At 33.1% G+C, this 72,089-nt stretch overlaps 2 long non-coding RNA genes across 2 annotated transcripts; both read left to right on the forward strand.

Annotated features, from left to right (window-relative positions):
- The first annotated feature begins 25,445 nt into the window (after window positions 1-25,445).
- Window positions 25,446-41,622, forward strand: LOC140693719 (uncharacterized). Its single transcript, XR_012069418.1, has 3 exons — window positions 25,446-25,622; window positions 30,265-30,434; window positions 41,529-41,622. It is a non-coding gene; the product is annotated as an uncharacterized lncRNA (long non-coding RNA).
- On the forward strand, window positions 25,814-27,153 carry LOC140693721 (uncharacterized). The gene is made up of 3 exons (XR_012069420.1): window positions 25,814-26,073; window positions 26,546-26,687; window positions 27,028-27,153. It is a non-coding gene; the product is annotated as an uncharacterized lncRNA (long non-coding RNA).
- Window positions 41,623-72,089: the final 30,467 nt, after the last annotated feature.

A 72,089-nucleotide genomic window follows, 5' to 3' on the forward strand; every position in this document is an offset into this window, starting at 1 on the left:
CATGCCCAATTTGAGGAGAAACTTAATCATAAATAGATATTGAATTTGTCAAAACATTTTATGACTCTTTTGAGGTGACCATATAATTTTTATTTTTCAATTTGTTAGTTTGGTGTATCATATTGATTAATTTGTGGGTAATGAAACAATTTTGCATCCCTGGAATAAAAGGGACTTAAAAATACTGTATAATCCTTTTAATGTTTTGTTTGCTTTGCTAACAATTTAGTGATGATTTTTGCATCTATGCTTATCAGTAGTATATAACCTGTAATTTTATGAAATATTTGTTCCTCTTTTAGTAGTAGTGTGATAAACAAATGTGGGGTAGGAAGCCTTACTTCCTCTACAAATTTTTGGAATTCTCTGAGAAATATAGGTAATAGCTCTTCTGTAAATATTTGGAAGAAATCACCTGTGAATTTGCCTAGGCCTGAAATTTTGTTTCTGGGAGATTTTGTTTAATTACTTATTCAATTTCATTAGTGATAATCTGTTAATATTCTCCATTTCTCATTCCATCCTGGAGATTATGTCTTTCTAAGAAATTGTCCATTTCTTCTAGGGATTTGATTTTAATTGACATATAATTTCTTGTATCATCTTATGATGCTTTCTGTTACTTTGATATAAGCTGTAACTTCTCATTTATTTTGGAGCTTTTTAATCTGTACTCTCTTTTTGCTCATGAGTCTCGTTAAAGTTTATCAGTTATATTTATCATTCAAAAGCCATTATGTAGTTTGATTAGATATTTCTATTTTTAATCTTTATTTTTTTATTTATGTTCTGACCTTCCAGCTGTCTTTCCATCTACTAACAAGTTTGTTTATTATTTTTCTACATCTTTTGTTTGTAAGATTATTTTATGAGAGTGAGATGTGTCTTATTTGTATAAGTGGGATTATTTTGCTATAAGCATCCCTATAAATACTGCATTTGCTATACCCCATGGACTTTGTTTTTGTGGTCATATTTCTTTATGTATTTTTTCTTTGATTTTTGCAGCAATCCATTGGTTGTTTAATATTCTATGATTTATCCTACACAATTTACAATTTTTCTCAGGTTTTTCCCTTGTAGTAAATTTCTATTCTGACAGAATCCATATGTTTCTTCACAAAACAAGGAGAAAAATGAAAAAATTTGTACAAAATTGTGAAAGACCCAAATTTTATAAAATTATCTTTGAATAATGAACAAAGATGTGGGTATTATCCTCCCTGACTTAAGAATATACTGCAAAGTTACAGTAATCAAAACATCAAAATATATCACTAAAAGAGTCACATAGATTAATGGAACAAAATAAAGAGTACTAAAATAAACCCACACTCATATGGTCAGTTAGTCTACAATGAAGGAGGCAAGAGTATGCAATGGGAAAAAGGCAGTCTCTTCAACAAGTAGTTCTGGGAACACTGGACAGTACATGTAACAGGAAGATGTAAGAGCACTTCCTCCCATGTTATACAAAGTAAGACAAAAATAGATTAATTTCCTAAATGTTAACATGAAATTATAAAATTTCTGACCATCAACAGGAGCAGAACTGCCTATGAGATAAATCATAGCAATTTTTACTTTTGATCTATCTCCTAAGTAAAAAAAAAAAGGAAAACTAACAAAAACAGTTTTTAATTTTACTGAGGAAATAATAGGTATAATATGTGATATAGGGATTCCACTTCTTGTATAACTGTGAAGTGAAAAACCTTTTGCATAGTGAAGGAAACATTCAGCAAGACTTATGACAATACACAGAATAGAAGGAAGAGTTTCAGACAAGGAGACCAACAAGCTATTAATATCCATAATGTATATATAGCATATTAGACGCAATATTTAAAAAAACAAAGAACCCCCAACATAAAAACAGTTGAAAGATCTTCATTGAAATTTTTCAAAAACAGACATGTGGATGATTTTCATGCACATAAAAAGAAACATAACTTTGCTATTAATTAGGAAATCATAAATCAAAACCAGAATGAAATATAATCTCACAGGATCAAAATGGCTATTAACAAAAAGTCTACAAATGACAAACGTTAATAACAATGTCGATAAAATGGAACCCAGGTACACTGTTGGTGAAAATATAAACTGATGAATCCACTATTATAAAAGTGTGGACAGTGCTCAGAAAACTAGAAATAGAAGCATTATATGCTGCAGGAATTCTAGTTTTATGTATAAATCTCAAAAAAGAATGAAAACATTAACTTTAAAGGATACATTACCCCCAATGTTCTTAACATCATCATTTATAGTAGCCAAGGATAGATGAACAACTCAACTGCCATCAACAGATGATTTGCTGAAGTAGATGTGAGATATAGATAAAATAATAAATACTTCATCATTGTCAAATTAAAAAATAAACTTCTGCCATTTGGAACAATGTGACTGGACCCAGAGAGTGTTGCACGTAGGAAAGTAAGTCATACAGAGAAAAACAATCTATGTTGTAACTTAAATGGGGAAAATAAAGATATAAGAGAAATAATCATAAAAAAACACGAAAAGAATCACATAGATATGTGTACTGTACCAAGTAGTGGTTTCCTGTGGGGAAAGAGAAGAAGGATGGAGAAGACAGAAATGTGTAAGCTACTACTAGTAAATTAGAGAACCAGCAGGGCTATATTTACATCACAGAGAAATATTTAAATAATTTAATTGATATTAAAGAGATTATAGGGATATATTATAGTAAAATGAACATGTAGATGGGAAAAACTTTGAAGAAAAGAACCCAGGAAAATCAAAATATTTTGTAGTACTATGATATTAAGGGAGGTGATTTGTTCATTTTCTTTACTGTTCTTATATTGTCCTTTGTAGAATTTAAGCTTTTAATTGAAAAAGTATATACATTTAAAAGTGACATAAGTTTAAATTATTTTTGTCTCTCCCCTTAAATCTACAGTCAGTAGAGCGTTCACATCTCAACAAAAATAACAACACAAAACAATACTCCAGAATACATGTGAACAGGTGAAGTTTGGTGGACTAAAACCCACAAAGGTGGCGGGAGTGAGGAAAGAGCAGATTTGGTGTCTGCAACCATGGCACCCTGACTAGGATATCTGAGCCCACATGTTGAGAGAACCCAGTAGAGTCAGGGTCTCAGTAATTCACACAGCTTCCGCCCCCAACTGCAATAGTACTCATGGTCAAATGTAGCTGGGATGGAGCCACAATGGAGACAGAAATTCCATCTTTCAGACACTCAGACATTCATGACACTGTCCCTACTCCCCATTCACAGTGGTGGAGACAAAGTACCTCGCAACACTGGACATAGCAAAGGCACTTGCCTGATTCCAAATACCCACCTGTCTTTAACCTTTCTGCAATGTGTAAACTGAGTCTCAAGGGATATCAGATAAAAGGAAGGGTTTGCCGTTCCAGTGAGAAGAGTGGCATTAACTACCAGAGAAGTCTAAGAAGTGACAATTAAAGCACATCTTTTATCCAGACAGTAGTGACTGGAAAGTGCCATTTTGAAATATTATCAAAGGTAGCTCAGAAAAGTAAAACCAAAAATTGTGCAATATTGCAAACTACCAGAAAACAAAAGCAAGGACTCCAACTCCCAACCTGTTATTTTGTGTCATCAGAGCAATAAATTTTCAAGATCATGACCAATCACAGTAAATTTATGGGGCATGCACACACACAGATACACAGACACAGACACTGACACAAACACAGTCACACACGCACATGCACCTGTGCACACACACACACACACACACAATGTCAACCTTGAAGCAAACAAACTTAAAGTCATAGTATATTGCCATATATCTAATAGAGAATCCGAATAGGTGTCATACAGAAACTCAATACAAAAAAAATACTAAGAAAGTAGTTTAGTGAGCTCAGGAATAAATGAAATGATGATAAGGAATACATTACCAAAGAGATTGAAACTATGAAATAACCAATTATTGTTTGAGGACCAGTAGAACTTAATAAATGGGATGAATAATGCAACAGAAAGCATTGGAAGTAGACTGTCTTTGTGGAATAGAGATTAGCAAACTCATCAATACAAAACTAGAAATAATAGGATAGGGCAGAGATACAAGATATTAAAAAGTGAGGAAATTCAACAGAAGCCATCAGATCTCCCCAGAAAGTGTACATTAGAGTGGAAACCTGGAGAGAGATGAAAGTTAGAAGGCAGCTGATGGTTTATTTAAAGATGTAATGGTTGATAAATTCCTGAACCTGTGTAAGGAACTGATATACAATTCTGTGAGCCAATAAAACACCAATAAATTTAAGAGAAAGGGACCTCCTTCAAGGTACATCATATGCAAATTGGCAATGACAGAGAAAAATTTAAAACACAGCCAAAAATAGTTATGATAATCTACAAAGGAACCTCATTAGGCTATGAGCAGATTTCTGAGAAGGAAACATTGGCAAATGTTAAATAAAATTACATTTCATACTACTGAAATTAGAAATAACTAACCCAATAATACTTACACCATTATCACTTAGATATAAAGTGAAAATAGACTTTATCAGACAAACAAAACTTGAATGTGATGAAAAAAACAAAACTGAGACAGCAAATAAGAGGTGTAGAAAAGAAATCTAAGAAATATAAAATGGCAAATATATGCAAAACATTGAACAAAATGCTAAGGAGATACCACAAGAAATTTGCAACTGTTACTTTGGGTATGTTTTTAAATACTACTATACTATATGAATAAAAAGAGAGAAAAATAGGAAAACAAGGGCAATAAATATAGATACTTCAAACTGGTAACTTGTTTACAACAGTAAAAGAAATAATTTGAGTCAGTAATCATAAAAAGAAAAGAGTAAAAATAAAACAATATTAAAGGAAGCTTTTATCCACGGAAAGACGACTTAATTATACATGAGATGTATTTTTTAATTGAAGTACAGAAGATGTACTATATTGTGTTGTTTCAGATGTGCAGCATAGATATTCTAACAACTTTCTAGATTATATTGCATTATGTATTATTACAATGATTGTAACTTACAAGTATTTTAAACTATTGTGTATAATTCCATGACCTATACAGATTATCAATGTTTCTTCTCTCTTTATTTATACTACTTTGTATCTGTCAATGTTCTACCATTAAATTCTCTTTCCCTTCACTTTGTTAAACATTAATTTTTCCCATATCTTTGAGTCTGCTTAAGTCTTGTCTATCTAATCTCTTTACCTATCCATCATTTCTCTATCTATCTATCTATCTATCTATCTATCTATTTATCTATTTATCTGTCTGTCTATTTATCTATCATGTATTATCCTTCTATCTATTTATCTGTCATCTATCAATAGATAGCTATAGATAGATATACACAGTTATTTGTTATACTTTATATTCCACATATAAATTGCATAATATAGTTTGGTCTTTGTCTTAGTTACTTCACTAAGCACAATATATAGTAGGTCCTTTTATGATGCTGAAATAGCAATGTATTATACTTTTCATGGCTGAGTAATATTCCATTGTATATTTATAGAAACATAATATATTCTTAAGTCCATAGTCTACTGTGGACCCTTTGATTGCTTCCATGTCTTGCATATTATAAACAGTGCTGTTCTGAACATTGGTTCTTCTCAATTTAGGTTTTTTTCCCCAATTTTTTCTTGGAGAGTTACTTCTGAGTCATATGGTAGTTAACTTTTTAGTTTTTAAACAAATCTAAATACTGTTTTCCATATAAGTTCCAACAATTTACTTTCCTACGAAGAGAAAACAAAATATCTGTTACCTCCACATTGTCTCCAACACTTTCTATTTGTAGAATTTTTGATAATAGCCATTTGACCAGTTTTCAGTGATACCTCATTTTGATTTTGATTTGCAATTATCTAATAATTAGTAATGTTGAGCAATTTTATCACTTGCCTGTTACTCATCTGTAAGTTGTCTTTGGAAAAATATTAACTCAGGTACTCTGCTCTAGTTTTTGATTGGATTTTTGTTTTCCACCTTGAGTTGTGTAACCTAAATCCATGTTACATCTATTAACCTACATCTATTAACCCCTGGTCACATGCATTGTTTGCAAATATGTTCTCCAATTGCACAGGCAGTGTTTTCATTTCATTTATAGTGTCCTTAACTGTGCAGAAATTTTCAAGTTTTTTTAGGTCCCACTTGCTTATTTTTCCTTTTATTTCTTTTGCCTTAGGAGACTGATATAAGAAAGTATTCCTATGATATACATCCAAAAGTGAATCACCTATATTCCCTTCTAGCAGTTTTATAGTATCAGGCCTTTCATTTAGGTCCTTAATAAACTTGGATTTTATTTTTGTATATGATGTCAGGGAATGCTCTCATTTCACTGTTTTACATGTAGATGTCCAGCTTTCACTACACCATTCATTGATAAGACTGTCTTTTCTCCATTGTGTACTCTTGCCTCTTTTATCATAGTTTCATTTCTCATAGGTGTGTGGAATTATTTCTAGGCTCTCAATCTGTTTTTTTTTTAATTATATCTCTGTGCCAATGCCATGCTGCTTGTATTACTTAAGCTTTGTAGTATAGTAAGGTATCTGGGAGGGATATACCTCCAGATTTGTTGTTTTTCCTCAACATTTTGGCAATTTTTTATGGTTTCATGTAAAACTTAGAGATATTTATTTTCTGGTTCTGTGGAAAATACTACAGCTTCATAACAGGAATTGCACTAAATCATTAGGTTTCTTTGTGTAGTACGGCCATGTTTGTAATATGAAGTCTTTCAATCCAAGACCACATCTTTCCATTTGTTTGAATCATCTTTAGTTTCTTTGTCAATGTTTTATTATTTTCAGTGTTTAGATCTTTCACGTATGTGGTTACATTTATTCCAAGATATTCGGGGGTATGGGGTTTTAATTATTATTGCTTTCAACGTCCATTTTATGGTATCTCATGATTAATGTGTAGAAATGCAAGAGACTTCTTTACATTAATCTTGTACCCTGCTCCCTTGATGAAATTATTTGTTGTTCATAATAGTCAGTGTGAAGCCCTTAGGACTCTCTATGTAGATTGTTATGCCATTAGTACTAGTAACAATTTTACCTCTTTCTTTCCATTTTGCATTTCTTTCATTTCTTTTTCTTTTCCTTTTCCTTTCTTCTATTATTATTGAACAGATGTGGTGAGAGTAGGAATCCTTGTTTTGTTCCCAAATTTACCCATAAGGCTTTCAGCCTTTTCCCTGAGAATTATATATGATTATAAATGGCCTTTATTATGTTGAGAGATGTTTCCATTGTACTCACTTTCATGAGAGTTCTGATTATGAACGTATGTTGAATTTTGTCAAATGTTTTTTCTTTGTGTATTGACATGGTATTGTGTATTTTGTCCTTCCCTTATTAGAGATATGTCACGCTGATTGACTTGTGTATGTTGAACCATCCTTTTGACTCTGGAAGGAGTCCAACTGATCTTCATGTATAATCTTTTCTATGTATTGCTGGATTCATTTGTTGATGTTTTTTGAGGATTTATGAATGTATATTCATCAAGGATATTGGATTTTCATTTTCATTTTTTTTTTGTTAGTGTCTTTGACTGGTTTTGTTATCAGGGTAATGGTAGCCTCATAGAATAACTTTGGGAATTTTCCTTCCTCCTTCATTTTTAAAATAGCTGGGGGAAAAGAGGTTTTACTGAAAGCATCTCGGCATTTTGTTCAAGGGGTGTTTTTAAATTATAGATTTAATTTAACTTATACTGATTACTCTTTTCAAGTTCTCAGTTTTCTTTTTATTCAGTGTTGGCAGGCTGTACATTTCTAGAAATTTGTCCATTTCCTTTAGGTCGTCCAGTTGGTTGTCATGTAACAGCTCATAGTGCTTACATAATCATTTTTTGTATTTCTGTAATATCAGATGTTATTTCTATTGTTTCATTTCTTATTTTGTTAGGGTACAGTCTCTGTATTTCTTGATAAGGCTGGCTAAATGTATACCAGTTTGTTAATATTTTTAAGAAAATTAAAGCTGTTGATTATATGATTTGTTATTTAATTTTCAACTTTTATTCTATTTATTTTCAACATAATCATTCTACTAACTTTGTGTTTTGTTTGTTCTTATTTCTCTCTATTTTGTGTAGTATGCTTGGTACTTTCTATGAGGTTTTTCTTGTTCCTTGTGGAAGTCATGATTTGTTCTCATCTACCCTCTTAGATTTGTTTTTGCTGCATCCCATACATTTTATGTAGCTGTGTTTTCATTGTAATTTGTCTCCAGGTATGATTTTATAACCTCTTTGATTTCATCACCTCTTTGATTTCATCATTGACCTTTCTTTATTTTTTTTAAAGGATGTGGTTTGGCTTTATGTTTGTGCTTTTCCTATTCTTCTTTCTAGTGTTGATGCACAGTATCATACTTTTGTGTATGGAAAACTACTTGCTGTAATCTATATTTGCTTAAAGTCCCTGAGGCTCAATTCATGACATAATATGTGGTTAATTCCTTAAATAGCATCCTGTGCACACTTGAAAAGTTTATGTGTTCTGCTTTTCTGATGCAGTGTCCAATAGCTCACTTAGTTTCAAATGATCTAATATGCTATTAAGACCTCTGTTTCCTTACAAATATTCTTTCTGGATGATCTGGCCATGAGAATAGTGAGGAGTTAAACTCATTTACTATTATTGTTTTATAATGAATTATTTTTTTCTTGTCTACTAAAATTTCTTTTTATATCTAGGATCTACGGTGTTTGGTCCATATATAATTTAATGAGTGTAATATCCTATTTTTTTATTGATCCTTTTTTCTTTATATAATCTCATATTTTTTTTCATTTTGGCCCTTATTTTAAAACGTATTTTGTATGAGTTGAACATTGCAATCTGCACTTTATTGTCATTTCCATAGAATATCTTTTCCATTTTTTCCAGACTATGTTTATCTTCCACAATAAAGTGAGAGTTTCTTTGGGGGAGGCAAAGATGGAGGAGTAGAAAGATGCTTGTAGCTCACCCTTTCCACAAATGCACCAAGACTCATATCCACAGACCCACTCAGCTAACCAGAGAACCTGCAGAAATCTGACAGATCATTGTCCTCTTCAGTAGATAAAGATGTGAAAAATCTGGTAGGAGAAAAGGAAGAAAGAAAGAATAAAAGGTAAAACAGAAAGGGACAGGCCCCACGGGGAGGGAGAAGCAAATAAGGATTGGTGTTCATTCACTATGTCTCCCCTCTCCAACTGAGAGATCGGCAGGACGGAGGGGGAGCCTCCGAGGCTTGGCCCTGTACATAGTATAAGTTGAATGACAGAACTAAATTAAACAGGCACAGAGAATCCCTGTGACACCCAGCCGAAGATGCAGCCCGGAAGCTGGGGGCAGGGCCATGCTGCCCGCGCTGGGTGGTAGATGGGAATGGGTGCACTGTGGTGGCCTGGGGGAATGGAGTGTGCTTTAGCCATTGCTGTGGGTGCACAGGGCAGAACAACCTGGGCCCCCCATAAAACAACAGGGCAGATGTGCCCTATTGGTGGAAGGGTGCCATCCCCATCTCTGAAAATCCACAAAAGTTTCTAGGTGAAGAGAGCTGGGGCTCAGACACAGCCACCATACACTCTGGTGCTTTGCCCCCAGGTGGCAGTGGGGGCAAAACCTGCATCTACACCTAGGGGCTTAGCAGCATCAAGGGCCAGACTGAGACTTGTCGACAGCATGAGGCAAATATGATACTACAGTCTGGTTCCTTAGAGAACATGTCTGCCAAGACAAACAAGGAGCTCGATTTTGGCCCAGACCAGAGACAGGGCTATTCCTCAGTCTTCCCTGAGCACACATCTGGTGTGCAAACCCGAGGCAGAGCGTACAGAGGCACAGAGCAGCAGAGTGATTGGCAACCTGAGAGGGCGGGTTGCCCCTCAAGTTTTGAGCTGGAATGCAGCCCCTGACCATGGTGCTGGGAAAGGGCATAATGCCCAATCCTTCCTTGTCAGTCTGCAACATCTGTCTGCAGCATCGGGCAGGGCAGTGACAAACCAGCCCAGAGTAAAGGGAGCTGCATCTGAACCAGTGTTTAGTGTAGAAGGGATCTGCTTGCCAAAATGTCCTGGGAGCAGCACAGATGAGGGCTTCAATGGAGGGCCTCTGGAAACAGCAAGCTTAGCTTCCAAAACAGGATGAATACAGAAAGATTTCACATTAAAATTACAGTCCCCAGGAGGACACAGACCACCCCCTTGTTTTAATCTGTTTTTAGCTGTTCCATTTTCTATTAACCTCTTAATTTATACTTCTTATTCAATTATATATACCCCCATTTTAATCCCTTTGAAATTTTTAAAAATATTTTTATTATTATTATTTTTCAAACTCTGCTTCAATTTGCTTTAATATTATTCATTATGCAATGTCTTCAAAGCTTTATTTCTCCCTTCTTTAAAATTCTTTATCTCTCTCCCTCTTTTTTCTGTTTTCTAAGTTGTATTACTACATTGTCATTAGGTAGATCTACTCCTTTAGGACCACAGTATATAACAAATACTCCATAAAAATCAGTACCAGAGAGATAGTAGAAAGATGAAGAAGCAGAGAAACTATCCCGAATTAAAAGAACAAGAGAAATTCCCTGAAATAATGATCTGTGAAATAGACATCGATATCCTACTAGATGAAGATTTCAAAATTGGAGTGATCTAAGTACTGATGGAAATAAAAGAGTTAGTGTTTAGACGTATAAAATATGTCAAAAATGAAATGGAAGCTATAAAGGAGAGCCGAGTAGAATAGGTAAACCTGTTGACTGAGATGAGGAATGATTTAAAGGCATAGCAAAGCTGACTATATAACGCAGAGGAACAAAATAGTGACTGAGAAGACAGGAAAATTGAAAGCACCCAATCAGTAGAGCTACAAGAGAAACAATGGGAAAGTAATGAAAAAAGCATAAGGCACCTATGGGATAATAGAAAGTATGCCAAATTTGGCATGATAAATGTCCCAGAAGGGGAAGAAATATCAAAGGGGATTACAAATATTATTGTAGAAATCATGACTGAGAACTTCCCAAACTTAAAGAAGGAATCAGATATCCGATACGGGAAGCTCACAGTGTACGAAACAGGAAGAACACAAATACACCCAAACCAAGACATATAATTAAGAAGGCCAGAGTCACGGATAAAAACTGATCCTAAAGACAGCATGAGAAGAGCAAAGAGTGAGTACAAGGGAATCCCCATTAGGCTCCCAGGTGATTTCACTACAAAATTACTACAGACCAGAAGGGAGTGGTATTCAAAGTCCTGAATGAAAAAAATATTATATCCTAGGATACTTTAACCAGCAAGGCTATCCTTTTTGGTAGAAGGAGACATAAAGATTTTCTAAGACATGAAAAAGATTCAAAAGTTCAGCAAAACTTGACCCAAGCTTAAAGAATTATTGAAAGGTCTTCTCTAAAAAGAAAAGTAGCAGGATGCTACAGAAATTTGAAACTCACAGCTGGAAAGGTGATAACCCATGAATTACAAATAAAATACACCCAAAATTTTAAAACAACACATACAAATCACTGAGAGTGGGAGAGGGAGACAGGAAAATAGAGAATTTATTTTTTGGTCTTTCTTTTTAAAATTTTTTGTTCTCGGCAGGATGGGTTTGAGATCATGTTACTATCTGATTAATAAAAACAGTTATATTAATGGTCTAATGGACTTATATAAAAGGGTAACTAGAAGACAAAAACTTATCAGGGTGTCACTGAAACTAAAAAAAATTTATGATAATACAAAGCAAAATTACCAAACCATAAAAGGAAGATGAAAGGAACAAAGAGGAAATACCAAATCAACTGCAAATATAAGGTCAAATTGTCAATAAACACAAACCTATCATCAATTATTGTAAATGTTATTTGACTAAATGCTCCAGTCGAAAGTCATAGAGTGGCAGGCTGGATGATAAAGCAAGAACCTTTAAAATGTGGCATGCAAGAGACCCACATCAGAGAGAAGGGCACATATAGATTGATAGTGAAAGGATAGAAAAAGGGCATTTCATATAATTGGAAAAACCATAAAAGCAGGTGTTGCAGTACTGACTTCAGACAAAATAGTCTTTAAAATAAAGGCCATAAAGAAAGAAAAAGAAGGACAATTTATAATGATTGAAGGAGTGATACAATATGAGGATAGCACACTCGTTAATACATATGCACCAAATATCGGAGCACCTAAGTACATAAAATAATTACTAACAGATATAAAGGGGGATTCATATTTGGAGATTTCAACACTGCATTAACATAACTAGACAGATCATCGAGACAGAAAATAAATTAGGCAACAGAGAATTTATATAATACAATAGAAATATTACTCTTCGTGAATATTTTCAGAGCATTGCACCCCCCACAAAATAGGATATACATTCTTTTCAAGTTCATGTGGAATATTTTCCAGGATTCATGATGCACTTTGGCACAAAAGAAACCTCAGCAGTTTTAAGATGTTAGAATTTACCTCAAGTATCTTTACTGACCACAATGTCATGAGGCTAGAAATCAACAACAGAGAAACAAAGGGAAAAAAAGGAAAGCATAGGGATTAAATAATATGTTATTAATAAACAAATGGGTCAATGAAGAAATCAAAGCTGAAATGAAAATGTACCTTGAGACAAAAGAAAATGAAAGCAAAACCACACAATATTTATGGGACACAGCAAAAGCAGTGCTGAGAGGGGAGTTTATAGTGATACAGGCCTTCCTCAAAAATGAAGAACAACCACAAATAAACAATTTAACCCACCAGCAGAATTAACTAGAAATAGAAGAACAAAAATACCCAAAAGACAGCGGAAGGAAGGAAATCATAAATATTGCGGAGGAAATAAATAAAACAGAGATCAGAAAGAACACAGGAAGAAATCAACCAATTCAAAAGCTGGTTTTTCCAAAAAGTAAGTAAAATCGACAAACCTCTGGCCAAACTCAAAAAGAAGAAAAGAGAGAGAGCACAAATTACCAAATAAGAAATGAGAATGCCGAAATTACCACAAAAAATTAGAAATACAGAATATCATATGAGAATAGTATGAAAATATATTGAACCAAACTGTGTAACCTACAATAGATGGACAAGTTTCTGTAATCATACTGTCCACCAAGACTGAATCAAGATGTAACTGAACCCTTGAAAAAGCAGAGCACCAGAAATGAAATTAAAATAGCAATATAAAACTTCCCTACAAATAGCAGTCCATGACCGGATGGATTCACTGAGGAATTCTACCAAACATAACAGAAGAACTCATACCAGTCCTTCTCAAACTCTTCCAGATGTTTGTAAAGGAAGGAATACTCCCAAAGTCATTCTATGAAACCACAATCACCCTGATACCACAACCAGGCAAAGTCACTACCAAAAAAAGAGTATTATAGACCAATATCATTGATGAACACAGACACCAAAATCCTCACCAAAATAGTAGCAGATAGAATCCAACAACACAGAAAAAAAGATTATACATCATGACCAATTGGGGATCATGCCAGGGACACAGGGGTGGTTCAACATATGCAAATCAATTAATGTAATACAGCACATCAACAAGAGAAAGAACCAAAACCACATGATCATCTCAATAGATGCAGGAAAGCATTTGATAAAATTCAACACCCACGTATGATAAAAACTCTCACCAAAGTGGGCATAGAGGGAATATATCTTAACATCATGAAAGCTATTGATAACAAACCTACGGCCAGCATAATACTCAACGGTGAGAAAGTGAAATCCTGCCCACTAAAATCTAGGACAGTAAAAGGATGTACACTATCACGACTCCTACTCAAGATAGTCTTGGAAGTCCTAGCCACAGCAATCAAACAAGAGAGAGAAGTAAAGTGGATGCAAATTGGAAAGGAAGAGGTAAAAGTCTCACTATATACAGAGAATATGTAACAATATATAGAAAACCCTACAAGATCCAGACAAAATTTACTGCAGCTGATCAAAGGATTCAGCAAGGTAGCAGGTTACAAGATTATGCTTCAAATATCAGTGGCATTTCTTTACGCTAACAATTCAGATAATACTATAGAGCTATAGTCAACATGACAACAGTGTATTGGTAGAAAAACAAACATATATGTCAATGGAACAGAAAAGAAATCCCAGAAATGAACCCACGAAAGTTTGGTAAATTTATCTTAGACAAAGGATGCAAGAAATTACAATGGAATAGAGATAGTGTCTTCAGCAACTCGTGTTGGGAAAACTGGACAGCAGCATGTAATTCAATGAAGCTAGAACACTCCAAAAGAAGCTAGAACACCATAGAAAAAAAATAAACTCAAAACAGATAAAACACTTAAACATAAGACAAGATACAATAAACCTCCAAGAGGAAAATATGGACAAAATGTTATCTGACATACGTTTCGAAAATTTTCTCGTAGAAGAAATAAAAGCAAGAATAAACAAATGAGACCTAATGAAACTTATAAGCTTCTGCACAGTAAAGACACCGGAAGTAAAACAACAAGACAACTTACGGAATGGGAAAAATTTGCATATGAAACCGTCAAAGGCTTGATCTCCAGAGTATATAATCAGATCATCCAACTGAATAAGAAAAAATAAACAACCCAATCCAAAATTGGGCAGAAGACCTAAACAAGCAATTCTCCAAGGAAGATATACAAATGATCAAAAGGAACATCAGAAAATGCTCAAAATCACTGATTATCAGAGAAATGCAAATCAAAACTGCAATTAGATATCACCTCACACCAGTCAGAATGGCCATCATTCAAATATCCACAATTTGACAAATGCTGGAGAGGCTGTGGATTTAAGGGAACTGTCCTTCACTGCTGGTGGCAATGCAGGTTGGTGAAGCCACTGTGGAAAACAGGATGGAGATTCCTCAAAAGCTTTGGAATAGACTTACCATATGACCCAAGAATCCCACTCATGGGCATAAATCCAGAAGGAACCCTACTTCAGGAAGACACCTGCACCCCAATGTTCATAGCCAGCACTATTTATAATAGCCAAGACATGGAAACAGCCTAAATGTCTATCGACAGTTGACTGGATAAAGAAGAGGTGGTATATTTATACAATGGAATAGTAGTCATTCTTATAAACTGACAACATAATGCCATTTTCAGCAACATGGATGGTCCAGGAGAAAACCTGTCTAAGTGAAGTAAGCCAGAAAGAGAAAGAAAAATACCATGTGAGATGGCTCATGTGTGGAATCAAAAAACAAAACAAAATCAAGAAAAAATGCATAAATACAAAACAGAAATATACTCGCAGGCAGAGAATACAAAGTGTTGGTTGCCAAGGGGTGTGGTGTGGGAAGAGATAGGCTGGGAGGTCAAAATTGTAAAATAGATAAACAGGATTGTACTCTATAGCACAGGGAAATATATAAAAGATCTTAACGGCAGCTCATAGGGGAAAAAATGGGACAAAAAATGTATATATGTTCATTGTACCTAAAAAATTGTGCTCTAAAATGGACTTTGAGACAACTTTGTAAAATGATTAAAAAACAATTAAAAAAAGTTAAAAAAAAGGAAAAACATGATCCTAAATATTACAGGTGTTAATATAAAGTAAAGAGCAAAAATAACTATTCAAAAAGTAGTAAAACCAAAGATTTTGTTTTTTGTTTTCTTTTTAAGATAAGCAAAATAAAAAAACCTCTATCCAGGTGTATCATGAAGAAAAGAGAGATGTTCCAAAGAAATAAATTCAGAAATAAAATTGGAGAAATAACAATTGTTCCCTCAGATATACAGAAAAGGGAACATTTTGTCACCAATTACATGCCAATAAACTGGACAACTTAGAAGAAATAGACAAATGTCTAGAAATAGACAGAGATAAGGAGAAACAAATAATTTGAACAAACTGATTACTAGAAGAACGATAGAATCTGCATTTAAAAAAATCATTAAACATTGGTGTAGATTTAAACTGCTCCCATGGAGAATTGCACAAAAATACAAAGCAGGACTTATACTCTTCAAACTATTCAAAAATAGTGAAGATGTGGGGAACTCCCATATTAATTCTATGAAGTTTTCATTACCCTGATAGCAAAGCCAGCAAACAAAGTACAAGCAAAGAGAATTTGAAGCCAATAACTTTGATTGAAATAGATGCAAAAATTCAAAATAAGTACTATTAATAAACTAAATCCAGCAATATCTAAAATGAATCATACAACATGATCAACGTTAATTCATTGCAGGATCATAAGAGAGGTTGAAATTACATGAAATCAATCAGTTTGATACACAACATTAACAAAAGAAAAAGGGAAAATGACTTGGTCATCCCAATAAATCGATAAACAGAATTTCACAAACTTCAACTTTCATTCATTAAAACAGCAGCCGCAAGAACAACAACAACAAGAACAGTAGAATCAACAAAAACAGAAACTTCTTACCAAAGTAGGATTCAGGAAATATATCTCAACATAACTAAAGTCATTAATTACAGACCCACAGACAACATAATATGCAAAGGTGAATAACTGAAAGCCAATTTAAGGAATAAGACAATGATGCCCAATCTCAACATTTCTGTTAAACACAGTATGGGAAGTCCTTGCAACATCAATCAGACAAGAAAAAAAGTTATTCAAGTTGGATTGAATGAAGTAAATCTGGTATTATTTTAGATGACAGGATAATCTATATAGAGAACACTAAATATTCTCCACATGAAAACAATTAAAACTATTAAAGACATTTAGCAAAGTAGGATGATTGATGATTAATATACAAAAACTGTCACATTTCTTTACATTAACAATGAAATATTCCATTATTTTAAAAAATCCATATGAAATCAGATCAAAAATGAAAAATGTATGAAAAATTCAAGATAACAAAATCAATAGGACACTGATAAAGAAATTTGTAGTTGATGCAAAGAAATGGAAAGAAATTTCAAGGTCTTATTTTAGAGGAATTAATATTGTTAAAATATGTATACTACTAAAAATGTCTACGGATATAAAGTGATTCAGATCGAACTACATGATATTTTCCACAGAACTTAAAACAGTCCTAAGATTTGTATGGAAATGCAAAAGAACTAGAACTGCAAAAGAAACAATGAGGGAAAAGAACAAACTTTGTTGCATAACGCGTATACCTCCCAGATCTCAGACTATATTACAAAAACTGTAATCAAAACAGCACAATGCTGGAAAAAAAACAAACATCTATATCACTGGAACAGAACACAGAGGCTGAAATAAAATATCACACCTATGGTCAACTAAACTATGACAAAGAAACAAAAATATACAATGCCTAAAAGACAGTCTTCAGCAAGTGATATTGAGAAAGCTAGACATCTACATGTAAATCAATGAAATTAGAACACTCCATCACACTGTACAAATATAAACTCAAAATGTTTTAAATATCTGAATCTAATACATGAAACAATAAAGCTCCTGGAAACTAACATAGGAAAAACAAGACATAAATTGTAGTGAAATTTTCTTATGTCACTCTCCCAAGCTGAAAACAATAAAGGCAAAATAATCAAATAGATCCAAATTAAACTGAAAAGAGTCTATATAGCAAAATAAACAGAATGAAAAGATGAACTTCCAAATGGGAGAAAACATTTGGAAACAATGCAATCAACAAGAGGCTAATTCCTAAATTACACACATTGTTCATACAACTCCATTTCAAAAATCTACAAACAACTCAGCCAGAAAGTGAGCAGAAGGCAATTTTCTATAGACCTATCATATGACCCAGCAATCCCACTCCTGGGCATATAAAGCATAAAATCTGAAAACAAAGAATCCTTGTGTAAAATATAAGAAGTACACTCTGACATTGGACTTAATTTTATTCTAAATATGTCTCCTCTGGCAAGGGAAGAAGATGGAAAACATAAGAAGTACACTCTGACATTGGACTTAGTTTGATTCTAAATATGTCTCCTCTGGCAAGGGAAGCAGATGGAAAACAAACAAAATATGTTTGTATCACTCTAAACAGATTTACAATGCAGAAGAAATGATCAATAAAATGAAAAGTCAATGAACACAATGGGAGAATATATTTGCAAGTGATATTTTCCAATCAAGAGTTAATATGCAACTATATTGGAAACTCATACACCACAAATACAAAAAAAAGACCAAACAATCCAGTTAAAAATTGTGTCCGTAGAAACTGAATAGAAAGATCTGAATCAATTTTCTGTAGAAAACATAGAGTTGGCAAAATGACACATGAAAATATGTTCAGAGCTATAAATTATAAGGAAAGTCATAAACCAAAAATGAGACAAGACCTCACACTTGTCAGAAGGCTCTCATCAAAAAAAGGAATAGATGTAGGTGAGATTGTGTAGAAAAAGGAACACCGTGAACACTGTTGATAGGAATGCAAAGTATTGATTGCATTGCATATATACATCAAATTTCCTTCATCCATTTTTCTGTCAAGGGATGTTGGGTTTGTAGGCCCCTGTCTGAAGGCTCTAGAGAATAATCCCTTGGGCTGAACTGACAAACAAGCTGTGAGGAATGTCACGTATCCAGGCTGGATAAGTAATGGCCTACTCAATGTATCCAGTACGGATGGCTGGATAGCCTATGATGGGTAAGATCGTCAGAGGAGGACAACCTAAGACAGGCAAGCCGGCTGGATAAGAGATGATCTTCTTAATGAAATTCCATGATGAAATTTAAAACAATCCTTGATCATTTAACATCCTGTGCTTACTGCAGGAGCGTGGGGACATAAACAGTTTAACATTATTAACATTGTTATAACTTAGATAATATGTGAGGCATTGTTCATGTCCTATATAAGCCCTTTTTCTATGAATCAATAAACAGAGATCTGCTTCGCTTCTCTCCACACAGTGTTTGTGTGTATATGATATCGTGCCACTGAAGGGTTAATTTAATTAGTTTGGAGTATATTTAAAGGCTTTTGCATTATATATAATGCTATTTCTGCACCTATTGAGAAGATTATGTGAGTTTTATTTCTCATTTTATTAGTGAGGCATGTCACCATTATTGATTTGAATATTTTGACGTATCCTTAAACCCAGGGATAAATCCCTTAACTCGTATATGTGTATGATATATTAAATGTGTTGTTGAAATCATTTTGCTTGTGTTTTGTTGAGAATTTTGGCACATATGTTCATCAGGGATAATGTTCTATATTTTGCATCTAATGTCCTTTTTAGCTTGGTTGTGCAAATAAAGCTGGCATCATAAAACTTCTCTGGAATCTTTCACCCCCTTCAAATTCTTGAAAGTTTTAGGGAAGAATTGGTGAATAATTGTCTTCAAATATATGACAGATTTAACCAGTAATGTCATCTTGTAAATTTTTTCTGGTTTGGGAGGTTTGGATTACTGATTTACTATTAAACACTTTTGCTGAATTTAACTTCCTAATTTCTTCTTGATTCAGTATGGGAAGACATATGTTTCTGGGAATCTGTCTTTTGTTCTAGGTCATTCAAATCGTTGGCTAGTGGTAAACTTTTATGATGCTATGCACCTCTACATCAGTGGTAATATCTGCTCTTTTATTTCTAATTTAATTTGAGTCATAATTTTCTTAACAAACGTAAAATTTGTCTACTTTATGTTGAAAAGAAACAGACTTAGGATTTTTTTTATCTTTTCAATTGTTTCTCTTGTTATTTGCCTTGCTCTCATTCATTCAATTTTCTTCTTTATACTTTGTGTTTACTCCTAGAATCTTGATGTGTAAATATAAGAAGTGTGAATATTTGTATTTCTTTTATTATTAAATATTATTTATTTATTTATTTATTTATTTAGATATTTATTCATTTATATATCATTGAAGTATGCCATTTACAATGTGTCAATCTGTGGTGTATAGCACAGAGTTCCCATACATGCATATATTTCTGTGCCTATTAAACATTACTTCACGTTATTTAACTTACTGCCCTGTGTCATACAAAAAAAATTTTGGAAACATCTATTTTTATATATAATGGATAACATTTATAAATCTACATCTCCCAAATATATCGTCTACCAGTCCCTTTCTGCAGTAATCATAAGATTATTAAGTAGATCTGCTACTGTGTTTCAGTTTTGTAGATGAAATCATAGTGTCCATATCCAAATATTTTTTTAAGGTTCTACATACGTCATGTCATGTGTTATTTTTCTTTCTCTTTCTGGCTTATTTCAATTACGATGACACTTTTTGGGGACATCCATTTTGCTGCAAATGTTACTGTTTTATCATTTTTTTTGCAGAATATTATTCCATTCTGTAAATACAGCATAATTTTGAATACTGTCATCTGTTGTTGGACAGTTAGTTTGCTTCCATTTCGTGGCTGTTGTATATAGCACTGCTAAGAAAATTGGGGTGCAGGTGTCTTTTTGAAATAGGGTTCCCTTTGATGTATACCCTGAAGTGGGATTGCTGGATCATATGCTGAGTCTATTTTTATACTTTAGAGGAATCCCCATCCTGTTTTCCACAATGACTGCACCAACATCATTCCTACCAACAGTGTAGGAGGGTTCCCATTCTCCACAGCTTCCCCAGCATTTATTGTTTGTGGACTTTTGAATGATGGCCGTTGTGACTATTGTGAAGTGATACTTTATTATAGTTTTGAATTGCCCTTCTCTGATAATGATAGTGAGCAATTATTTTTTTTTCATATATCTGTGTGGCATTTGTATGTCTCTATTGGAGAAATGCTTGTTTAGGGCTTCTGCCCATTTTCAGATTGGGTTTCTTGTTTGTTTTTTTATTATTGTTAGGTTGTATGAAGTCTTTATATTTTGGAAATTTAGCCTTTGTCAGTTGCATCATTTCTAAATATTTTCTTTAATCCTGTAGGTTGTCATTTTGCTTTGTTTATGGTTCCATTTTCTGTGCAAAAGCTTATAAGTTTAATTAGGTCCCTTTATTAATTTTGCTCTTACACCCATTAACTGGATAGGCTGTTCTAGGAGATCATTGCTGAGATTTATCTCAGAGTGTTTTGTCAATATTTTCTTCTAAGAGATAAATTGTGTCTTGCCTTACATTTCAGTCTTCAAGCCATTTTGAGCTTATTCTTGTGTCTGGATTGAAGGATTGTTCTAACTCCATTGCTCTGATGTTGCTCTCCAGTTTTCCCAACACCAGTTGGTGAGGAGATGGCCTTTTCTCTGTCATATTCTTGGCTACTCTGTCAAATATTAATTGAACATAGGCCTGTAGATTTATTCCTAGGCTCTCTATTCTCTTCTATTGATCCATATGCCTGTTTCTGTACCAATATCATGTCGTTTTAACTATTGTAGCTCTGCAATAGTGTATGGAGACCAGGCGGGTTATTGCTCCAGCCTCTTTGTCTTCAATATTGTTATGGAAATTATGGATCTTTTCTGATTCTGTGTAAATCTTATGATCATTTGTTTCAGTCCTAAAAATAAATGTTTTGCATAATTTGATAGGAATTCAGTTAGTTTGTGAATTACCTTGGGCATTATGGCCATTTTAACAATATTATTGCTTCCATTACGAGACCATTGGGTATGTTTTCAATTCTTAAAATCTTTCTTGATTTCCTCAATCAATATTTCCTTTTTCTCCATGTATAAGTCATTTGCCACCTTGGTCAGAGTTATTCTTAAGCATTTTATAGTTTTGGGTGCAGTTATTAAAGTGGTTGTTTCCATAATTTGTTTTCCTGATGATTCAATGATAATGTAAAGAAATGTAATTGGTTTTTGTAGATTAATCTGACTACCTAGCCCAGTTCCTTTTTTAGCCTAAGTAATTTTTTGTGAAGCTTTTACAGTTTTCTATAAACAGTGTCATGTCTGCATAACATGACAATTTTACCTCTTCTTTCCCAGTCTGAAAAGTTTTATTTTCCTTGCCTGATCATTGTGGCTAGGAATTCCAAGACTATATTGAATTGAAATTGTGAGAATGGGCATCCTAGCCTTGTCTCAGGTTTTTGGGGGAAGGGTTCCAGTTTTTCACCATTGAGTATTTTGCTGGCTATATACTTGTCATAAATAGCTTTCATTATGTTGAGATATGGTCCCTCTATGCCCACTGTGATAAGAGCTTTTATGGCAAATAGATGTTAAATTTTATCAAATGCTTTTTCTGCATCTACTGAGATGATCATATCGTTTTTGTCTTCTCTTTTGTTGATATGGTGTATCACAATTGATTGATTTGCATAAGTTCAACCATCCTTGTGTTCCTGGGATGAACCTAACTTGACCATGGTGCATGATCTTTTTTTTACATGATGCTTGATTCTGTTTGTTAATTAATTCTTGAGGACATTTACATCAATGTTTATCAATGATATTGGCCTATAGTTTTCTTTTTGGGGTATAGTCTTTGCCTGGTTTTGGTATCAGGTTGATGTTGGCCTTTTGGTGTGAGTTTGGGAGTACTCTCTCCATATTAATCTTTTGGAAGTGTTTTAGGAGGACCGGTATGGATTTTTCTTTGTATGTTTGGTCAAATTCCCCAGTGAAGGTATTTGGGTCTGAATTTTGTTTGCAGAGATTTTTTATTGTATTGATAATGGTATTCCATTTCTGTTGATCTGTCTGTTCAAATGGTTAGTTTCTTCTTGATGCAATATTGGTGGGCTGAATGTTTCCAAAAACTTCTCAATTACTTCCTGGTTATCCAGTTTGTTTCCGTACAGTTGCTCTTGATATTTCCTTATGATATTTTGTGAATTTGTTGTGCTCTTTGTATTTTCTCCATTTTCATTTCTTATATTATTTGGGTTCTCTTTCTTTTCTTGTTGGTGATCCTGCCCAGAGATTTGTCAATTTTGTTTAAAGTTTCAAAAAAGAATTTGATTAATTTTTTTCTATTTTTTAAACCCTATTTCAATTCTTTCCTCCTTGATCTTTACTTTTTCCCCCTTTCTGTTGACTTTTGGTTTTGTTTGCTCTACTCTTCATGATTAGTTTACATAGAACTTCAGATTATTTATTTGAAATTGTACTTCTCCTTTGTGGAGGGCTTTGTCACTATGAACTTCCCTCTTAAACCTGCTTTCACTGTATTCCATAGACTTTTTGAAGTGTTTTGTCATATTTCTTAAGATATTTTTTAATTTCTTCTTTTAATTCATCAACTCCCTCCTTTGTTATAGTACCATGTTTTTTAATCTGGATGCTGTCATTTCTTCTCCCTGTTTTTCTATGATTTATTTCTAGTTTCATGGTATTATACTTAGAAAAGATGCTTGAAATAATATTTATCTTCTTAAATTGTTGAGGCTTCTTCTGTGCCTGAGTTTATAATCTTTCCTTGAAAATGTTCCATGTGTATTGGAAAAGAATGTATATTCTGTTTTTGGGAGAAGTACTCTTTTGGAAGTATCAACCATCTCCAATTATTTTATCATGTTTTAGTATCTTTGTTCCCTTATTAATTTTCTGTGTGAAAGAGCAGTCCAGTGATGGTAATAGGGTGTTATAGTATCCTATTGTGATTTTGTTCCCAGCGATTTCTCTCTTTGTATCTATTAGTATTTGCTTTATGTATTTAGGTGCTGCTATATTGAGTGCATAAGTATTAATGGGTATAAAACCCTCATTTTGTATTGCTCCTTTAATCATCATATCATGTCCTTGTTTATCTTTCTCTATGACCTTTCTTGTAAAGTCTATTTGTGTGAAGTCAGTACTGCTAGTCCTGCTTTCTGGTCATGTGTATTTGCATGCAATATATTCTTCCATCTTCTCACTTTCAATTGTGTTTTCCACTTACTAAATTGGGTCTCTTGTATGCTTCATTATGTAGGGTCTTGTTATATTATCCCATCTGACAATATATATCTTTTAATTGAAGCACTAAGTCCATTATCATTTGTGAGAATTATTGATAGACTGGTGTTTATTTCCATTTGGAACTTCATTTTCCAGTTGATGTGGTATTTCCTTTTTGTTCATTTCTTTTTCTTTTTGTGGCTTGATAGTTTTCTTTTATTATCTTGGTTTCTTTATGGCTTTGCGATTTCATTGTAAGATTTTGACTTATGTTTACCTTGTTGTGTATTTATATTGACCCATAATGTATCTATTTATTTTAACTGATAATAATACAAACTCTTACCCATCCTACAGAGAAGAGAAACAAGAAGAAAATACTCTGTATTGTCCTGTTTCATTCTGTGACCCTTAAAAATTTTGATGTTCTCTTTTACAATATCATATTTATTCTGTTGTAAGTCATTGTAGATATTGCCTTTATAATTATGCCCTTCTCTTTTCTATAGAATCCTGCTTCTTTTGTATTTAGAGTAGATCTTTCATTATTTCATTTTCTCTTGCCAAATTCTTTAAGTATTTGCTTGTGTGGAAGTTATTTACCTCTCCTTATATTTTCAAAGATAGACTTGCTTGATATAGTATCTTTGATTACAGCTTTCTTTCATTCAGGAATTTCAATATGTCTTGCCACTGCCTTCTGCCGGCTGTATTTGTGTAGGAAACGAGTTTACATTTATTATGTATATAACTATATATATATATATATATATATATATATATATATATATATGTAAAGAACACCTAGAAATGAAGTTAACAAATAAGTTGAAAGCATATACGTTAAAAAACTGAAAATATTGGTGAAGGAAATTAAAACTGATCCAAAGAAATGAAAAGAACTCTTATGTTAATGATGTGAAACTATGTGGTTGAAACAACCTTTCAACCCAATGGAATCTATGTTTAGTGTGATTCATGTCAAAATACCTATGAGATTTTTCCATTATATAGAACAAATAATATCAAAATTTATATGTAACCACAAATATCATGAGTTGCCAAAATAATCTTGAAAAAGAGTATTAAATGTAATGGTGTAAAGTTCTCTGATGTTAAACACTCCTACAAAGCTTTAGTAAATAAAACAACATGATACTGGCTCAGAAACAGACACAAATCAATAGAAGAGAATAGAGCACCCAGATATAATCCCTCACACCTATGATCAATTAACCCATGAAAAAGAAATCTAGAGTATAAAATGATCATGAAATTGTTATACTTTTTCTGTAGAGGTTTTACACAAATTTCACTTTAAATTCCAAAACTTTAAAATTATTTTATTTTTTTTTTGCATTATTGATTCCATGTTCACAAATCAAGTATAAATTTGTGTACAAAAGTATGGAGATTGGTTTTATTTCATAGACCCCAAAATTAAATTATTTAAAAAGATTTTGTGGGGAAAATATTTCCACATCACACTATAAAAATAAGCAACATTTATGTTTCATTTTAACTGGATGAATGAGAAGTAAACACAGGCGGAATGTTACACTTGGGTTGCTAGGAGACCAGTCGTTTTATGATGCCACAGCTACTCAGGTTGAGAACCATTGTGATGGCCTAGCAGTTTATCTGTGCATTCCTGCCAAAGCAGCATTTGAAGTTGCAGTGCTCAAAATCATGCAGATTAGAAAAGTAACTGTAGAAAAAGTTATTTGAGATGACACATGTTTCTTCAGAATTTCAAGATGTGTCTCATAAAGATGGACCAACTGTTTCAGGTAACTCTGGTAGATATCTATTGTGTGATCAAACATTCTCTGAGGACTTGGACTTGAGGTCTGTGATTGAAGAAAATGCTTTCCAGAGTTTGTCTGAAGAATCTTTGATAAAAAGACCATGTTACACACATTGTGTCTCTGAACCAGATGAAGATAATTATTTTCGTTCTCTGACATTTCCAAGAAATCTCTGGAAAATGGCTAGGAGTAACCAATATAAATCCATCTGGTGGGATGATAATGGACCTTCCATCGTGATTGATGAAGATATCTTTAAGAAGGTAGTTTTGGAAAGAAAGGCCTCTTTCAGAATATTTGAAACTGGAAGTATGAAAAGTTTAGTTAGACAGCTTAACCTTTATGGGTTTAGTAAATTGCGGCAGAATTTCAAAGATCTGCTTGTCTAGCTGACTTTCTGGCAGAAGAAAAAGAAGTCTCTGTTTTAAGCAAGGTATTCAGAAATTTTAGTAACCACTTGGTAACATATATGAAAGTTTATGTTGTACATCAATCAATGGTAATATATATTTAAAGCTAGATTTTGAAAATTGAATAAAATTACCAAGTCTTAAATTCTTTATTTTTTTCTAAAATTGGAGACAGTGCCATAAGTATTCAAGATTCAGAGAAACTTTGCTTGCAATTATGAATCTTATCAGAAATATATATAAAGGTATTTAAAGCTGCTTATGAAAAGTGGCATTCACCTTTACTGCAAATGGTAACTTCTTTAATTTGATGACTATACTACTTAAAAGTGTATTTTACAAATAAGGAAATTTAAAAAATAGTCAGCAATGTTCATATTTTGATGATATTTTCTTTCAATTGTAAACGTGAAATCTGATGTTTTATACGTTAGGCTTATTGTAGTCTTGTATTTTGGTTTAAAATATTACTAAAATTTTTCTCTATTTTTGTAGCAGCAGTTCTACCATAATTCAAATTTTAAACGAGTCTTTCCCCAGCTTTTAATCAGAATAAGAAGAAGAGTTGGGATTAAAAATGCCTCTCTGTTATCTTCATTGGCTGAAGATTTCAACAAGAAGCACTTTATAGCAGGGGGTAATGTGGATAAACATAATTCTGCTTTTGTGACTGACACTAGTGGAGAAAGTGCATTTTTACCTGTTGCAAAATTAAATATGCCTCTAATTAGAAAGCCCCCTACTAGACAAATAAATGGTGATAAAAATACCCCGATCAGCGGTGATTTTTCTGCTCAATCATCAAGGTCAGTTAGACCACCAGAACAAATTGCAGTGGATCAGCATGCTATTTTAAATCAGTTGAACCTTGCCCACAGGCACACTCAAAGCAGATACACTGAAGCAAATGACCATATTATGAACTCATTAAAACTACAAATTCTACATCTCAGTACAGCATCTTGTCTCCCATGCAGAGTAATTATTTTGGACTGATGGTGGAGACTTCTGTTTTTCCAAATGGATATCACAACATATCTGCCAAAGAAGGTCGTTCTTCTAAACTTCAACCAGGGAGCAACGCACGGTTTCCAGTGGGGGTGACAGCTGATACATCAGCTACCTCTCTTACAAGGCCAACTCATCAGCCAACTTCACTTTATGAAAGTCATCCTAATTACAAGGGATCTACCAGAGGACTACCAGTTTATGCAGGATTACAAAGATTAAAATTGATGTTGGCAAATGTTGACAAATATCTGCAATTTTCTTATTTGAACAAGAAACATAGATGTGTAGCTGTATTTACCTTATATTTTTTTAAATTAGGTTAAGTGTTAAATGGGAGACAAAGTTAACATTTACAGTTAAAATGAGATACTTGATATGATCATTTGATGGAACAATATGGGAGTAAATTTAAATACTGTCTTGTAAGGAGGAAGAGAAAATGGAAGAATTTGGAAAAAGACTAAAACATGGAGAGGGGGAAAAGCACTAAGTAGTTTCTTGTTCACCCTGAAAAGTATGAAAAGTGTTGTTAGGATAAGCTGGAACAGGAGATAAATGCAGGAACCGGCCCAGGAGTCATGGTCTCTATTATGTCATTCCTGGAATCATGAAGGTCACATGATGTAGTCTCAGATGGCACATCCAGCATGTGGTAGAATTTAAGAAGTAATTTTATCTATGGTCTTCTTTGTGCTGTTTTCAAAGCATTAAAATTGGTGCTTTCATTTCCTGCCCTCAAGAGTCTACATTATATTTTCAAGTCAATACTTTATGTTGCTTTTATGTTCAAGCCAAAGACAAGCTTACATCCTCAGGGTGGCACTTAAAGCCTTTCCAAATCTAAGCCCATGAATCATCTTGGTTTAGTCATTTCTTTATAAATCTGGCATCTCACTACCTTGGTATATCTTTATGTTTCACTGTATGTGGAAATATATCCAGGCAAACGATTGTCAACTATGTTAGCTTCAACCTCACCACATATACTCCAGCTCATCCTTGGACTTTGGGTGTCCTCCTTTCATCTACTTAGACTTTCCCAGTCTCAGCACAGAAACCACCTCCTCCTGATGTTTTCTGTCTATCCCCCTTTCCTTGTCTAACTTGGATACCAGTACAGTATGCACAGCACATGTCACAGGATGCATTTTTGTATTAAGTGAATAAAAACACATGTTGACTTTAAGCAAAATCTACTTTATTGAAACAACAAAACTCTCATAGTTTTCAAACTATTTCATTATGGTCTTTACTCTTCACCACAAACTAGATCTTTCATATCCCAAGGACTAGTCACTCAAGACAGTAAGTGGAGGTAGGTACAGGAGACAAAGTAATATTTACTTCTTAATTCATGTCTCCAGAGGCATAAAGCAATCCGTTCTCATTTGCTGGAGTTTTTCCTGTGTCTTCATCACCCACCCAACACAAAACAGCTGATTCTCTTCCCCATACCAATAAGTATACTGACTTATGATTAATTTACATCTTAGAATGAGAGCTTTTTCCAGAAGAGACAGTGACATTGCAAACATTTAATGTAGGTTTATACACCCTACATAACTTGTGCCCCTTCTAACCTTCACAAAGGAAGTATCTAAGTGGTACTATCCCCTTGGTTGGGGTTCTCGTATTCAGTAACCAAATTGCAATCTAAAATATGTGGACTAGTAGGAGGTGAGGGTGGTGGAATTAAAAATTTGTCCAACTGCAAGAATACCAAATTTATACAGATATTAGGAAATATAAAATATTCATGGAAGTCTTTGATGGTTTCCCATTAATTTAAAATAAAAGGTGAAGCATATTCAGAATGTGAAATACCCTGAAATGCTGGGAAAATAGTAGGCAATTTCAGGGACCCTAAGGCTTCTACTCACAATGATACAGCTAGTGTCATCTGATAAGACCGTAATGGCAACATTGAGTCCTGAAAATTTGTCTCCATTTGTGAAGAAAGCCTTTGATAATCTGGAGAATGGGCAAATTGACCAGTGTAACCTCTAACAACATCCCATAAATATGACCTTCACCAAGAGAATAAAAGAGCCCACTTGCAGCAGGAGAATTGTGTCTGGACAGCAGTAGTGTTTCCTACAACAGAAACATCAAGTTTTTAAGTTTGTCAGCTCAAATCTGATGGTGGCTATGTTGTTGCTTACATTAGCAGTCTGGGGTTCAGATGGGCTGGTTCAGCAGCTTGTTTCCAGCTCTCTTATCACACAGTGGGTCTTACCTTGATCATCTTAACAAGGTTCTATACTGATAAGTCAAAAGCTACAGTTTACTTTCAAAATTAGAAATTCTAAGGAAGAATATTATTTGTTTGTCCATCTGTAGTTTTCTACCTGGGTAAAGCTAGACTATTGGCAAAAGTACAAAAGTTGGCTGATGCTTTGAAAATTATACTCTGAGCTCTGCCCACTGAATTCTTCCCACTAAATACTACAAATCTCTCTACCACTGTGTGTGTGTGTGTGTGAAGATGGATTGTTAAGCAGTAACTACGTTTGTCTTATTTGAGTCATCAGTGAATTTTTCCTCTGCACCTGTCAGAATGTCTGTGAATTAAGAGTTTCATTGAGTCACCAGATTGTCTTCAGATTAGGGAGAGGTAGATTATATTTTTCCCTGTATACTAATTGTTACCTGTTCATTGAATCCAGAGCTGATGGTAGGGCCAAGCCACTGAATCCTTGAATTGGACTGAGGCATATACATTCTGCAGTCCCCAGAGCCCAGCACTGGACTGTGTCTTCTTTTTAATTTAAACTTATGTCTAAGTTTTTTTCTTTTAATTCTCATTGTTGACACAACTTACTTTGGCTTTGAACACCCGTTGACTAGTTTATAGGGACTGGAACACTGACTTATTCCCGTTCACCTTGAAATTGCAATAAACTTTTTTCTTTGTATTACCTGGAATAGAGTGAGCATAGTCATCATTTTGAGAGCAGTCCTCAGTCCTAATAATGCAGAAATTTGCACTTCTTTGCCCAGCACTTGAGCAAGAATATTTGTTGTGTATCTGAGGGATTATCCTCACATACCCTAATGCAACCATGAGAAAACACCACATTGTTATTGAAAATCAAGACTTTGTCAGTATTGCATTCCCATTGCAAAACAGTTAAGAATTGTAGGAGTTATGAGATTTAACCATGCTGAGATTTTTTGCAACCTAGCATGTTCATTTCCTACAGATGCTGTCGGGGAGTTGAGACCATTGGTCACAGACATTGAACTTTATCACTCACAACAAGAGCAGCCAGTTTTAAATTTGTATCCATTCCCTAATCTCAGATGAATACACAGAGTGAAATTTTGATGCCTACAGAAGCAGTGGGCTAAGATGAAGAAAACTTAAAGCATGGTAAGACCCTAATTTTATTAGTATCTTTATGTATAATTTATTTGAATAATTTATTTATTAGTATATTTACCTATGATAAGTATATCTTGACTCAAGTTTACTTGCTGCAAAACGAATCATGAAAAATGACATGGAAAACCATGATCATTAAATTTCCATTTTTACTAACGCTTTTATTGACATATAATTGGCATAAAAGATTGTGTGAGTTTAGGTGCACAGGATAGGGATTTGATTTATAAGTATTAAGAAATAAATATCATAGCAAGTTTAGGGAGAATTCATTATCTAATTTAGATACAATTTTAAAGAAATACAATTTGTCTTTTGGTTGTGATGAGAAATCTTATGGTCTATCTCCTTAACAACATTCATATAGAACATAAAGCAGTAATAATTGTAATTTTCATGTTTTTACAGGGCATCCCTAGAACAGGTTTATTTTACTGCTGGAGGTTTGTAGCTTTTGAGTGCATTAATCAAATTCTCCTTTCCCAACCACTGCCTCTGTTATGTACAAATCAAATTATTTTTTCTATAAGTGTGTTTGTTTGTTTTTGAAGTGCACTTTAATCTATAACTCTGTGTTAGTTTCTCTTACATAACATAATGTTTGCTATTTTTAATACATGTCAAACTGATCACAACAATAAATATAGTTTTGATAGTTGCTATTTAAAGATAATTCATAGTTATTGACTATTCCCCACATAGTAAATTTCTTGTCCCTGATCTTTTAATTTGCAACTGGATAATTTTCTCTCTTAATTTTCCTCAACTATTTGTTTTTCTTCACCACATTTCCCTCCTTCATGTGAGCAACGTTTTATTTTCTATATATATAACTTCTTTTCTGTTTTGTTATGTTCATTTCTTTAAATTCCAAATATGAGTAAAACTATTCTAAATTTGTCATTCTCTGTCTGACATTTTTCACCTAACATATTACCCTCTTGTTCTACCCATTTTTTGCAAATGACAAGAACTTATTCTTTTTATAGCTGAGTGATAACCCATTGGATTTTTATGTGTGTGTGTGCATATATATATATATATATATATGTTTAGTGTGTATATATATATATAAATATAGATAAATCTGTAGTTAATAGATGGGTAGATATATATAATATAAACACACATTTCTTTATCCATCATCTATTGAAAAGCAATTAATTTGCTTCTATAGCCTGGCTATTTTAAATAATGCCACAGTGAATATAGGGGTGAATTTATCTTTTCAAATTTGTGTTTATGTTTTCTTGGGATAAGTATTTAGTTATGGAAATGTTGGTTCATTTTTAATTTTTAGATAAAACTCCATACTCTTTTCCACAGAAGCAGCACAAATTTACATTCACTCAAGCAGTGCAGCAGGGTGCTTTTTCTTACATCCTCAATAATATTTATATTTGTTTCATTTTTGATCATAGGCATTCTGACAGGAGTGACATAATATCTCATTGAGTTATGGTCTTGCTTTTTTCTCATGATTAGTCATGTTGACCATTTTCATGTGTCTTTTGATTACCTTTCCCCCACTGTATATTCATTTTTTTGTAATGGGCTAAATGACCATAACTGTCTGATTTCATTTTTAGGCATTCTGTTGTGTTCCATTATTCTGTTTGTTTTATGCCACTACCATATTCATTACTGTATCTTTGTATTACAGTTAAAAATCAGGGAAAGTGTTACATCCTGTTTGTTCTTTGTCAAAGTTGTTTGTGTTTTTAGTTTGTTTGTTATCTTTACTTTTGTTTTTTTTGTGATTTCAACTCTTTTGTGTTTACATGTAAATGTAATAATTATTTTTTAAAAGTGTCTGAAAATGCCATTTTTATTTTGAAAAGCACTGAATTTAATTTGTGTAGTTTCTTGGCTAGTATTGTCATTTAAACAATATTTTTCTCCTAATCAATGAACACTGTATATCCTTTCATCTGTTTTCATTATCTTCAATTTCTGTTATAAATATATTATAGTTTTTTGACTACAGGTTTTTTACCTCCTTTTTTGTATACATTTCTTGATTTTTTTTGTAATGCAACTGTAAATGAGACAGTTCCCTCGCTTTCTGTATCTGTTAACTTGTTGTTAGTGTGTAGAAATGCAAGATTTCTGTATGTTAATTTTACATTCTGAAATTTTACCAAATGCATTGAAAAGCACTCATGGCATTGTGGTGTCTTTTTTACGGTTTCTGTTTAAGTATTTCATCTGCAAAAAGATTCTTATACTCCTTTTCAGAAATACCTATATTTTATTCACTTTTATTTTGGATAGCTATGGCTAGAATTTCCAATACTATACTGAATAACAGTGGCAAGTGTGAACATTCTTGTCTTCTTCCTGCTCTTACAGTAGATGCTTTCAGCTTTTAATCAGTGAGTGTCATGTTAGCTGAGTTCTTGTCATATGCGACCTTAAATGTGTTGAGGTATGTTTCCTCATACCCATTTTGAGGAGAAATATAATCATAAATAGATACTGAATTTGTCAAAACATTTTATGAGACTTTTGAGGTTACCATATAATTTTTATTTTTCAATTTGTTAGTTTGGTTTATCATATTGAATAATTTCTGGGTGATGAATCACTTTTGCATCAGTGGGATAAAAGGGACTTAATCATACTATATAATTCTTTTAATGTTTTGTTTGCTTTGCTAATATTTATTGATGTTTTTTCATGTATGCTTATCAGTAGTATTTAAACTGTAATTTTATGAGATATTTGTTCCTGTTTTAGTAATAGTGTGATACAGAAAGGTGGGGTAGGAAACCTTCTTTCCTTTGCAAATTTTTTGAATTCTCTGAGAAGTATAGGTGATAACTCTTCTGTATATGTTTGGCAGAAGTCACCTGTGAAACTGTCAAGTCCTGGAATTTTGTTTCTTGGGAGATTTTGTTTAATTACTTATTCAATTTCATTAGTGATAATCAGTTAATATTTTCTATTTCTCATTCCATTTTGGAGATTAGATCTTTCTAGGAAATTGTCCATTTCTTCTAGGGATTCCATTTTAATTGGCATATAATTTGTTGTATCATCTTATGATGCTTTCTTTTCCGTTGACATAAGCTGTAACTTCTCATATATTTTGCAGCTTTTTAACCTGCATTCTCTTTTTTGCTCATGAGTCTCATTAAAGTTTATCAGTTTTATTTATCTTTCAAAGGCCATTATGTAGTTTCTTTAGATATTTCTACTTTTAATCTTTATTTTATGTATTTATGTTCCAAACTATCAGCTTTCTTTCTTTCTACTAACAAGTTTGTTTATTATTTTGCTATATCTTTTCTTTGTAAGATTATGTTATAAGAGATAGATATTTCTTATTTGTATAAGTGGGATTGTTTTCCTATAAGCATCCCTATTAATACTGCTGTTGCTATATCTCAAGGTCTTTGTTTTTGTTGTTATATTTCTTTTTGTATTTTTTTATTTATGCAGCAATCCATTGCTTGTTTAATGTTGTATGATTTATCCTCCACACTTTACAATTTTTCTCATGTTTTTCTTTTTAGTAAATTGCTATTCTCACAGAATCCATATGTTTCTTCACAAAACAAGGAGAAAAATAATAAAATTTACACTAAATTCTGAAAGGCACAAATTTTCAAAAATTATCCTTGAAAAATGAACAAAGCTGTGAGTATTATCCTCCCTGACTTTAGAACATACTACAAAGCTACAGTAATCAAAACATCAAAATATGTCACTAATAGAGTCACAAAGATCAATGGAACAAAATAAAGAGCCCTAAAATAAACACACACACATATGGTCAATTAGTCTACAATGAAGGAGGCAAGAGTATACAATGGAAAAAAGGCAGTCTCTTCAACAAGTAGTTTTGGGAAAACTGGAAATTACATGTAAAAGGTAAATGGAAGAGCCCTTCTTTCCATAGAATACAAAATAAAATAGAAATGGATTAATTTTCTAAATGTAAAACTTGAAACTGTACAATCTCTGAAAAAAACAGGAGCAGAAGTGCCTTTGTGATAAATCTTTGCAATATGTATTTTTGATCTATCTACTAAGTAACAAAAAAAGGAAAACTAACAATAACTTTTTAATTATACTGAGGAAAAAATAGATGTAATATGGGATACAGTGATTCCACTTCTTGTATAATTGTGAAATGCAAAACCATTTGCAGAGCAAAGGAAACCTTCAGCAGGACTTACGACAATACACAGAATAGAAGGAAGTTTCATACTATGAAACCAACAAGGTGTTAATATCCATTATGTATATATAGCATATTAAACTCATTATTTAAAAAAAAAGACCACAACTTAAAAACAGTTGAAGGATCTTCATGGAAACTTTTCAAAAACAGACATGTGGCTGATTTTCATGTACATAAAAAGAAACATAATGTTGCTATTAATTAAGAAACCATAAATCAATACCAGAATGAATTGTAATCTCACAGCAACCAAAATGGCTATTAAAAAAAGTCTTCAAATGACAAACATTAATATGAATGTCAATAAAAGGGAACCCAGGTACACTGTTGGTGGAAATATAAATTGATGCATCCACTATTAAAAAACTGTGGACAGTGCTAAGGAAACTAGAAATAGGAACATTATATGTAGCCACAATTCCAGTTTTTGTTATAAATCTGATAAAAATGAAAACATTAAATTTAAAGGATATATTACCCCCAATGTTCTTAACATCTTTATTTATAATAGCCAAGGATAGAAGCACAAATCAACTGCCCATCAACAGATGATTGACAGAGATAGATGTGAGATATAGATAACATAATAAAAACTTAGTCATTGTCATATCAAAAAATAAAATTCTGCCATTTGGAACAATGTGACTGGACCCAGATAGTGTTGCATATAGCAAAATAAGTCATACAGAGAAAAACACTCTATGTTACCACTTTCATGAGGAAACTAAATGTATAAGAGAAATTATCATAAAAAAACAGAAACAGAATCATATATATATGTGTAGTGTACCAAGTAGTGGTTTCCACTGGGGACAGGGAAGAAGGATGGGGAATACAGAAATATGCAAGCTACTAATAATAAGTTAGAGAACCAACAGGGCTATATCTACAGCACAGAGAAACATTTTAATAATTTAACTGATTTTAAAGAGATTATAGGCATATATTATACTAAAATGTGCATGCATGTGGGAAAATATTGAAGAAAAAACCCAGGAAAAACAAAGTATTTTGTAGTACTCTGATATTAAGGGAGGTGATTAGTTCACTTTCTTTGCTCTTCTTATAATGTCCTTATTAGAATTTAAGATTTTAAATGTAAAAGTATATTCTTTGAGAAGAGTGTCATAAGTTTCAACTATTTCTGTCTCTCCCCTTAAATCTACAGTCAGTGAAACGATCACATCTCAAGACAAATAACTACAACACAAAACAATACTCCAGAACACATGTGTACAGCTGAAGTTTGGTGGGCTAAAACACATAAAGTTGGCTGAACTGAGGGAAGAGCAGAGTTGGTGCCTGTGACCATAGTCCACTTACTAGGGTTTCTGAGCCCAGAGTTTCAGAGTTCTCAGTAGAATCAGGGTCTCATTGGTTCACACAGCATCAGCCTCCAACTGCACCAGTAGTCATGGTCACAGGTAACTTGGAGGGAGCCAAAATGGAGACAGAATTTCCAACCTTTTGACACTCAGAAATTCATGACACTCTCTCTACTTCCCATTCACAGTGGTGGAGACAATGTACCTTACAACATTGGACATCGCAAAGGCAGTTGCCTGAGTTCAACTACCCATCTGTCTTTACACCTTTCCTCAATGTGTGCACTGTGTCTTAAGGGATATCAGATAAAAGGAAGGGTTCACCGGCCAAGTGACAACGGTGGCATTAACTACCAGAGAAGTCTAAGAAGTGACAATGTAAACAATCTTTTATCCAGACAGTAGCGACTAGAATGTGCCATTTTGAAATATTTTCAGAGGTAGCTCAGTTAAGCAAAACCAAAAATTGTGCAATATTGCAAACTACCAGAAAACAAAAGCAAGGACTCCAAATCCCAATCTGTTTTTTAGTGTCATCAGAGCAATAATTTACCAGGACCATGACCAATCACAGTAACATTATAGGGCACGCACACCCACAGATACACACACACAGACACTGACACAGACAAAGACACACATGCACAGGCAAATGCATACACACACACACACACACACGCACACAAACATCAACACTGCAGCAAACAAATTTAAAGTCATGGAATATTGCCGTATAACTAATAGAGAATCCAAAGAGATGCCATACAAAAACTCAATACAAAAAACAAAACTCAGAAAGCAGTTTAGTGAGCTCAGGAATAAAATAAATGTTGATAATGTATACATTACCTAAGAGACTGAAACTATGAAACAACCAAACATTATTGGAGGACCACATGAACTTAATAAGTGATATGAAGAATGCAACAGAAAGTATTGGATGAAGACTCTCTTGTGGAAGAGAGATTAGCAAACTCACCAATACAAAACAAGAAATGATAGGAGAGGGCAGAGATTCAAGATATTAAAAAGTGAGGATATTCTACAATAGCCATCAGACTTCTTCAGGAAGTGCATATTAGAGTGAAATCCTGGAGGGAGAAGAAAGTTAGAAGGCAGTTGATGGTTTATTTAAAGTTGATATAGTTGATAACTTCCTTAACCTGGGTAAGGAACTGATATACAAGTCCGTGAGCCAACAAAACACCAATAACTTTAAGACAATGGGACCTTCTTCAAGATACGGTCATATGCAAATTGGCAAGTCAATGACAGAGTAAAATTTTAAAAGCAGCCAAGAAAAGTTATGTTAATCTACATAGAAACCCCCATCAGGCTATCAGCAGATTGCTGAGCAGAAAACATACGCCGAGGGTAATTATAAAGACATTTTCAAACTACTGAAATAAGAAATCTCCCACCCAAAAATACTCTAACTTGCACAGTTATCACTTATTTGTAAAGTGAAAATAAAGACTTTACCAGACAAAGAAACCTGAATGAGATGTAAAAAACAAAACCTAGACACCTTACAAGAGGTTCAGGAAAGAGCTATTCTAAGAAAAATAAAATGGCAAATATACGCAAAATATTGAACAAAATACTAAGCAAAGACCATGAGAATGTTTCAACTGTTTCCTTAGGTATGTTTTTAAATGCTTCTATTTTATATGATTTAAAGAGAGAAAAATAGTAATTCACTTGCAATAAATATAGGTACATCAATCTGGTAACATGTTCAAAACAGAAATAGAAATAATTTGAGTCAGTATTCATAAAAGGTAAAGACTAAAATTGAAACAATATTAAAGGAAGATGCTATCAGCAGAAAAAGGACTAAATTATACATGAGATGTTTTATTTTTAATTGAAGAACAGTAGATGTACTATATTGTGTAGTTTCTGATGTACAGTATAGTGACTCCAACCACTTTTTAGATTAGATTGCATTATAAATTATTACAATAATTGTAACATACAATTATTTTAAGTTATTGCTTGTAATTCCCTGATCTATACAGATTATCCTTGATGCTTATCTCCTTTTTGTATACTACTTTTTATCTCTCAGTGTCCTACCATTAAATTGTCTTTCCCTTCCCCTTTGGTAAATATAAATTATTTCCCATATCTTTCAGTCTTGTCTATCTAATCTCTCTATCTCTCTACGATGTCTCTATCTATCTATCTATCTATCTATCAATCTAACTGTCTAGCTATATGTCTATCTATCATGTGTCTATGTATCTATCCTTCTATGTATCTACTTATCTGTCATCTATCAACAGATATCTATATATAGATGTACACATATATTTGTTATTCTTTAGATTCCACATATATATCATATTATATAATTTTGTCTTTGTCTAAGTTACTTCACTAAGCACAATATTTACTAGGTCCAATCATGATGCTGAAATAGCCATGTGTTATACTTTTTCATGGCTGAGTAATATTCCATTGCATATTTCCAGAATCATCATATCTTCTTAAGTCCATAGTCTACTGTGGACACTTGGATTGCTTCCCTGTCTTGCATATTATAAACAGTACAGTTGTGAACATTGGTTTTACTCATTTAGGGTTTCTTCTCCAGATATTTCCAAGGAGAGGTGTTAGTGTTTCATATGGTAGTTCTGTTTTAGGTGTTAAAAAAATCTGAATATTGTTTTAAAAAAAAGTTGTACAAATTTACATTCCTACCAAGTGTATACAAGTGATTTGTTTCTTCAAAGTCATCTCCAACAGTTTCTATTTTACGACTTTTTGATAATAGCCATTTGACCAATGTGAAGTGATACCTCATTGTGGTTTTGAACTGCTATTAACTAATAATTAGTAATGTTGAGCATTTTTATCACTAGCATGTTACTTATCTGTAGGTTTGCTTTGGAAAAATATTAACTCAGGTACTCTGCTCTTTTTTTGATTGGGTTTTTGTTTTTCACATTAAGTTGTGTAACCTAAATCCATGTTACATCTATTAACTTGCATCTATTATCCCCTGGTCACTTGCATTATTTGCAAATATGTTCTCCAATTACACAGGCAGTGTTTTCATTTCATTCAAATTTTCCTTATCTGTGCAGGAGTTTTCAAGTTTATTTAGGTCTCACTTGCTTATTTTTGCTTTTATTTCTTTTGCCTTAGGAGACTGAAACAAGAAAATATTCCTGTGATATATATCCTATAGTGTATCACCTATATCCCCTTCTAGAAGTTTTATAGTATCAAGTCTTACATTTAGGTCCTTAATACACTTGGAGTTTATTTTTATATATGATGTCAGGGAATGCTCTCATTTCACTGTTTTACATGTAGATGTCCAGGTTTCCAAACACCATCCATTGACAAGACTGTCTTTTCTCCATTGTGTACTCTTTCCTCATTTATCATTTATTCAGTGCTCATAGGTGTGTGGAATTATTTCTAGGCTCTCTATCTGATTTTATTGATTATACCTCTGTGCCAATGCCATGCAGCTTTTATTACTGTAGCTTTGTACTATAGTAAGGAATCTGGGAGGTTTATTCCTCCAGATTTGTTGTCTTTACTCAAGATCACTTTGACAATTTTTAATGGTTTCATGTAAAACTTAGAGTTATTTATTTTCTGGTTCTGTGGGAAATACTACAGCTTCATAACAGGAATTGCACTAAATCTGTAGGTTTCTTTGTGCAGTTCGGCCATGTTAACAATATTAACTCTTTCAATCCAAGAGCACAAGACATCATTCCATTTTATTGAAACATTTTTAATTTCTTTGTCAATGTTTTTTAATTTTCAGTGTTTAGATCTTTCATATATGTGTTTACATTTATTCCAAGATATTCGGGAGACTGGGATTTTAAATAGTATTGCTTTCAACGTCCATTTTAGGGTATCTCATGATTAACGTGTAGAAATGCAGAGACAACTTTACATTAATATTGTACCCTGCTCCCTTGTTGAAATAACTTATTGTTGATATTAGTCTGTGTGGAGAACTTAGGACTCAATGTAAATTGTTATGTCATCAGTACTGGTGCCAACTTTGCTCTTTCTTTCCATTTTGCATTTCTTTTTCTTCTTTTTCTTTCCTTTTCCTTTCTTCTTTTACTATGGAACAGAAGTGCTGAGAGTAGGAATCCTTGTCTTATTCCCGAATTTACCCAGAAGGCTTTCAGCTTTTCCCCTAAGTATTATAAATTGTGAGAAGTGACCTATAGTATGTTGAGAGATGTTCCCATTATACTCTCTTTCATGAGAGTTCTGATTATGAATGTATGTTGAATTTTGTCTAATGCTTTTTCTGTGTGTATTGACATGGTCCTGTGAATTTTGTACTTCCTTTATAAAATATGTGTCATGCTGTTGTACTTGTGTATGTTGAAACATCCCTGTGACTCTGGACGGAGTCCAACTAATCATCGTGTATAATAAATTCTATGTATTGCTGGATTAATTTGTTGATGTTTTGTTGAGAATTTTTTAATGTATATTCATCAAGGATATTGGCTTTACATTTTCATTTCTTTTTTTTGGTAGTGTCTTTGACTGGTTTTGTTATCATGTTATTAGTGGCCTCATAGAATAAATTTGGGAATTTTCCTTCCTAATACATTTTTTGAAATAGTTTAGAGGAAAGAGGTTTTAGTGAAGACATCCAGGCATTTTGTTCAAAGGATGTTTTTAAAACTATAGATTTTATTTAAATTATGCTGATTGCTCTTTTCAAGTTTTCAGTTTTCGTTTTATTCAGTGTTGACAGGCTGTACTTTTAAAGAAATTTGTCCATTTCTTTAAGGTCGTCCAGTTAGTTGTCACGTAACTGCTCAGAGTGATTTCATAATCTTTGTTTGCATTTCTGTACTATCAGAAATTATTTCTAACATTTCATTTCTTATTTTGTTTGGGTTGACTCTGTATTTCTTTATAATCCTGGCTAAATGCTTATCAATTTGTTAATATTTTTAAGAAAAAAACTGTTGATTTTATGAATTTTTATTAAATTTTTAATTTTTATTTTATTTATTTTCAACCTAATCATTAAACTTTACTCACTCTACTGTCTTTGTGTTTTGTTTATTCTTATATCTATTTATTTTGGCTGGTTAACATTTTCCTTTGTGTGAGGTTTTTCTTTTTCCTTGTAGAAGCCCTCAATTTTTCTAAACTTCCTTCTTAGATTTGCTTTGCTGCATCCCATAAATTTGATAAATCTGTGTTTTCATTGTAATTTGTCTTCAGGTATGATTTTATTACCTCTTTGTTTTCATCATTGACCTTGTTTTATTTTATTTTTTAAAGGATGAGGTTTAATCTCATATTTGTGCTTATCTTGTTCTTCTTTCTAGAGTTGATGCATATTTCCATAATTTTATGTATGGAGAAATATTTGCTGTAATCTGTATTTGCTTAAAGTTCCTGAGGCTCAATTTATGACATAATATTTGGTTAATTCCTTAGATAACATCCTGAGCACACTTGAGAAGTTTATGTGTTCTCCTTTTCTGATGCAATGTCCAATACCTGAGTTAGGTTCAAATGATCTAATATGCCATTAATACCTCTGTTTCCTTACAGATATTCTTTTGTGATGATATGGCCATCAGAATAGTGAGTTGTTCAACACATCTACTATTATTGTTTTATAATAAATTAATTCCTTCATGTCTAATATTTCTTTTTATTCTTAGGATCTACGGTGTTGGGTCCATATATAATTTAATGAGTGTAATACTGTATTTTTATATTGATCTCTTTTTATATATAATCTCATATTTCACTTTCACTGGGGCCCTTATTTTAAAACGTATTTTGTATGAGTTGAGCACTGCAAACTGCACTTTCTTGTCATTTCCATGAAACATCTTTTCCATCTATTTACTGATTGTGTTTAACTTCCACCATAAAGTGAGACTTTTTGTGGGGGATGCGAAGATGGTTGAGAAGAATGATGCTCGTAGCTCACCCTTTCCCACAAATTCATCAAGACTCACATCCACAGACCTACTCAACTAACCAGAGAACCTGCAGAACTATGATAGAACATTGTCCTCTTCAAAGATAAAGATGCAAAAAATCTGGTAAAAAAAATGAATTAAGAAGAAAAGGCAAAACAGATTGGGACAGGTCCCAAAAGGAAAAGATGCAAAAAATCTGGAAGAAGACAATGAAGAAAGAAAGAAGAAAAGGCAAAACAGATTGGGACAGGTCCCATAGTGAGGGAGCAGCAAAGAAGGACTGGTGCTCATTCACTGAGTTTCCCCTCTCCAACTGAGAGGTCGGCAGGATGGAGGAGGAGCCTCCAAGAATTGAACCTCTATATGTTATAAGTTGACTGACAGTACTAAGTTAAACAGGCACAGAGGATCCCTATGACACCAAGTCCAAGAGGCAACCTGGCAGCTGGGGGCAGGGCCATGCTGCCCGACCTGGGTGGAAGATGATGATGGTTGCACTGAGGCAGCCCAGGGGAATGGAGGGGGTGTGTGCCATTGCTGTGGTTGCAAAGGGAAAACAACCTGGGCCCTCCAATAAACAACAAGGCAGACTAGCCCTGTGAGGGGAAAGGTGCATTCCGAATCTCTGAAAATCCACAAAAGTATCTAGGACAAGAGACCTGGGGTTCAGACACAGCCACCATAGCCTCTGGTGCTTTGCACCCTGGCAGCAGCGAGAGCAAAACCTCCATTCACTCCTAAGGACTTAGCAGCCTTAAGCGCCTAATGGGGACTTGTCTAGTCTGAGACATATAAGATATTACTGTCCTATTCCCTCAGAGAACTTGCTCTGACAATGCAAACAAGGAGCTGGGTTTTGACCCAGACCAGTGACAGGGCACATAGCTGTGGAGAGACCGGCACCCTGAGGGGGCTGATGGCCCGCCAAATTTTGGGCTGTAATGCAGCCCCTGACCATGTGGCTGGGAGAGGGCTTGATGCCCACTACTGCCTGGTCAGTCTGAAACATGTGACTGAGGTATCAGTCAGGGCAGTGACAAGACAGCCCAGAGTAAAGAGAGCTGCTCCGGAACCAGTGTTGGGAGTAGGAGTGTTCTGCTTGCTGACAGACCCTGGGAGCTGCACAGATGTGGGCTCCAATGGAGGGCTTCTGGAAAAAGCAAGCTGAGCTTCCAAACCAGGATGAATACAGAAAGAGTTCACATTAACAGTACACAGTATCCAGGACACTCTGACCACCCCCTTGTTTTAATCTGTTTTTACCTATTCCATTTTCTATTATCCTATTAATTATTATTTCTTGGGCACTTGTATATACCCCCCTTTTAAATCCCAGTTAAATTTATAAAATTAATTTTATTATTATTATCATTTTTCAAAACTCTGTTTCAGCTTGTTCTTCTATTATGTATTATACAAGTTTTCAAACATTTATTACCACTTCTTTAAAATTCTTTGCCTCTCTCTCTCTCTTTTCTCTTTCTTAGTTGTATTACTACATAGGCATTAGGTAGATAAACTCCTTTAGGACCACAGTAGTTAACATATACTCCATAAACCACAGTGTCAGAGAGGTAGGAGCAAGATATAGAAGCAGACAAACCATTCCCAATTAAAAGAACAAGAGAAATCCCCTGAAAGTGTGATCAGTGAAATAGACATCAATATCATACTAGATCAAGATTTCAAAAGAGGAGTGATCAAATTACTGGAGGAAATAAAAGATAGTGTTTAGAGATGTAAAATATGTTAAAAATGAAATGGAAGCTATAAAGAAGAGCCGAGTAGAATAGGAAAACCCGTTGACTGAGATGAGGAATGATCTAAAGGTGTTGCAAAGCTGACTAGATAATGCAGAGGAATGAATTAGTGATCTAGAAGACAGGAAAATAGAAAGCACCCAATCAGAACAGCTACATTTGAAACAACAAGAATCAAATTAAAAAAGCACAAGAGACCTATGGGATAATAGAAAGCATGCCAAACTTGGCGTGGTAGAAGTCCCAGAAGAGGAGGGAAGATGAAAGTAGATTGCAAAGGTGTTTGAAAAAATCATGAATGAGAACTTCCCAAACTTAAAGAAGGAATCAGATATCCACGTACAGGAAGCTCAGAGTGTCCCAGACAGGAAGAACTCAAACCCACAGCAAGACATATGATAAAGATGGCCAGATTCAAGGATAAATAAATGATTCTAAAGGCAGCAAGTGAATCTCAAACAGAGAGTTACAAGGAAATCCCCATAAGGCTCACAGCTGATTTCACAAAACAAACACTACAGAACAGAAGGGAGTGGCAAGATAAATTCAAAGTCCTGAATGAAAACAATTATATACATTAGGATACTTTAACCATCAAGGCTATACTCTATGATAGAAGAAGACATAAAAGATTTCACAGACAAAAAAAGCTACAAGAGTTTAGCAACACTAGACCCATGCTAAAAGATATATTGAAAGTTCTACTCTAAAAAGAAAAGCAGCAGGATGCTACAGAAATGTGAAACTCACAGCTGGAAAAGAGATAACTCATAAGCTACTAATAAAATAAACACAAAATTTTAAAACAAGACATAGAAATCATTGAGAGTGGGAGAGGAAGGCAGGAAAATAGAGAATTTTTCTGGGGGTCTTTCATTTTAAAGTATTTTGTTCTTGGTAGGATGGTTTTGAGATCATGTTACTATCAGTTTAATAAAATCAGTTATAGTAATGGTCTAATAGACTGTATAAAAGGGCAAAAACAAGACAAAAACATATTCAGGGAGTCACTAAAACTAAATAAAATTCATGGTAATACAAAGGAAAATGACCAAACCAGAAAAGGAAGATTAAACGAACAAAGAGGAAACAACAAATCAACTGGAAAGGTAAGGTCAAAATGGCAATAACCACAAACATATCATCGATTATTATAAATGTTAATGGACTAAATGCTCCAGTCAATGTCATTGAGTTGCAGGCTGGATAATAAAGCAAGAACCTTCAATATGCTGCATACAAGGGACCCACTTCAGCGAGAAGGGAACATATGGATTGAGAGTGAAAGGATGGATAAGGGTATTCCATACAAATGGAAAAGCCTAAAAGCAGGTGTTGCAGTACTGAATTCAGACAAAAGACTCTAAAACAAAGGTCATAAAGAAAGATAAAGAAGGACATTTTATAATAATTGATGGAGTGATACAAGATGAGGCTAGCACACTCGTTAATACATAGGCAACAAATAGAAGACTACCTAAGTACATGAAATAATTAATGACAGATATAAAGGGGGATAGTGATGGGATTCTAATTATTGTTGGAGATTTCAACACTGCATTAACATCACTGGACAGATCATCGAGATCAAAAATAACTTAAGCAACAGAGAAGTTAAATGATACAACAGAAATATTACACTTGGTGGATATTTTCAGAGCATTGTACCCCCCACAAAATAGTACAAACATTCTTTTCAAGTGCACGTGGAACTTTTCCATGATTCATCATATACTTGGGCATAAAAGAAACCTCAGCAACTTTAAGAAGATAGAAATTACCTCAAGCATCTTTACTGACCAGAATGCCATGAAGCTAGAAATCAACAACAGAGAAACAAAGGAGAACAAAAGGAAAACATGGGGATTAAACAATATGTTATTAAAAAATTATGGGTCAAAAAAGAAATCAAAGCTGAAATGAAAATTTACCATGGGACAAAAGAAAATGAAAGCAAAACCACACAAAATTATGGGACACAGCAAAAGTAGTGTTGAGAGGGGAGTTTATAGCAATAAAGGCCTCAGAAATGAAGAACAACCACAAATAAACAATTTAACCTATCAGGAGAATGAACTAGAAAAAGAAGAAAAAAATACCCAAAGGCAACAGAAGGAAGGAAATCATAAATATTGGGGAGGAAATAAATAAAATAGAGTTTAAAATGACCATAGGAAAAATTCAACCAATCCAAAGGCTGGTTTGTCTAAAAAGTAAGTAAAAAGGACAAACCTCAGGCCAAACTCAAAAACAAGAAAAGAGAGACAGCATAAATTGCCAAAATATGAAAGGAGAATGTAGAATTTACAACTAATAAAATAGAAATACAGAATATCATATGAGAATATTATGAAAAGTATATTGAACCAAACTTTATAACCTAGAGGAGATGGACAAGTTTCTGGAAACATACTGTGCACCAAGACTGAATCAAGAAGAAACTGACCCCTTGAACAAGCAGAGCACTAGAAATGAAATCAAAATAGCAATATAAAACCTCCCTACAAATTACAGTCCAGGACCGGACGGCTTCACTACGGAATTCTACCAAACATGCATAGAAGAACTCATACCTTTCCTTCTCAAACTCTTCCAGAAAATTGAAAAAGAAGGAATACTCCCAAAGTCATTCTATGAAGCCACAATCACCCTGATACCACAACCAGGCAAACACAATACCAAACAAGACAATTATTAGCCAATATCACTGATGAATACAGACGCCAATATCCTCACCAAAATAGTAGCGAAAAGAACCCAAAAGCACAGAAAAAATTAAACATTATGACCAAGTGGGGATCATGCCATGGACACAAGGGTGGTCCAACATATGCAAATTAATCAATGTAATACAGCACGTCAACAAGAGAAAGGACCAAAACCGCATGATCATCTCAATAGATGCAGGAAAAGCATTTGATAAAATTCAACACACACTTATGATAAAAAATCTCACCAAATTGGGCATAGAGGCAACATATCTCTGCATCATAAAAGCTATAGATTACAAACCTACAGCCAGCATTGTACTGAATGGTGAGAATTTCAAAATCTTCACACTAAAATCTAGGACAGTAAAAGGATGCACACTATCACCATTCTGACTCAAATAGTCTGGGAAGACCTAGCCACAGTAATCAAACAAGAGAAAGAGTTAAAATGATTGCAAATTTGAAAGTAAGTGGTAAAAGTCTCACTATATGCAGAAAATATGTTACTATATATAGAAAACCGTACAAGATCCAGGCAAAAACTACTACAGCTGATCGAAGAATTCAGCAATGTAGCAGGTTACAAGATTAAGTTTCAAAAATCAGTGGCATTTCTTAACGCTAATGATTCAGATAATACTATAGAACTACAGTCAACATGACAGCATTGTATTGGTAGGAAATGGTACATAGAATCCAAGGGAACAGAATTGAAGCCAGAAATAATCCCACAAACTTTTGGTCAATTAATCTTTGACAAAGGAGGCAAGAAAATACAATGGAAGAGAGACAATCCCTTCAGCAACTGATGTTGGGAAAACTGGACAGCAGCATGTAAATCAATGAACGTAGAACACTCCCAATGAAGCTAGAACACCATACACAAAAATAAACTCAAAATGGATCAAAGACTTATACATAAGACAAGATACAATAAACTTCCTATTGGAAAATATAGGCAAAACAGTATCTGACATACGTCTCATAAATTTTCTTCTAGAAAAAATAAAAGCAAGGATAAACAAATGAGACCTAATGAAACTTACAAGCTTCTGCACAGCAAAGAAACTAGAAGTAAAACAAAAATACAAATTAAGGAATGGGAAAATATCTGAACATGAAACCGACAAAGGCTTGATCTCCAGAGTATATAAGCAGCACATCCAACTGAATAAGAAAACATAAATCACCCAATGCAAAAATTGGCAGAAGACCTAAACAAGCAATTTTCCAAGGAAGACATACAAATGATCAAAAGACACATCAGAAAATGCTCAATATCACTGATTATCAGAGAAATACAAATCAAAACTACAAAGAGGTATCACCTCACACCAATCAGAATGGCCATCATTCTTAAATCACAATGACAAATGCTGGAGTTTCTGTGGAGAATAGGGAATCTTCCTTCACTGCTGGTGGCAATGCAGATTGGTGCAGCCACTGTGGAAAACAGGATGAAGATTCCTCAAAAACCTAGGAATAGGCTTACCATATGACCCAGGAAACCTACTCCTGGCCATAAATCATGAAGGAACCCTAGTTCTGGATGACACCTGTACCCCAATATTTATAGCCAGCACTATTTACAATAGCCAAGAAATAGAAACAGCCTAAATATCCATCAACAGTTGACTAGATAAAGAAGAGGTGGTATATTTATACAATGGAATACTGGTCAGCCATATAAAGCGAAAACATTACGCCATTTTCAGCAACATGGATGGTCCAGGAGAAAATCAGTCTAAGTGAAGTAAGCCAGAAAGAGAAAGTAATATACCATATGATATGGCTCATCAGTGGAATCAAAAAAACAAACAAAACAAAACAAAAAAAGCACAAATACAGAACAGAAATAGACATGCAGACGTAGAATACAAGCTTTTGTTAGCCAAGGGGGCGGAGTGTGGGAAGGGATAGACTAGGAGGTCTAAATTTTATAATAGATAAACAGGATTGTACTGTATAGCACAGGGAAATATATATAAGTTCTTATGGAAGCCCACAGTGGAAAAAATGGGACAAAAAATGTATTTTTGTTCATTGCAACTGCGAAACTGTGCTCTACACTGGGATTGGAGACAATTTTGTAAAATGACAGTAAATCGATGAAAATTTTAAAAAATTAAAAAAAATGATCCTAAATATTACAGGTGTAAATATACATTAGAGACAAAAAGAAAACTATGCAAAAGAGCAGTAAAACCAAAGATTATTTTTGTTTTTTTTAAGATAAGCAAAATAAAAAAAACCTCTAGGTAGGTGCATCATGAAGAATAAAGAGATACCCCAAAGAAATTAAGTAAGGAATAAAAGAAGAGAAATAACAATTGTTACCTCAGATATACAAAAAAGGGATCATTTTGTCAACACTTACATTCAAATAATCTTGACAACTTTGAAGAAATAGACAAATGTCTAGAAAGAGACAGAAAAAAGGAGAAACAAATAATTTGAACAAACTATTTTCTAGAAGAAAGTATCTGCATTTAAAAAAATCGTTAAATAGAAGTGCAGATTTAAACAAATTGTGTGGAGAACAAAAATACAAAGCATAACTTATACTCTTCAAATTATTCAAAAATAGTGAAGATTTGGGAAACTCCCAAATTAATCCTATGAAGAATTTATCACCCTGATAGCAAAGCCAACAAACAAACTACAGGCAAAGGGAACTTCAAGCCAATAAATTTGACAGATTTTGATGCAAAAATTCTACAAAATATTATTAGCAATCTAAACCCAGCAATGCCAAAAATCAATCATACACCATGATCAACTTGGACTCATGGCAGGGTCACAAGAGAGGTTCAACATGCACAAATCAATCAGTTTGATACACCACGCTAACAAAAGGAAAAGAGAAAATGATGTGGTCATCTCAAAAAATACATAAAATGTATTTCAGAAAATTGAACATTTTATTCATTAAAACAGCAACAACAGCAACAACAACAACAACAACAATAGGAACAACAACAGAAGCATCTTACCAAAGTAGGATTCAGGAAACATATCTCAACATAACTAAGGTCATTACTTACAAACCCACAGACAATATAGTATGCAAAAGTGAATAACTGAAAGCCAAATTAAGGAATAAGACAAGGATGCCCAATCTCACCATTTCTATTATACACAGTATGGGAAGTCCTAGTAACAGCAATAGGACAAGAAAAAAAGTTATTCAAGTTGAATTGAATGCAGTAAAACTGTTATTATTTTAGATGACATGATAATCTATATAGAGATCCCTAAAGATTCTCCACACCAGAACAACTAAAACTAATAAAGACATTTAGCAAAGTAGCATGATTCATGATTAATATAAAAAACTGTCATATTTCTTTACACTAACAATAAAATATTCCATTATTTTAAAAAATCCATATGAAATCAGATCAAAACATGAAAAACCTAAGGAAAATCCAACATAATAAAATCTATAGGACACTTATAAAGAAATTTGAAGATGATGCAAAGAAATGGAAAGAAATCTCAAGGTCTTCGTTTAGAGGAATTAATATTGTTAAAATATACATACTACAAAATATGTCTACAGATACAAATTGATTCAGATCGAACTACATGATATTTTCCACAGAACTAAAAACAGTCCTATGATTTGAATGGATCTTAAAAAGGACCAGAACTGCAAAAGAAACAATGAGGAAAAAGAACAAAGTTGGATTCATAACACATAACCCTTCCAGATCTCAGACTATATTACAAAAATTCAGCAATCAAAACAGCACAATACTGGAAAAGAAACAAACATCTATATCACTGGAAAAGAACACAGATGCAGGAATAAAACATCACAACTATGGTCAACTAAAATATGACAAAGGAAACAAAAATATACAATGCCTTAAAGACAGTCTCCAGCAAGTGATGTTGAGAAAGCTAGACAGCCACATGAAAATCAATGAAATTAGAACAATCCCTCACACTGTACAAGAATAAATTAAAAATGTTTTAAATATATGAATCTAATGCGTGACACAATAAAACTTCTGGAATCAAACATAGGTTAAACAAAACAAAAATTGTAGCAAAATTTACTTATTTCACACTCCCAAGCTGAAAACAATAAAGTTAAAATAAACAAGTAGGTCCTAATTAAACTTAAAACTTCTACACAGAAAAATAAACAGAATCAATAGATGAGCTTCCAAATGGGAGAAAACAGTAGGAAACATTGCAATCAACAAGAGGCTAATTTCTAAAATACACAGAATGTTCATGCAACACCATTTTGAAAATCTACAAACAACTCAGCCAGAAAATGAGCAGAAGACAATTCTGAAAAAGAGACAAACAGATGACAAGCAGGAATATAAAAACGTGCTCACAATGCAAATCATTATACAAAGACAAGACAAAAATAAAATAATGTTTTACCTCACACTAGCGAGAAGGGCTGTCATTAAAATGTCTACAAATAATAAAGACTGGGGAAGGTTGTGGAGAAACAGGGACTCTCCAATGCTGTTGGTGGGAAATAAAATTGGTGAAACAACTTTGGAAACAGTATGGAAGTTCCTTTGAATAATAAAAATAGATCTATCATATGACACAGCAATCCCATTCATGAGCACATAAAGCATAAAACATGAAATTAAAGAATCCTAGGGTAAAACATAAGAAGTACACTCTGATATTGGACTTAATTTGATTCTGCATATGCCTCCTCTGTCAAGGAAAGCAGAAATAAAACTAACAAAATATGATTGTGTCACACTAAACAGATTTACACTGCAGAAGAAATGATCAATAAAATTAACAGTCAACCAACACAATGGTAGAACATATTTTTAAGCGATAATTTACAATCAAGTGTTAATATCCAAAATATATGGCAAACTCTTACCCCAAAACAACATAAAAAAGAGCAAACAATCCAATTTAAAAAAAGTCCATAGGAACTAAATAGATAGATCTGAATCAATTTTCTGTAGAAAACATAGAGTAGGCTTTATGACACATAAAAATGTGTTCAGAGTTACAAATTATTAGGAAAGTCATAAACCTAATATAAGACAAGACCTCACACTTTTCAGAAGGCTCTCATCAAAAAGAAAACAAATAGATGTTGGTGAGATTGTGGAGAAAAAGGAACAGCGTGTACACTCTTGATAGGAATGCAAAGTATTGATTCCATTGCATATATACATCAAATTTTCTTCATCCAGTTTTCTGTCAAGGGATGTTGGGTTTGTAGGCCCCTGTCTGAAGGCTCTAGAAAATAAGCCCTTGGGCTGAACTGATAAACAAGCTGTGAGGAATGTCACGTATCCAGGCTGGATAAGTAATGGCCTATTCCATGTATCCAGTATGGAAAGCTGGATAGCCTATGCTGGGTAAGATCGTCAGAGGAGGACAACCTAAGACAGGCAAAGCCGGCTGGATAAGAGATGGCCTACTTAATGAAGATCCGTGGTGAACTTTAAAACAATTCTTGATCATTTAACATCCTGCGCTTACTGCAGGAGCATGGGAACATAAATAGCTTAAGATTATTAACATTGTTATAACCTAGATTATATGTGTGGCATTGTGCATGTCCTATATAAACCCTTCTTCTAAGAATCAAAAAACAGAGAACTGCTTCGCTTCTATCCACACAGTGTTTGTGTGTAAATTATATCGTGCCACTGACAGAGTTAATTTAATTTGTTGGGAGTATCTTAAAATGATGTTGTATTATATACAATGCTCTTTCCGCACTTATTGTGATGATTGTGTGAGTTTTATTTCTCATTCAATTAGTGTGGCATGTCATCTTTATCGATTTGAATATTTTGAAGTATCCTTAAACCCAGGGATATATACCTTTACTCATGTATGTTTATGATACATTAAATGTGTTGTTGAATTCATTTTGCTTGTGTTTTGTTGAGAATTTTGGCACATATGTACATCAGGGATAATATTCTATTTATTGCATATAATGTCCTTTCTAGTTTTGTTAAGCAAATAAAGCTCACATCATAAAATATGTTTGGAATCTTTCACCCCCTTCAAACTCTTGGAAGATTTGAGGAAGAATTGGTGAAAAATTGTCTTCAAATGTATGACAGAATTCACCAGTAAAGTCGTTTTGTAAATTTTTTCTGGCTTTGAAAGTTAGAATTATTGACTTACTCAAACACATTTTTGCTCTATTATCTTTCTAATTACTTCTTGATTCAGTATTGGAAGACATATGTTTCTGGGTATTTGTCTTTAGTTCTAGGTCATTCAAATCATTGGCTAGTGGTAATTTCTTATGATGCTTTGCATCTCTACAACATCAGGGGTAATATCTTATCTTTTATTTCTAATTTTATTTGAGTCTGTATTTTATTAGCCAACCTAAACATTTGTCCAGTTTGTGTTTAAAAGAAACAGAATTAGGTATATTTTTTTCTACCTTTCCAATTGCATCTCTTGTTATTTGCCATACTCTCATTCATTCAATTTTCTTCTATATTCTTTCTGTTTTATCCTAGATCCATGAGGTGTAAATTTAAGTAGTGTGAATCTTTTTATTTCATTTATTATTAAATATTTTTATTTAGTTATTATTTATATATTTATTTGCGTGTTTATTCATTTATTTATCATTGAAGTACTGCCATTTACAATGTGTCAATCTGTGGTGTATAGCACAGTGTCCCAATACATGCATATATTTATATGCCTATTAAACATTACTTCACAATATTTAACTTACTGCCCTGTGTCATAAAGAGAAATTTTGAAAAAATTTACTTTTATATATAGAGGAAAAAATTTATGAATCTAAAGCTCCCAAATATATCCTCTCACAGCCCCTTTCCATTGTAATCATATAATTGCTTACTAGATCTGTGAGTTTCTTTCAATTTTGTAGATGAATTCATAGTGTTCTCATCCAAATTTTTTTTTAAGGTTCCCCATATGTCATGTCATGTATTATTTTTCTTTATTTTTCTGGCTTACTTCAATTAGATGACACTTTTTGGGGACATCCATTTTGCTGCATATGTCATTGTTTTATCATTTTTTATTGCAGAAATGTATTCCATTGTGTAAATACGGGGTAACTTCTGAATACTGTTATCTGTTGTTGGACAATTAGGTTGCTTCCATGTCGTGGCTGTTGTATATAGCACTGCAAAGAACATTGGGGTACAGGTGTCTTTTTGAATTTGGGTTCACTTTGGTTTATACCCAGAAGTGTGATTGCTGGATCGTATGTTAAGCCTATTTTTATTCTTTTGAGGAATCCCCACCCTGGTATTCGCAATGACTGCACCAAACTACATTCTTTCCAACAGTGTAAGAGGGTCATCTTTCTCCACAGATGCCCCAGGATTTAATGTTTGTGGAATTTTGAATGATGACCATTGTGACTATTGTGAGGTGATACTTCATTAGAGTTTCGAGTTGCCCTTCTCTGATAATGATAGTGAGCAATTTTTTTTTCATATATCTATGTGGCATTTGTATGTCTCTATTGGAGAATTGCTTGTTCAGGGCTTCTGCCCATTTTCAACTTGGGTTTCTTGTTTTTTTTAAGTATTATTATTAGTTTGTATGAACTCTTTATATTTTGGAAATTAAGCCTTTGTCAGTTGCACACTTCTACATATTTTCTTTAATACTGCAGGTTGTCATTTTGCTTTGTTTATGGTTCCCTTTGCCGTGCAAAAGCTTATAAGTTTTATTAGGTCCCATTTATTAATTTTATTCTTACATTCATTACCTGGGTAGTCTGTTCTAAGAGATCATCCCTGAGATTTATTTCAAAGTGTTTTGCCAATATTTTCTTCTAGGAGATTTACTGTGTCTTGCCTTACATTTAAGTCTTCAAGCCATTTTGAGTTTATTCTTGTGTATGGAGTGAAGGAGTGTTCTAACTCCATTGCTCTACATGCTGCTATCCAGATTCCCAAAACCAGTTGGTGAAGAGATGGTCTTTTCTCTGTCATATTCCTGGCTACTCTGTCAAAGATTAATAGAACGTAGGCCTGTAAATTTATTCCTAGGCCTTCTATTCTGTTCTTTTGGTCCATATGCCTCTTTCTGTATGAATATCTTGTTATTTTGTTCATTGTGGCTCTGCAATAGTGTATGGAGAACCGGTAGTTTATTCCTCCAGCCTCTTTCTTTTTCATTAATATTGCTTTGGAAATTATGGATCTTTTATGACTCTATGTAAATCTTAGAATCAGTTGTTTCAGTCCCAAAAAGAAAATTTTGGCATAATTTGATAGGAAATCACATTAAGTCTGTGGATTGCCTTGGGCAATATGACCATTTTAACAATTTTGTTTCTTCCATTATGAGACCATTGGGCATCTTTCCAATTCTTCATTCTTTTTTGATTTCCTCAATCAATGTTTTCTAGTTCTCCATGTATATTTCATCACCTCGTTGGTCAGAATTTTTCTTAAGCATTTTTTTGCTTTGGGTGCAGTTATAAAAGCGGTTGTCTCTATAATTTGTTTTCCTGTTGATTCAATGGTAGTGTAAAGAAATGTAATTGTTTTTTTTACATTGCTCTGGGTACCATGCCCAGTTCCTTTTTCAGCCTAAGTAAAATTTTGTGAAGCTTTTACAGTTTTCTATATATAGTGTCATGTCTTCCTATCATGACAATTTTACCTCTTCTATTCCAGTCTGAATCCTTTTATATATTTTCCTTGCCTGATCATTGTGGCTAGGAATTCCAAGACTATATTGTATTGAAATTGTGAGAATGGGCAACCTTGTCTTGTCTCATGTTTTTGTGGGAAGGGTTTCAGTTTTTCACCATTGAGTATTTTGCTGGCTATATGTTTGTCATAAATAGCTTTCATTATGTTGAGATATGGTCCCTCTATGCACACTGTTACAAGAACTTTTACTGCAAATAGGTGTTAATTTTTCTCAAATGTTATTTCTGCATATACTGAGATGATCATGTGTTATTTTGTCCTCTCAGTTATTGATATGGTGTATTACAATTGATTTATTTGCATAAGTTAAACCATCCTTGTTTTCCTGGAATGAAGTAACATTACCATTGTGCATAATCTTTTTTTACATGCTGTTGGATTCTGTTTGTTAATACTTTCTTAAGGACATTTACATCTATATTTATCAATGATACTGGACTATAGTTTTCTCTTGGGGTAGTGTCTTTGTCTGGTTTTTGTATCAGGTTGATGTTGGCCTCACAGTGTGAGTTTGGGTGTACTCTTTCCATATCAATCTTTTGGAAGAGTTTGAGGAGGACTGGTATGTATTTTTCTCTGTATGTTTGGTATAATTCCCCAGTGAAGCTAGTTGGGTTTCAATTTTGTTTGCAGATATTTTTTATTTTATTGATAATTCTATTCAATTTCTGGTGATCTGACTGTTCAAATGGTTAATTTCTTCTTGATGCAATATTGGTGGGCTGAATGTTTCCACATACTTCTCCATTTATTCCTGGTTATCCATTTTGTTTCCATACTGTTGCTCATGTTATTCACTTATGATAATATGCAAATTTGTTGTACTCTTTTTAGTTTCTCCATTTTCATTTCTTATATTATTTGTGTTCTCTCTCTTTTCTTGTTGGTGAGCCTGTCCAGAGTTTTGTCAATTATGTTTACTATTTCAAACAAGACTTTGATTGTTTTTTTTCTATTTTTTAATGTGTATTTCAATTCTTTCTTCCTTGATCATTCTTATTTCTCTCTTTCTGCTGAGTTTTGGTTTTGTTTGCTCTTCTTTTCATGATTAGTGTACATAGAACCTTTGATTAGTTATTTGAAATTACTCTTCTACTTTGAGGAGTGTTGTCACAATAAACTTACCTCTTAAGCCTGCTTTAAATGTATTCAATAGATTTTGTGTAGTATTTTGACATATTTCTGAAGATATTTTTTAATTTATTCTTTTACATCTTCACCTCCCCTACTTGTTATAGTACCATGGTGTTTAATTTTCATGCTGTCATTTTTTCACAATGTTTTTCTGTGAAGGATTACTATTTTCATAGTATTATACTCAGAAAAGATGCTTCAAATTAGTTTTATTTTCTTAAATTTGTTGAGGCTTCTTCTGTGCCTGAGGACATAATCTTTTCTAGAAAATATTCCAGGTGAACTGGAAAAGAATGTATATTCTGTTTTGGGGAAGAGTACTGTTTTGAAAATATCACCAACTCTAATTATTTTATCGTAACTTTTTGTATCTTTCTTCCCTTAATAATTTTCTGCCTGAAACACCAGTCTAGTGATGGTAAAGGGGAGATATAGTCTCCGAATGTGATTGTGTTCCCATCCATTTCTCCCTTTTCATCTGTTAGTATTTGCTATATATATTTAGGTGCTCCTATATTGAGTACATATATCTTAATGAGTTTAATACCCTCATTTTTTATTGCTCCTTTAATCATTATTTCATGTCCTTGTTTATCTTTCTCTATGACCTTTCTTGTAAAGTCTATTTTGTGTGAAGTCAGTACTGCTAGTCCTGCTTTCTTGTCATGTCCAGTTGCATGCAATATATTTTCCATCTTCTGACTTTCAATTAATTTGTGTTCCTCTTACAAATGTGGGACTCTTTTATGCTTCATAATGTAGGGTCTCATTATATTATCCCATCTGACAATATATATCTTTTGATTGAAGCACTAAGTCCATTAACATTTATGATAATTATTGATAGACTGGTGTTTATTTCCATTTTGAACTTCATTTTCCAGTTGATTTGGTATTTCCTTTTTGTTCATTTCATTTTCTTTCTGTTGCTTGATAAGTTTTCTTTTATTATCTTGGTTTCTTTTTGGCTTTGTTACTTCATTGTAAGTTTTGACTTATGGCCACCCTGTCTTGTATGTATATTGACACATTACTATATCTTTTTCTTTTAACTGATAAGAATAGAAATTCTAACCCCTCCTATAGAGAACAGAAACAAGAAGAAAATACTCTGTATTGTCCTGTTTCACTCACTGACCCTTAAAATTTTTGATGTACTGTACTGCAACATCATGTTTATTCTATTGTAAGACATTGTAGCTATTGCCTTTCTAATTATGCCTTTCTCCTTTCTATAGAATCCTGCTTCTTTTTTTTTAGAGTCGATTTACATTATTTCTTTTTCTGTTGCTAAATTCTTTTAGTACTTGCTTTAGTGGAAGTTATTTATCTCTCCTTCTATTCTAAAGAATAGCCTTGCTTGATAAATTATCTTAGATTACAGCTTTCTTTCCTTCAGAACTTTGAATATGTCATGCCACTGTCTTCTGCCTGTTGTATTTGTGTAGGAAACATGTTTACAAATATAATATATATAATTACATATATATGAATAGAATACATAGAAATGAAGTTAGGAAATAAGGAGAAAACCTATACGTTAAATAATAGAAAACATTGATGAAGGAAATTAAAACTGATCCAAAGAAATGAAAATTTCTCTTATGTTAATGATGTGATACAATGTGGTTGAAACAAACATACTACACAAAGCAATCTACATTTAGTGTGATTCATGTCAAAGTAACCATGAGATTTTTCCATTTAATAGAACAGGTAATTTCAAAATCTTTATGTAACCACATAGACCATGAGTTGCAAAAATAATCTTGAAAAAGTGTATTAAATCTAATAGTGTATAGTTCTCTGAAGTTAAACAGTCCAACAAAGCTTTAGTAATTTAAACAACATGAAACTAGCTCAAAAACAGACACCAATCAATAGAAGAGGATAGAGCAACCAGATATAATCCCTCACACCTATGATCAATTAACCCATGAAAAAGGAAGCAAGAGTATAAAATGAAAATAGACATTCTCCTCAATAATTAGTGCAAGGGAGATTGAACATATAAAAGATTGATTAGAATAGATCCTCACATTGTTTACAATCCATAAGCAGAGAATATCTTTGTATTTATTTGGTTTACTTTTATTTCTTGCACCTGTAATTTATAGATCTATATTTAGATCTTTTATTTCACTTATCAAATGTATTCCTAGTTTATTCTTTTTGGTATAAATATATACACAATTCTTATCCTAATTTCTCTTGCTGATAATTTGTTCTTAATATATAAAAATGCAACGGATATTTGTATATTGATTTTGTATTCTGCAAGTTTATTAAGTTTGTTCATTATTTCTAACAGTTACTGGAGGAGTCTATGGAGTTTTCTATCTATGCATAATTATGCCATTTCTAAAAATTTTACTGCTTTTTTACAAGTTATATGCATTTTATATTTTTTTCTTGACTAGTTGTTCTGGCTAGGTCTTCAAATAGTGTAATTTAGTACTTGTGAGAATAGGCTACCTTTTCTTATTAGTGGACCAGAGGAAAAGTTTCCTGTATGTTAACATTGAACTTGATGTTAGTCATCGGTTTTTCATATATGACTTTTATTATGTTTAGTTGAAATGTATTAAAAGTGAATTTGTAAAGAATATTTTTATAAAATGTAAAGATCAGATCGGTCAATAAATTTCCTACAATTTTTGAGATTGATGTTTTTGAATTCTCTGCTATTTAAGGGATTGTATCACATATATTGATTTGAATTTGATAAGTAATATTTATGAATCAGGACTAAATCCCTCTAAACTATAGTTTATAATACTTGTAATATGTAATGAATTCAGGTTGCTAGTGTTTATTTAGAATGGAATGTTCACATACTGAAAGAAAAATTTACATTACAGCTTGAGTTTACATTTATTTATTTAAAAAATTTATCCCTCATTTTGAATTTGGCTTATGTTTAATGGAATTTATTTTTAAATAAAAAATATAATTTTGGTAGGACTGGATTTACTACAGTTTACTGATACAGAACATAGCTATTATTTACATTTAGTGAACAAAACACTTGCCTTAAAATGCCGTATTTTACTAACAATGTCAACTGTTTCAGGACTGAGATACATATTCCTTCCAAAAATGCATTACCTGGCCTTTTCCACCCCAAATCACATATAGTGTTATTTCTTTGTTTTTTGATTGTTTGTTTGTTTGACCCTTAATGGAGACACTGCTTATTGAACCCAGGATCTTGTGCATAATTGTACTTATCAACATCATTTTGGAACACTTAACAGAAGACACAAGTGAATGGATTATAAAGATGAAAAGAAATTTATTGCTTCTAGGGACTGAAAAACCTCTGATTGAAAGAATGGCAAAAATAAACATTTGTAAATATGCAATAAGATTTTCTCTTATGTAATTTTAGAGTAGATTATTAAATTAAATTTGTTTTACTTATAGAAATGAATTACAATTTAAAACAAAAATTTCGCCGTATGGGATTTCTTAATTTGATGCATTATTTTATCTTATTTTATTTCATAATTATTAAACATTTATTTATATACAAAACAAATAAACTGACATTTAATCTGCTCATGTTTTGTATATTGAATTACTTATTATATAGTACACAGATAAATACGTATTTCAATTTCCTAATCAAATTATGTTTCACTTTAATTACAAATGATATAGAAATAGATATATATTCTCTGTACATGTTTTACACGAATTTCACTTTAAATTCCAAAACTTTAAAATTATTCTATATATTTTGTGCAATATTTATACTCTGTTCACAAATCTGGTATAAATTTTAATACAAAAGGATGGGAGATTGGTTTTATTTCATAGACCCCAAAATTAAATTATTTAAAAAGATTTTGTTGGGATAATATTTGCAAATCACACTTTAAAAATAAGCATCCTATATGTTTCATTTTAACTGGATGAATGACAAGTGAACACTGGCTGAATGTTACACTTGAGTTGCTAGGATACCGGTCGTTTTGTGATGTCACAGCTACTCAGGTTGAGAACCATTTTGAAGGCCTAGCAGTTTATCTGTGCAGGCCTGCCAAAGCAGCATATGAAGCTGCAGTGGTCAAAATCATGCAGATTAGAAAAGGAGCTGTAGAAAAAGTTATTTGAGATGGCACATGTTTCTTCAGAAATTAAAGATGTGTCTCATAAAGATGGACCAAGTGGCTCAGGAAACTCCAGTAGATCTCTATTGTGTGATCAAACATTCTCTGGGGATTTGGACATGAGTTTTATGATTGAAGAAAATGCTTTCAGACTTTGTCTGAAGAATCCTTGATAAAAAAACCATGTTACACATATTGTGTCTCTGAACCAGAAGAAGATAATGATTTTCGTTCTCTGACATTTCCAAGAAAACTCTGGAAAATAGACTGGAGTGACCAATTTAAATCAATCTGGTGGGGTGTTCATGGGTCTTCCATAGTGATTGATGAAGATCTCTTGAAGAAGGAAGTTTTGGAAAGAAAGGCCCCTTTCAGAATATTTGAAACTGGAAGCATGAAAAGTTTACTTAGACAGCTTAACTTTTATGGGTTTAGGAAAGTGGCAGAATTTTCAAATGTGTGCTTGTCTAGCTGACTTTCCAGCAGAAGAAAAAGAAGTGTCTCTATTAAGAAAGATATAAAAAATTTTAGTTACCACTTGGTAACTTATATATAAAATTTTATTTTGCACATCAATCAATGGTAATATAAATGTAAAGCAAGATTTTGAAAATTGTATTAAACTATTAAGTCTAAAATTCTTTATTTATTCTAAAAAATGAGGACAGTGACTTAAGTATTCAAGATTATGAGAAACTATGCTTACAACTATGAATCATTCCAGAAATCCATATAAAGGTAATAAAGGTGCTTTTCAAAAGTGTCATTCACCGTTACCACAAATGCTAACATTTAAATTTGATGACTATAATATTTAAATGTGTATTTTCCAAATAAGGAACTTCAAAATATTGTTAGCAATGTTCATATTTTGATGATATTATCCTTACATAGTAAACGTGGAATCAGGTTTTATACTTTAGGCTTATTGTAGTCTTGTATTTTGGTATAAATATTACTAAAATATTTCTCCTTTGGTTGTAGCTGCACTTTTATCATAATCCAAATTTTAAACGAGACTGTCCCCAGCTTTTAGTGAGAATAAAAAGAAGAGTTGGGATTAAAAATGCATCTCTGGTGTCTTCATTGGCTGAAGACTTCAAAGAGCAGCACTTTAAAGCAGGGTATAATGTGGATAATAATAATTCTGGATTTGTGGCTGACACTATTGGAGAAAGTCCATGATTACCTTCTGCAAATTTCTAAAAAGAAAGCCCTCTACTAGCCACATAATTGGTGATACAACTACCCCGATCAGAGGTGATTTTTCTCCTCCATCATCAATGTCAGACCACCAGAACAAATTGCAGTGGGTCAACGAGCTATTCTAAATAAGTTGACCACTCTCCACTGGCACTCTCAAAGCAGTTACAATGAAACAAATGGCCGTGTTGTGAACTCCATTTGAACTACAACTTCTATTTCTCAGTAGAGTATCTTATCTCCCATACAGGGCAATTATTATGGACTGATGTTGGAGCCTTCTACTTTTCCAAATACATATCACAACATATCTGCAAATGAAGGTCATTTTCCTAAACTTCAACCAGGGTGCAACCCACGCTTTCCAGTGCCAGTGATAGCTGATACATCAGCTAACTCTCTTTCAAGGCCAACTCATCAGCCATCTTCAGTTTATGAATGTCATCCTAATTACAACTGATCTACCAGAGAACTACCAGATTATGCAGGAAACAAAAATTATAAATGATGTTGGCAAATGTCGACAACTATCTGCTATTTTCTTATTTGAACAATAAACATAGATGTGTACCTGTATTTTCCTTAATATTTCTTGATAGAGTTAAGATTTAAACAGGAGACTAACTTGCCATTTAAAAAAAAGAGATATTTGATTGATAAAATCTTTTGATGGAACAATATGGGAGTAAATTTAAATAATTTCTTGTAAGGAAGAAGAAAAAAATGGAAGAATTTGGAAAAATAATAAAACATGGAGAGAGGGAAAAGTAATAAGTGGTTTTTGGTTCTTCCTGGAAAGTATTAAATGTGTTAAGTTAGGATAGTTTGGAACAGGAGATACATGCAGGAACCACCCAGGGATCATGTTCTCTAATATGTCATCCCTGGAATCAAAAAGGTCACATGATGTAGTCTCAGATGGCACATTCAGCATGTGGTAGAATTTAAGTAGTAATTTATCTATGGTCTTCATTGTGCTGTTCTCAAAGCATTCCAGTTGGTGCTTTCATTTCCTGCCCTCAACAGTCTACACTATATTTTCTAGTTAATAATTTATGTTGCTATTATCTTCCAGCCAAAGAAAAGCTTACGTTCTCAGGGTGGCACTTAATGCATTTCCAACTCTAATCACACAAAATTAACTCAATTTAGTTTAGTCATTTCTTTATAAATCTGGCATCTGACTACCTTGACATATCTTTATGTTTCACTGTATCTGGATATATATCCAGCCAAATGTTGTTAGCCAAGGGGGCGGGGTGTGGGAAGGGATAGACTGGGAGGTCTAAATTGTAGAATAGATAAACAGGAATGTACTTTATAGCACAGGGAAATATATAAAAGTTCTTACGGAAGCCCACAGTGGAAAAAATGGGACAAAAAATGTATATTTGTTCATTGTAACTGCAAAACTGTGCTCTACACTGGGATTGGAGGCAGTTTGTAAAATGACAGTAAATCAATAAAGAAAATTTAAAAAAATTAAAAAACATGTTCCTAAATATTACAGGTGTAAATATACATTAGAGAGAAAAAGAAAACTATGAAAAAAGTGCAGTAAAACCGAAGATTATTTTTGGTTTTTTTTAAGATAAACAAAATAAAAAAGCCTCTAGGTACGTACATCATGAAGAATAGAGAGATGCCCCAAAGAAATTAAGTAAGATATAAAAGATGAGAAATAACAATTGTTACCTCAGATATACAAAAAAGGGATCATTTTGTCAACACTTACATTCGAATAATCTTGACAAATTTGAAGAAATAGACAAATGTCTAGAAAGAGACAGAAATAAGGAGAAACAAATAATTTGAACAAACTGCTTTCTAGATGAAAGAATCTGCATTTAAAAAAATCGTTAAATAGAAGTGCAGATTTTTTTTACATTTTTTATGGATTCATAATCATTTTACAGTGTTGTGTCAAATTCAAGTGTTCAGCACAATTTTTCAGTCATTCATGGACATATACACACTCATTGTCACTTTTTTTCTCTGTGATTTATCATAACATTTTGTGTATATTTCCCTGTGCTATACAGTGTAATCTTGTTTATCTATTCTACAATTTTGAAATCCCAGTCTATCCCTTCCCACCCTCTACCCCCCCGGTAACCACAAGTATGTATTCTCTGTCCATGAGTCTATTTCTGTCCTGTATTTATTCTTTGTTTTTGTTTGTTTGTTTGTTTTTGTTTTTTAGATTCCACATATGAGCAATCTCATATGGTATTTTTCTTTCTATTTCTGGCTTACTTCACTTAGAATGATATTCTCTAGGAGCATCCATGTTGCTGCAAATGGCATTATGTTGTCGGTTTTTATGGCTGAGTAGTATTCCATTGTATAAATATACCACCTCTTCTTTATCCAGTCACCTGTTGATGGACATTTAGGCTGTTTCCGTGTCTTGGCTATTGTAAACAGTGCTGCTATGAACATTGGGGTGCAGGTGTCATCCTGAAGTAGATTTCCTTCTGGGTACAAGCCCAGGAGTGGGATTCCTGGGTCATATGGTAAGTATATTCCTAGTCTTTTGAGGAATCTCCACACTGTTTTCCATAATGGCTGCACCAAACTGCATTCCCACCAGCAGTGTAGGAGGGTTCCCCTTTCTCCACAGCCTCTCCAGCATTTGTCATTTGTGGATTTTTGAATGACGGCCATTCTGACTGGTGTGAGGTGATACCTCATTGTAGTTTTGACATGCAATTCTCGGATAATTAGTGATATTGAACATTTTTTCATGTGTTTTTTGATCATTTGTAAGTGCAGATTTAAACAAATCATGTGGAGAATAAAAATACAAAGCAGAACTTATACTCTTCAAACTATTCACAAATAGTGAAGATGTGGGAAACTCCCAAATTAATCCTATGAAAAATTCATCACCCTGATAGCAAAGCAAACAAACATACTACAGGCAAAGGGAACTTCAAGCCAATAAATTTGACAGATTTAGATGCAAAAATTCAACAAAATATTATTAGCAAACTAAATCCAGTAATAGCAAAAATGAATCATCCACCATGATCACTTGGATTCATGGCAGGGTCACAAGAATTGTTCAACATGAAGAAATCAATCAGTTTGATACACTACATTAACAAAAGGAAAAGAGAAAATGACGTGGTCATCACAATAAATCCATAAAAATTATTTCAGAAAATTCAACATTTATTTATTAAAACAACAGCAACAACAACAACAACAACAGCAACAACAACAGAAAACTCTTTCCAAAGTAGGATTCAGGAAACATATCTCAACATAACTAAAGTCATTACTTACAAACCCCAGACAATGTAATATACAAAAGTGAAAACTGAAAGCCAAATTAAGGAATAAGACTAGGATGCCCGATCTCACCATTTCTCTTAAACACAGTATGGGAAGTCCTAGTAACAGCAATTGGACAAGAAATAAAGTTAGTCAAGTTGGATTGAATGAAGTAAAACTGCTATTATTTTGGATGACATGATAATCTATATAGAGATCCCTAAAGATTCTCCACACCAGAACAACTAAAACTAATAAAGGCATTTAGCAAAGTATCATGATTCATGATTAATATAAAAAACTGTCACATTTCTTTACACTAACAATAATATATTCCATTATTTTAAAAAATCCATATGAAATCAGATCAAAACATGAAAAACCTAAGGAAAATCCAACATAATAAAATCTATAGGACACTTATAAAGAAATTTGAAGATGATGCAAGGAAATGGAAAGAAATCTCAAGGTCTTCGTTTAGAGGAATTAATATTGTTAAAATATACATACTACAAAATATGTCTACAGATATAAATTTATTCAGATCGAACTATATGATATTTTCCACAGAACTAAAAACAGTCCTATGATTTGAATGGATCTTCAAAAGGACCAGAACTGCTAAAGAAACAATGAGTTAAAAGAACAAAGTTGGAGGCATAACCATAACCCTTCCTCATCTCAGATTATATTACAAAAATTCAGCAATCAAAACAGCACAATACTGGAAAAGAAACAAACATCTATATCACTGGAACAGAACATAGAAGTAGGAATAAAACATCACACCTATGGTCAACTAAACTATGACAAAGGAAACAAAAATATACAATGCCTTAAAGACAGTCTCCAGCAAGTGATGTTGAGAAAGCTAAACAGTTACATGTAAACCAATAAAATTAGAACAATCCCTCACACTATACAAGAATAAATTCAAAATGTTTTAAATATCTGAATCTAATACATGACACAATAAAACTTCTGGAATCTAACATAGGCTAAACAAAACAAAAATTTTAGCAAAATTTTCTTATGTCACACTCCCAAGCTGAAAACAATAAAGTTAAAATAAACAAGTAGGTCCTAATTAAACTTAAAAGCTTCTAAACAGCAAAATATACAAAATGAAAAGATGGAGTTCAAATGGGAGAATACATTAGGAAACAATGTTATCAATAAGAGGCTAATTTCTAAAATACACAGAATGTTCATGCAACACCATTTCAAAAATCTACAAACAACTCAGCCAGAAAATGAGCAGAAGACAATTCTCTAAAAGGGACACACAGATGACAAACAGGAATATAAAAACGTGCTCACATTGCAAATCATTATACAAAGGCAAGACAAAAATAAAATAATGTTTTACCTCACACTAGTGAGAAGGGCTGTCATCCAAATGTCTACAAGTAATAAAGACTGGGGAAGTTGTGGAGAAACAGGGACTCTCCAATGCTGTTGGTGGGAAATAAAATTTGTGAAACAACTTTGGAAACATTATGGAAGTTCCTTTGAATAATAAAAATAGATCTATCATATGACACAGCAATCCCACTCATGGGCATATGAAACATAAAACCTGAAATTAAAGAATCCTAGGGTAAAATATAAGAAGTACACTCTGATATTGGATTTAATTTGATTCTACATATGCCTCCTCTGTCAAGGAAAGCAGAAATAAAACTAACAAAATATGATTGTGTCACACTAAACAGATTTACACTGCAGAAGAAATGATCAATAAACTGAACAGTCAACCAACACAATGGTAGAACATATTTTTAAGTGATAATTTTCAATCAAGTGTTAATATCCAAAATATATGGCAAACTCTTACCCCAAAACAACATAAAAAAGAGCAAACAATCCAATTTAAAAAAATGTCCATAGGAACTGAATAGATAGATCTGAATCAATTTTCTTCAGAACACATACAGTTGGCTATAAAATACATGAAAATGTGTTCAGAGTTATAAATTATTAGGAAAGTCATAAACCTAAAATGAGACAAGACCTCACACTTGTTAGAAGGCTCTCATCAAAAAGAAAACAAATAGATGTTGGTGAGATTGTGGAGAAAAAGGAACAGCGTGGACACTGTTGATAGGTATGCAAAGTACAGATTCCATTGCATATATACATCAAATTTTCTTCATCCAGTTTTCTGTCAAGGGATGTTTGGTTTGTAGGCCCCTGTCTGAAGGTTCTAGAGAATAAGCCCATGGGCTGAACTGATAAACAATCTGTGAGGAATGTCATATATCCAGGCTGGATAACAAATGGTCTACTCAATATATCCAGTATGGATGGCTGGATAGCCTATGCTGGGTAAGATCGTCAGAGGAGGACATCCCAAGACAGGGAAAGCCGGCTGGATAAGAGATGGCCTAATTAATGAAGTTCCGTGATGAACTTTAAAACAATTCTTGATCATTTAACATCCTGCGCTTACTGCAGGAGCATGGGAACATAAATAGCTTAAGATTATTAACATTATTATAACCTAGATTATATGTGAGGCATTGTGCATGTCCTATATAAACCCTTCTTCTAAGAATCAAAAAACAGAGAACTGCTTCACTTCTATCCACACAGTGTTTGTGTGTAAATTATATCGTGCCACTGACAGGGCAAATTTAATTTGTTGGGAGTATTTTAAAAGGATGTTGTATTATATACAATGCTCTTTCCGCACTTATTGAGATGATTGTGTGAGTTTTATTTCTCATTCCATTAGTGTGGCATGTCACCTTTATTGATTTGAATATTTTGAAGTATACTTAAACCCAGGGATATATACCTTTACTCATGTATGTTTATGATACATTAAATGTTTTGTTGAATTCATTTTGCTTGTGTTTTGTTGAGAATTTTGGCACATATGTTCATCAGGAATAATATTCCATTTTTTGTGTATAATGTCCTTTCTAGCTTTGTTAAGCAAATAAAGCTCACATCATAAAATATGTTTGGAATCTTTCACCCCCTTCAAACTCTTGGAAGATTTGGGGAAGAATTGGTGAAAAATTGTCTTCAATTGTATGACAGAATTCACCAGTAAAGGCGTTTTGTAAATTTTTTCTGGTTTTGGAAGTTTGGATTATTGACTTACTCAAACACACTTTTGCTCTATTATCTTTCTAATTACTTCTTGATTCAGTATTGGAAAACATATGTTTCTGGGAATTTGTCTTTAGTTCTAGGTCATTCAAATCGTTGGCTAGTGGTAATTTCTTATGATGTTTTGCATCTCTACAACATCAGTGGTAATATCTTATCTTTTATTTCTAATTTTATTTGAGTCTATATTTTCTTAGCCAACCTAAACATATGCCTAGTTTATGTTTAAAAGAAACAGACTTAGGTATATTTTTTTCTACCTTTCCAATTGCATCTCTTGTTATTTGCCATACTCTCATTCATTCAATTTTCTTCTATATTCTTTCTGTTTTATCCTAGATCCATGAGGTGTAAATTTAAGTAGTGTGAATCTTTTTATTTCATTTATTATTAAATATTTTTATTTAGTTATTATTTATATATTTATTTGCGTGTTTATTCATTTATTTATCATTGAAGTACTGCCATTTACAATGTGTCAATCTGTGGTGTATAGCACAGTGTCCCAATACATGCATATATTTATGTGCCTATTAAACATTACTTCACAATATTTGACTTACTGCCCTGTGTTATACAAGAGAAATTTTGAAAAAATTTACTTTTATATATAGTGGAAAAAATTTATGAATCTACAGCTCCCAAATATATCCTCTCACATGCCCTTTCCGCTGTAATCTTAAAATTGTTTAGTAAATCTGTGAGTGTGTTTCAGTTTTGTAGATGAAATCATAGTCTCCTCATCCAAATTTATTTTTAAGGTTCCGCATATATCATGTCATGGATTATTTTTCTTTCTTTTTCTGGCTTACTTCAATTAGAATGACGCTTTTTGTGGACATCCATTTTGCTGCAAATGTCATTGTTTTATCATTTTTTAATGCGGAATATTATTCCATTGTGTAAATACGGGATAACTTCTGAATACTGTTATGTGTTGTTGGACAATTAGGTTGCTTCCATGTCGTGGCTGTTGTATATAGCACTGCAAAGAACATTGGGGTATAGATGTCTTTTTGAATTAGGGTTCCCTTTGATTTATATCCAGAAGTGGGATTGCTGGATCGTAAGTTAAGTCTATTTTTATTCTTTTGAGGAAACCCCACCCTGGTTTCCACAATGACTGCACCAAACTACATTTTTTCCAACAGTGTAAGAGGGTCATCTTTCTCCACAGATACCCCAGGATTTAATGTTTGTGGAATTTTGAATGATGACCATTGTGACTGTTGTGAGGTGATACTCATTATAGTTTTAATTTACCCTTCTCTGATAATGGTAGTGAGCAATTTTTTTTTATATATCTATGTGGCATTTGTATGTCTCTATTGGAGAATTGCTTGTTTAGGGCTTCTGCCCATTTTCAAATTGGGTTTCTTGTTTTTTTTAAGTATTATTAATAGTTTGTATGAAATCTTTGTAATTTGGAAATTAAGCCTTTGTCAGTTGCACATTTCTACATATTTTCTTTAATCCTGCAGGTTGTCATTTTGCTTTGTTTATGTTTCCCTTTGCTGTGCAAAAGCTTATAAGTTTAATTAGGTCCCATTTATTAATTTTGCTCTTACATCCCTTCCCTGGGTAGGCTATTCTAGGAGATCATTGCTGAGATTTATCTCAGAGTGTTTTGCCAATATTTTCTTCTAGGTGATTTACTGTGTTTTGCCTTACATTTAAGTCTTCAAGCCATTTTGAGTTTCTTCTTGTGTATGGAGTGAAGGAGTGTTCTAACTCCATTGCTCTGCATGCTGCTATCCAGATTCCCAACATCATTTGGTGAAGAGATGGTCTTTTCTCTGTCATATTCCTGGCTACTTTGTCAAAAATTAATAGAACGTAGGCCTGTAGATTTATTCCTAGGCCCTCTATTCTGTTCTTTTGGTCCATAAGCCTCTTTCTGTATGAATATCTTGTCATTTTGTTCATTGTAGTTCTGCAATAGTGTATGGAGAACTGGTGGTTTATTCCTCCAACCTCTTTGTTTTTCATTAATATTGCTTTGGAAATTATGGATCTTTTATGACTCTATGTAAATCTTAGAATCATTTGTTTCAGTCCCAAAAAGAGAATTTTGGCATAATTTGATAGGAAATCACATTAAGTCTGTGGATTGCCTTGGGCAATATGACCATTTTAACCATTTTGTTTCTTCCATTACGAGATCATTGGGTATGTTTTCAATTCTTCAAATCTTTTTTGATTTCCTCAATCAATATTTTCTAGTTCTCCATGTATATTTCATTCACCACCTTTTTGTACATTACTCTGGGTACCTTGCCCAGTTCCTTTTAGAGCCTTAGTAATTTTTTGTGAAGCTTTTACAGTTTTCAATATATAGTGTCATGTCTGCATATCATGACAATTTTACATCTTCTTTTCCAGTCTGAATCCTTTTATTTCTTTTCCTTGCCTGATCATTGTGGCTAGGAATTCCAAGACTGTATTGAATTGAAATTGTGAGAATGGGCAACCTTGTCTTGTCTCAGGTTTTTGTTGGAAGTGTTTCAGTTTTTCACCATTGAGTATTTTGCTGGCTATATGTTTGTCATAAATAGCTTTCATTATGTTGAGATATGGTCCCTCTAGCACACTGTTACAAGAACTTTTACTGCAAATAGGTGTTAATTTTTCTCAAATGTTATTTCTGCATCTACTGAGATGATCATGTGGTTTTTTGTCCTCTCGGTTATTGATATGGTGTATTAAAATTGATTGATTTATTTGCATAAGTTAAACCATCCTAGTTTTCCTGGGATGAAGTAACATTACCATGGTGTATAATCTTTTTTACATGCTGTTGGATTCTGTTTGTTAATACTTTCTTAAGGACATTTACATCAATGTTTATCAATGTTATTGGCCTATAGTTTTCTCTTGGGGTGGTGTCTTTGTCCTGTTTATTATCAGGTTGATGTTGGCCTGACGGTGTGAGTTTGGGTGTACTCTCTCCATATCAATTTTTGGAATAGTTTGAGGAGGACTGGTATGTATTTTTCTCTGTATGTTTGGTCAAATTCCCCAGTGAATCTAGTTTGGTTTGAATTTTGCTTGCAGAGATTTTTTATTTTATTGATAATTCTATTCAATTTCTGGTGATCTGACAGTTCAAATGGTTAATTTCTTCTTGATGCAATATTGGTGGGCTGAATGTTTTCAAAAACTTCTCCATTTATTCCTGGTTATCCATTTTGTTTCCATACTGTTGCTCATGTTGTTCACTTATGATATTATGCAAATTTGTTGTACTCTTTGTAGTTTCTGCATTTTCATTTCTTATGTTATTTGTGTTCTCTCTCTTTTCTTGTTGGTGAGCCTGTCCAGAATTTCGTGAATTATGCTTACTATTTCAAAAAAGACTTTAATTGATTTTTTCTATTTTTTAATGTGTATTTCAATTCTTTCTTCATTGTTCTTTCTTATTTCTCTCGTTCTGCTGAGTTTTGGTTTTGTTTGCTCTTCTTTTCATGATTAGTATACATAGAACATTTGATTATATATTTGAAATTGCTCTTTTAATTTGAGGACCGTTGTCACTATAAACTTACCTCTTAAGCCTGCTTTAAATGTATTCCATTCACTTTGTGTAGTATTTTGACGTATTTCTCAAGATATTTTTTAATTTCTTCTTTTACTTCTTCACCTCCCCTACTTGTTATAGTAACATGGTGTTTAATTTACATGCTGTCATTTTTTCACACTGTTTTTCTGTGAAGGATTTCTAGTTTCATGGTATTATACTCAGAAAAGATGCTTCAAATTTGTTTTATTTTCTTAAATTCATTGAGGATTCTTCTGTGCATGAGTACATAATCTTTTCTAGAAAATATTCCATGTGAACTTGAAAAGAATGTATATTCTGTTTTGGGGAGGAGTACTGTGTTGAAAATATGAACCAACTCCAATTATTTTATCGTATCTGTTTGTATCTTTTTTCCCTTATTTAATTTCTGTCTGAAAGACCAGTCTAGTGATGGTAATGGGGAGATATAGTCTCCGAATGGGATTGTGTTCCCATCCATTTCTCCCTTTTCATCTATTAGTATTTGCTAAATGTATTTAGGTGCTCCTATATTGAGTGCATATATCTTAATGAGTTTAATACCCTCATTTTTTATTTCTCCTTTAATCATTATTTCATGTCCTTGTTTATCTTTCTCTATGACATTTTTTGT

The sequence above is a fragment of the Vicugna pacos genome, unplaced genomic scaffold (assembly GCF_048564905.1).
Source record: "Vicugna pacos unplaced genomic scaffold, VicPac4 scaffold_20, whole genome shotgun sequence".
Taxonomy (NCBI): Eukaryota; Metazoa; Chordata; class Mammalia; order Artiodactyla; family Camelidae; genus Vicugna; species Vicugna pacos.